This window comes from Tenrec ecaudatus, chromosome 5, assembly GCF_050624435.1.
Source record: "Tenrec ecaudatus isolate mTenEca1 chromosome 5, mTenEca1.hap1, whole genome shotgun sequence".
NCBI lineage: Eukaryota > Metazoa > Chordata > Mammalia > Afrosoricida > Tenrecidae > Tenrec > Tenrec ecaudatus.
Genome location: NC_134534.1, coordinates 63102946 through 63175034, shown reverse-complemented (window position 1 = coordinate 63175034; position 72089 = coordinate 63102946). Strand labels below are relative to the sequence as shown.

Below are 72089 nucleotides of genomic sequence, written 5' to 3'. Positions count from 1 at the left end.
AAATCACTAAGGCTCTGCTATCCCTGAAAGATGAAATGAGGGTCCACTCTATCAACATGGAATGCTATGAATATCCTGATGATTGAATATAGTAGTTTCAGCTGGGCTTTTAAATTGTAGGTTATACATGTTAGGTGTCAACCAGCTGGCTCTCACGGTGACTCTGGCAAAGAACATAGCACTGCCCGTCGTGCACTGTCCTCGCCATCAGTGCTGGGGTTCAGCCCAGTGTGGTGGTCACCGTGTCAATCCATCCTTCTGGGGCCTTTGGCTCTTTCCCTGACCCTCGAGCAAGCATGATGTCCTTCTTTGGCAACTGGTTTCTAATGGTTCAAAGTAGGTCAGGCAAAGTCTCCACATTTTCATTTCTAAGGAGCATTCGGGTTGTACTTTTGACAAGGTAGACTTGTTTGTTCTCTGGACAGTGTATGGTCCTGTCAACATTCTTTTCCAACACCCTGACTCCAATGTGTCAGTTCTTCTCCAGTCTTCCGTAGTCAGTGTTAACCTTTCACAGGCATATGAGGCAGTCAGAAATACCAAGGCTATGGTCAGGCCACCATTAGTCTTCAGACTGCTCTCTATACTTCAAAGTTTTGGGCAGCAATTTACCCAATGCAACATGTCATTTGATTTCTCCCCCCCACCTAATATTTAATAAATTTTGTGGAGGTAAAATTTATGTAACAAAACATATCCATACTTTTGCATATATAATTCAATGACATTAGCCTGTATTCATGGAAAACCTTTTGGCAGTACCTGAGTAGATTAAACATAAAGCTACCTTGTGACTCATCATTTATCTTAAATTTAAACCCAGAGGAGTGGAAGCAGGGACAGAAAGAGGTTCTCATACAGCAATATTTATTCTAGCATTGTCTACATGAGTGCTGCTTCTGTTGGTGTTGATTGTGCATCCAACTAAAATGAAATCGTGATGTTATTTATTAGCCCAGTTGTGAGATTTTTTTTGCATTGACTTATAATCCATACTGAAGGCTATAGTCTGTTCTTCATCAGTAAGTGCTTCAAGGCCTCTTTACTTTTGGCAAGCAAGGTGTGTCCCCTGCACACTTGAAAGTTGTTCATGCTGATGCTGCTTCATATAGTTCAATTTATCTTTTTATTTACTCAGCATACATATTGAATAAGTGTGATGAAAGGATACAAACATGACACATACCTTGTCTGATTTTTAAACCATTTAGAATCCCCTGAATGACTGCCTCTTGGTCTATGATCAGGTTTTCCAAGAGCACAATTTAGAAATTACATAGGTATATGAAAAGATTATATATACATATATTTGAAATGCTTTGCATATGTTTATAATTTTTTATTTATGAAGTACATATTTAAAATCTATATTTATATATAGATGATATCTAGAAACTATAGAGAGATACATTGATTGATATCTATATATAAACTGTTATCTTCCTACTTATTTTATTTCAATCTCTGCATTTCTATCATTGGTGAGTTAGAGGTTGAAGGTGGAAAGACATGACCTTCAAAATTTTATTTTATATATAAAGTTTGGCATTATTATTGTTTTTAACAATTAAATTTACATGACTTTTATAATTTAAAAAAAAGATAATGGTGGCAATATTGTTCTCTTTAAAATTGAATACAAAGATATATATAAACAGATAATTGGCCCTAAAAGAATTAACTGGGTCTATCAAAGTTTGACTAATTAAATAGAACAACTAGTTATGTATATAAAAATGACATGTAGGAATAATATTAAGCAGAAATATGCCAATATAAAACCATCATAATGAAAAAAACATCATAATGTATAAAGTTATTTAAAGAAGATCAAAAAGTTAATGAATGGGTTTACCAGAATTTTTAGTATAAAAAAGAAAATACATAAAGAATTCACAAATTTTCAGATTCATTAGTAGGATGAACAAATTTATCAAAAAGATTCTAAAGTTGCCTTTGACTTGATAGAATAAAATAGCAATTTTGATAAAGGAGAAAAATGAAAGGAACCTAACTCAGTGTCACCAGGGTTTCTGAAACTGTGATGTTTAAGGGAGCAGTCAGTCTCATCTTTCTTCTGCAGAGCGGCTGGTGGGTTTGAACTGTTGAACTTGTGGTTAGCAGCCAATAACCATACTATTAATTGAGCATTATTATATGTGAACATTGATGAAGCTGAATCAGAACAAGCCAGCAAGAATAATATAATAAATAGACTCTAGATTTAGGATTTCCCCCGCACATTGTCCAAATCGGTGTTTTCAGAATACTGAAGGAACGAGGCATATGAGCTCCGGCCTTCTACTTCCGGGCCCATCACAAGAACTTGAAACAAGGGGACCGGCAGAAGGGCTGCGCCATTGCGAATCTTGTAATATTGAAATAAGGTTTGTGTGTGTAGAGCTACATTACATATTGATATTAAAATTAGTTTTGGTGAATAAAAGAGTGTGTATCAAAAACAAGACAAAGTTAGATTCTGCCGTATACCATGACCTCACAAAAACTCTCAGCACATTAAAGTTACATGAAAAATATGCATAATAACTAGAAGAAACTTATTAAATGTCTAGAGCAATAATTTTCTGTTTCAATCATTCCTCTATTAATCAATTCTTTTTGAAAGCTGATTTCATCAGACATTAGGTTTACACATTCTAAAAAGATAAAAATGATGGTGGTGTACAGCTGAATAGACAACGCCGAGCATGTACTATTACATGATTTCCCTCTCTTTCTTTGGGGAAGAGCAGTGTAATGCGGAGCAAATGCAGGAAAGCCATACCCAGGTACCTAGACGCGAGGGAAACGAAGGTGTGCTGGAGAGGTTCACTAAGGCGACTTCTTAGAGGGAAAGAGGGCGTTTAACGTGTCTTTAATCCATGCTGACAATTCTGAGCACCATCCTCAGTTGTGGGAGCCATGAGGGGAAGTGCATTTAGAATGCTCCATTTGACACCCTCAAAGGACAGGTTAGAGGACGCAAGGCTGGAAACAAACATGGCTAGAAGCTGGGAGAGCAGCAACGAAGTTGTGGTTATTGTTCAGAAGAAAATGATGATCTCTTTTATATCGGTGACTGTATTCGTTTATGTTTTCCATGAAGCAGATACCAAGATGATGTAAAGCTTCCAAAAATTTGCTGAGGGAAACCTGTGAAAATTAAAGAAGATGTGAAGAGGGGGGAAAGGAGAGACTTCGGTCCAAAGTTGAAGTCTGATACTGGTGGAATGAAGGACTGTGTAGACAGAGCTTCAGATGGCCCCTCAGTTAAAGAAAAATCTTTGGACAGGTCAATGAAGCATTCCTGGCCAAATGTCACCCAGTAGTGGGGTCTGGCATCCTGTGGGAATTGCCAGAAGCTCAAAATCCATTTGTTCTTAGCCAGTGCCTAAGAGGTAGCCTAGGGAAGCATTACCTCTTCATGACCCAGAGGAGCAAAGGCTGGGGCCGATGCTGCTTTTTGTGGCTGAAGCTTCTTTTTGCAGTTGACAAAAAGCGTAAAGCAGCATTATGTTATTGTTGTCTTTTGCCATGTGAGATAGTTAGTTTATTGAGCCAAATTGGCCGATTAACACATGTGGGGTTACTTGAAGGGCAGAGGGATAAATGGCTCGGTGAGCCTCGTCTTTCAAGTTCTTGGGTCTCTTGCTTTCTGTTGGTTGGACCAGGGTGCAGCTGCCTTAGCCACTTCCTTGCTTCAGCTGGCAAGGATCACTTCCTGCAAGACATCCCTGAGGAGAAGCCACATGGACCTACCCTGATGCAGCCCTGGGTACAGGAGCAGCCATGTGGAGACCCCTGCCAGCGCTGAGATGCTTACATGTTCACTGACTCGGCTTTCCTCCTGCAGGCGGCATCACTGCATGTGTTTTGTGAGATGGAGGAGGACTTTGTGGATTGGTGTTGGACATAATGGGTTAATGGGCTAATGTTGGACTTGTGAGTTTGGGTAGCGCTAGGTTGGGATGTTTTCTTGATATTCACTTAACCTTTATATAAAACTCTTTCATATATATGCATTTCTGTGGATTGTTTCTCTAAAGTACCCAGACTAATACACCATGTGTAGCATGGACATTTATGGATTTCTCCCACCCCCTAAACTTTTTTATTCATTTTTCTTCCAATGAAACAAATCAAAAGCCCTAATTACTCCCACATACAAATTGGAGAGCCTTCCTCTAAAGACTCGAGGGTGTATCACACACAACCTGGTAGGGCAGCAACTGCTTTCCCCTTTGCTACCATCGGTGGTATTTTGGGGGTTGCATGCACCAACTGCCTTTTTCGAATTCTCTTTTAAGATGATACTCAAAATCAGGAAGGATACATACCCTGACTTAAAGAAACGACCCTGAAGCTGTATCTATCATGCTGTAGTCCACAGGAAATTTGCTTCTGGGGTTTGGTTTCAACTAATGTCCACCCTTCCACCATCCTCCCCCATTGAGTTACTTCCACTTCACAGGGTTTGCTGCTGCTTAATAATTCTCTACAGCTACAGCCTCATCATTCTCCATGGGAGCAGCTGGTGGGTTTGAACTGCCTACTTACAGTTAGCAGCCCACAGCACCGCCAGGCCTCCATTAGCTAAAATAGACTGACTGACCTTTGCAATGAAACAAGCCTCGGAATCAGAACCTACCCCTCCAGGTCTGAGAAATGCTTACAAACTTTCTATTAATGTGCTTTATCTCTCACTTGGGATCTTCCTCTGTCTGGTTCCCTCTGTCTCCCTCTCCCTCTGCCTCCCCGCTTCCTCTGTCTCCCTCTCTCCCCTAAGTTCACATGTGTCCTCACGCTTCTGAAACACGACCTTAGAGGTCTCCTCTCCAGTTCCCATCCTATTCAATGGTTTGTTTTCATTTACTATTATTTTTTCTCCTCCTTTGACTCTTTGTTCCTATTGTACTCTACTCTCATAAAAGTTACATTGTTTCTATGGACAGTAAGTGGTCTGGTATGACTCTTCTCACATAACTTCTTCAGAGCGATTCTTGTCTTTTCTTTTGCTGGTTTTTAGAATGTCTTTTAAATGTCAAGTCACCCTTATAAGGATTGCTAAAAGATTCCATTTTATTTTCTATTTCATAATATCATTTTACTGACATGGTTCACATATATTACAGTTCCATAATTCACTTGTATTAAAAATAGTTGAACAATCACTACTCCAGTCAGTTCCACAATTTATTCTCTCTTGTCTTTGTTATTTGTTGCCCATTTCCCTCCAATCTCCCCTCCCCAGCCCTCAAGACGCCTTTTATCCAGTTACTGTCTCCATAGCTCCACCCATCCCGGACTTCATACACTGGAAAACAGACAAAAACTATTTTTATTTAGTTATGCCTTTTCTTCCCTCACACTTTTTTTCCCAGGTGTCTTCCTTTCCACACTTTACATTCTTCTGTCATTTTGCCTGCAAACTATCTCTTCTATCTATATAATTTTACTTATTAGATTTATCATTTTTAACTTGTTCATTTTACTAGGTAAAATTTATCAATGTAAGCCTGCTGATATTGGCTTTTAAAAAAGGATCTCGTCCTTCTTACATTTCATGTTATCATTTACCAGGTGCTTTACTCATTTATTTTAGTTATGGTAGTCTTTGGTTAGGAGTTTTGGTGGCACTGTGGGTTAAGCACTGGACCGCTAACTATAAATCGACAATCAAACCTATTAGCCAATCCTCAGCAGAAAGATGAGGCCGTCCCCTTCTGTACAGGTCTATTAGTGTTGGCAACTCCATACGGCAGTTCTGTTTCGTCCTGTACCTTGCTGTGGTCACAAGTAGCTCTGTGCTGGTGGGTTTGGGTTTTATGTGCTGCTTTCCTCACTAATAATCCCAAAAATACTTCTGCCTTGGTTTTGTTCTTCACTCTAGAACCCGACAGCCCAGAGTTTTCCCAACTATATAATTGATTATCTGCATAACTGGATATATTCTTTATTATTTTCTTACTTTCATGTTTATCTTGGGTTTATTTTTATCTTTTGTTTATAGTTCCTTCATTTTCTCAGTAATGCAAGTGGAAGTCACTAACAGCATATTCCTTATTTTTTAAGCCTTTATAGTTTACTGCTATACATTTTCCTGTAAGTACTGCCATAGCTTTATCGCATATTTTCGATACACTGAATTTCCATTTAGTTCCAAAGATATTTTAAATTAAAAACATTTATTTGCAACTTTCTCTTCGAAGATAGCTTTGACGCATACTATGCATTTGATCTCCAAATACTTAGAGATCTTTGCCATGTAACTTTTTACTGATTTCTAGTTTAAATTATCTTATATTCCAGTATTTACATGATTTCTATCTTTTTACATTTGTTAATATTTAGTTTGTCACCCAGAATATGTTTCATCTTGGTGAACGTTCCCTGGGTACTTGAAAGACATATGTATGAAAGAATAAGAACAGAGCCTAAACCAAAGGTGTCAAGTAACAAGTTTTATTGGGAGGGGAAGCCTGCCAGACTACTCAAGAGGATGGGATGAGAGAGTAGAGTAGCCCCAAGACTACAAAGAAGTCATGGACAAGGATACCTTCAGGGGTGGAGACTTGTGGCTGGGATCTCCTCCTGATTGTCAAGTTTGAGTGAAAGAGGTGGCATAGCCTCTGGCAAGCAGAGAGACTTTTGGCATGCGCGGGAAGGTGTTGGGTTGAAGAGAGTCTGTGAGTGAGAAACCTGGGCGGGAGATGTTTGTAATGGCCAGGTTCTGTTTATACCCGGCTGGAACGCTCAGTATATTCTGTTGATGTTGGGTGAAATGTTCTATAGTTAATTGTCAATTAGGTGATCCACATAAATAAAAAAATTCCTCCTTTTATTTGTGGAGTAGCAGCCATCCAACAGAAAACATACTACACGTCATGGCACAGCCCAGAGTGTCAGAACAGTGGCAGAATCCCAATAAATCCTCCGTGGATGAGGTCATCTATATTTTACTGAGTTGTTGCTGCCTTGTTCTATCAGTTACTGAGACCAGAGTGCTGAAGTCTCCACACTAATTATACACTTGTCTAATTCTATGTTCACATTTATCACTTGTTGTCTTATATATTTTTAAAACTTTATAACTGTGAATTGGAAAAGATTACAGAGCAGATCCGTTTTTCATTCAATAATTTTGTTGGGTTTCATACCATTGATTGTAATCCCCATAATGTCATTGACTGTAATCCCCATGATGACATGGATTATAATTCCCACAATGTCACTGATTGTAATCCCCATGATGTCTTGATTGTAATTCCCAAGATGTCATTGGTTGTAATCCCCATAATGCCATTAATTATAATCCCTATAATGTAATATAACATATCCCATTTCCTCCCTGTGTTTCTGGTTTCCCTTCTTCCTTTCTAAAGCCACTTGAATATTGTCCTTGTGGAAATGCTACCTTTTTGCCTCAAATGGAAAATCAAAGTTATGGGGAACTCCCTACTATTATTGATTCCCTTGTCGATATGCTTACTGCCTGACTAAATTAGACGCAAAGGGTGAGTTTGTTTCCAGGCCTGAAAGTATGAAAAGTGACTAAGGGTTGTTAGGCAGTCTTACCTGTAAGTCTGTCCTTCTTTTGATTTTGAGTTTTGTTTCACCTTTTCCTCCCACTCTATGCATGACCTTCTTATGCGGTCCCTTTTAGAGCAGATAATAGTCATAGATGGGCACTATCTAGTTCTTCTGATCTCAAGGTCATCTGGATGGAGATCCAGTAGTCCTCTGGACTAATTATTTTCATGGATCTTTGAATTTCTTCCCCCTTCTTTCCTCTAAACAGGCAAAGGACACTAGTTTAATCTTAGAAAATTGCTTGGATCTCTGTTCGTTGATGCATACATAACTTGAGTCAGTATTCTTTAAGAAGTAACTTTTTATCATTAAGTAAAATATTTCTATAAAATTATGGATTTGCAAAATCAAAAAAAAACTATTAAACAAAATAACAAAATGTGAGGTTATTGTTTTTCAACATAACCTTTACTTGTTCATAATTATTTCCCCTTTTAATGTGCGGAGTTCAGTACATAAAAGGAAAACATGCTATACATAGTTACACGGTCCACTGCATCAGGTTGCTTATATATTTCTGAAGTGAGCACTCCCATATTTATAAGCCTGAGTTAGGCAAGGATGGTAAGACTTCCTCCACATACTTTGTACATGTTGTCAGGAGAAACTAGTCCCTGGAGAAGGGGACATCATGTTTGGTAAAATGGATGGGCAGTGAAAGCAGGGAAGATGCTCAGCGTGATGGATCGACACAGTGGCTAACAGTGAAATGATGGTGAGGATGGTGCAGCACTGGGCAGTGTTTCCTTCTGCTGTGCACAGGGTCCCTATGAGTTCGGTCTCTGTGGCACGAAACCACAACAAGAGTGAGTTATGCTTTGGGCTGCTAGCTGCGAGGTCTGCAGTTTGAAACCATGAGCCACTCTGTGGGGAAAAAGTGAGGCTTTCTACACTTGTAAACTGTTGAAACGTATAGAGGCAGGTCTGTTCTGTCCCACAGAGTCACTATGAATTGGAGCAAACTAACTTGATGGCAGCTACTCTGATTTTTTTGGAAGTCTTTTGCAAAGAAATCTGCACTTCTCCCATTTACACAGCGTCAAACTGACGTTTTTATTATTATGGAAGGATTCTAACTGACTTCCTTTAAAAAGCCAAGTTTTGAGCAACAAGAATTCTGAAAAGGCAAGATGTGGCTGTAGGAAGGATGAAGTTAGGCTTCCCATAGAAATTCTTAAAGAACAATCCTCGCTTCCTTCAAAGAATGAGCAGGTGGGCTGTCTTTCCAAAGCATGATGGGGGAAATCTCAGTGCACTTCCAAGGCATTTATCCCATAAATGCAGTTTCTATTTTTCTCCAAAGTTCCTTCTGCTCATCTTGTGCTTTTTGAGAAAATCTACCACGATTACTTCTTGGGAACTTCACAACACAATCCCTCTAACCTTCTGAGCTGTTCTCGGTAGATCCCTCAGAAGCCACCGTTTTGGCTACATCTTTTCTGAAAGCACCACAACCGAATCAAAGGAGCCCCAGTTTGGGCTCCTAACTGCAAAGTTAGCAGTTTGAAAGCGCCAGCTGATCTTTGGGAGAAAAATGAGACTTTATACTCTGGGCAATAATTATTTTCCAGGGAAATCCACACGAGCCTATTGTACCCTGCTATATAGGGCTGCTATGAGTTGGAATTGACTAGATGGTAGTCAGTTTGAGTTGAGAGTTTTAACAATATTAAGACAAGTCTGAGAGAACATGTTAAAGTGTATTTTATTTGGAATAAAATTGTGCAACATGGACTGGAACTACAGTAGCTATACTTTTTTACTCACTGTGTTAGGCTGAATTGACTAGAGAAACAAATCCAGAGACACTCATATGTGTCTAAGAGAGAACTTTATATCAAAGAGCAACTGTCATAAACACAGGGAATCCAGGGCGGATGATCCCTTCAGGACCAGTGATATGAGTGGTGGTACTGGGAGGGTGGAAAGAGGGTGGGTTAGAAAGGGGGAACCAATTACAAGGATCTACATAAAACCTCCTCCCTGGGGGATGGACAACAGAAAAGTGGGTGAAGGGAGATGTTGGACAGTGTAAGATATGAAAAAATAATAATTTGTAAATTATCAAGGGTTCATGTTGGAGGGGTAGTGGGGAGGGAGGGGAAAAATGAAGATCTGAGGTCAGGGGCTTGGGTGGAGAGCGGATGTTTTGGGAATGATGAGAACAATGAATGTACAAATGTGCTTTACACAATTGATGTATGTATGGATTATGATAAGAGTTGTATGAGCCCCTAATCAATTAAAAAAACAAACTTAAATAAAAGAAAATACCTCAGCCCAGATCAAATCCATAAGTCTGATATTACTCCATATGTCAATACTAGTCCATAAATTACTGTTTTGATTCACACAGCCATGAAGTGATGCTGAATATAGGGAGATAACAGGCCAATGGGTGGAAATTCTTTTGGATCCAGTGGTGGTGGAAGCATCTCAGTGCTGGCATGGGTCTCCAATTTGGCTCCTCCATTTCTAGGGCTCTGGCTGCATCACTGTAGCTCCTTGTTCAGCAGGAAGACAAAGCAGAGAGAGTATCCCACCTCCATGGAGGAATACAGGAGTTCCCAGAATTCTTAAGAGAAGGTCAGGCCCACACGGAAGCCTCATTGGCTATGGCCTGATTGACACGCTAGACTACACCCCTTCACAAGTTGACAGAAGATTACGTAACTGCCATGCTTACCTTCTGATGATATTCTTTGTTCTAGAGTATGTTTTATCTGAAATCAATATGGTTACTCTACTCAATATGTTTGAAATATGGCTAGAAGAAGACATTTTTATTCTTTACATGTTGAGTACTGATGCATTATTTTAATGCATTAAGATGTATCTAGTGCATTTAGTACACTATTCAAGAACACTTTAGTGACTTTCAAGTGCTTAAATCTCTTTCTTATTGATTGTTAACTATAGACTAAAATTTTTGATGAAGGATAGAAGCCTTTGTAGAATATAATCCACATTTGGATGTACACATTTCATCTTCTGATTTTCTATATGTACTGTGGTGCCAATTAAACGGCAGTTGACTTTGACCAATGTGGTTATGCTTGAGTCCATTGTTGTGGCCACTGCGCCATTCATTTGTTGAGGATCTTGCTCTTTTCCACTGACCCTCATTCTTAATAGCATAATGCCTTTCTCTAGGGACTCATGTCTCCTGAAAACATATCCCAAGTACAGGGGTCAAACTTTTGTCATCTTCATTTCTAAAGGGCATTCTGACTGCCCTTCCTCCTGGACTAAGTTTTTGGTCTTTCTGGTAATCCAAGATACTTTTAATATTCTTTGTCAACATGAGAATTAAAATGCATGCATGTTTTCTTGATAACTGTTTCCATGAGTATTAATTATGGCTTGAAATAGAGGGGAATCCTTGATAATTGAATCTTTTCTCCATTTATAATGATGTTGTCTTTTGGTCCAATTATTAGGGTATTTCCCTCTTTTCCATTGTTATGTAATGCGTGCTGAAGGCAGTATATAGTTGTTGTTCATCATCAGTAAGTGTTTCCAGTCCCCTTGCTTTCAGCAGCCAAGGTGAGCTCTTCAGCACATTGCAGATTATTGATTCATCTTCCTCCATTGTGTTGCACAGTTCCTCAGATAGCCCAGTTTTGGGTGTGTTTGTTCAGCACACAGACTGAGTATGTGAAAGGACAGCCTGCATAACCACCATTTCTGATTTTAAGCCATACGGTATGATTGCTTCTTGGTCTATCTGCAGGTGTAGCATGAGCACATCAAGTGTTTTGACCCCTGGAGGACTGGAGGTTACTGAAACCAAGATTGACAGGAAGATGGACTTGTGACTATAGCCATAAATAAATATAAGGTAGACATATCGGGTAGAAGGCTGTTAGTGACTCTCAGCAAAGAGAGACAATATAGAAGGATGATGTCAAGAAAGAAAGAAAGAACAAAAGAAAGAAAGACATTGAAGAATGAGCCAGTATTTAGTACTCAGACTAATCAAAAGTCAAGCAAGCTCTTCAGGAGCAACCATTAAAACTAGAAGTAGGGCACATGCCAAGGCAATGTCCTTTCAATTAATTGGATCTGAGATGTTATATGAGTAAGTGTGTTGCTTCCCAACATAATCAGCTTGCACTTGATTGTCTGCAAAAGTTGTCATTGCTAGGTGTCGTTGAGTCCATTCTAACTTATGGCAACCCCGTGTACAACAGACCAAGACACCGCCTAGTCCTGTGCCCTCTTCACAGCTGTTCTTATGTTTGAGCCCACTCCGACAGACACTGTCAATGCATCTGCCTTTCTCTTTTGCACTGCTCCACAACTTTACCAAGTCTGATCTCCTTCTCCAGGGACTGGTCTCTTCTGACAACATGTCCAAAGAACCTGAGATGAAGTCTCGCCATACTTGCCTTCTAACCATGCTGGCAGTACTTGTAAGACAGATTTGTTTGTTGTTTTAGCAGTCCCTGGTACTATCAACATTCTTTGCCAGCACCATAATTCAAATGCATCAATTCTTTGCTCTTCCTTAGGTCCAACTTGGTCTTCAATGTCCAACTTTCATATGCCTATGAGGCAAGCGAAAATATCATGGCTTGGGTCAGGTGCACCTTCATCCTCAAAGTTAACATCCTTGCTTTTCATTCTTTTAAAGAGCCAATGTGCAGCAGAGCTACCCAGTGCAATGCATCATTTCATCTCTTGACTGCTGCTTTCATGAGCATTGTTTGTGGATCCAAGCAAGATATCCTTGACAACTTCAATCTTTTCTCCACTTTCCATGATGTTACCTACTGGAACATGCAGAACCTATGCTTATGTGAACTTGACAGCTGTGGTGACATAACAAGAGCATACTGCATGCTTTAACATCAAGAAAGATATGCATCGGGGTTGCATCTTCTCTCCATACTTATCAATCTGTAGGCTAAGCAAACACTCAGAGAACCCAGATTGTTCTTCACAGAAAAAAAATGCAGCATAAGACCAGAAGAGACTTATTCACAAACTGAGACATTCAGATAACACAACCTTGCTTGCTGAAGGTGAGAAGGATTTAATACACTTGCTGATGAAGATGCTGATGAAGACCAAGATCGGTAATGATGGCAACATATGTACAGATGTGCTTGATACAATCGATGTATAGGTTGTTATGAGCTGTAAGAGGCCCCAATAAAATGATTTATTAAGGAGAGGGAGAGAGAGAGCATTGCCACGTTCAGTGTGGCTGCAAATAGCAAATCTCATATCATGACTCTGACTCATTAAATTTCCTTCCTGTGACTCAAAATGGCTGTGCAGTTCCAGGTCATCTGGAAAGAAGACTCCTCTATGTTGATCACCCCATTCCTTGCTTTCATTCGGTTTCTTTTCCCAATATGTAACTACTTTATCCTTTTAATTGAACTTCCAGGTTAAAAATTATCATGTGTATCTGTTTCACTTGGTGTCTTGGTTATTTATAGTAGAGGAAATTTGTAGAGTGTGTAAGTAGTTTTCCATCATAACTCCACCACCTGAGCATATTTTATTAAAGGTAAAAAGGACCAATAAGTCTTTAAAACCTCCCCAACGTCCATAATACTGAAATCAGTTCATAAACATTTACACTGTTTATAACTATCTAAAAGTAGATATTACAGAATATTTGTTTTCAAATGTTTTTCTATAACTACAAATGATTGTCAATTCTTTCATTAATAATGCCGGTATTTGCTGTCATGCAATGTAATGAAAGCATTTAGTAGGGAAAAAAATTATGGGCTACCTTAAATTGCTAGAAATAATGATAGTCTCTTCAAATATAACCTAATTTTAACCTTTTAATAAAGTAAATACAGATAGAAGTGCATAGAGGTTAAAGCTTGATAAAATTTCATCAACAGAACATACTAGTAAATCCACAGATTAGGACTTAAACATAAAAATGTGAACATTTTAAAGACTTATGGTAGAGCCATTTCACATGAATTGACTTCCCATTAATATATTTCTTAAGTAAGAGTTTATAGGATAAATATTCTATGCAGGATATTTGATTAGGTATCAGAAATATGAATGCCTGTCCATGTTTACAACTCCAGTGGGTTGTATTGCTATGATTTGAGGAGACATATTAAAAGATAGGATAACCAACATTTCAAAAATTTCTATAATTACATGTCAAGCTCATTTTCCTCTGTGGGAAACAAAGATTCAAAAAACTACAAGCAAATCAGCTTACTGATTTAAAACGGTTAACTTGAGAAATGTTTGTCATTTAACATTGTGGCATAGGTAACCCAACTTATGTACTTATGCTGTATGTATGGATTGTGAGGAGAGTTGTATGATTCCACAATAAAATGATTTTTTAAATAAATGACATGCTTTTCTTTGAAAAGTAAGCATGTTAGGAGGAGGAGTCCTCTGTGGACAGTGCACAGGATGAAGTGATCAAATGAATGGGGGAGAGGATGGAGGGAGTGAAAAATTAGAACACCGTTGCAATAACCCACACAGAAATGGATTTCATCTTGAATTACAAAGACTATGGAATAGATTTGTTATCCTTAGCTGTCCACTCCAACCCCATGTACAACACGACAAAACATTGTCTGTCTTGGGCCACTTCATGAGAGTTGGTATACTCTAGCCTATTGGTGCAGTCACCACAGTGTATGGAACGCACTCAAGTGCCTTCCTGTTTGTGGGCTCATATACGACTTAGCTTGGAATCAGGTGTTATTCTGTTGTGCTCTGTACAGTTTCCCTTGATGCATGTTGCAAAGTAGACTGCCATGTCCTTCTTCCCACGCTAAGTCTGGCTACTCTGCTGAAAGCTGTCCGCTATTTGAAATACCTGTGACATAACTACCATTGTCAGAGCAACATGCAAGTGACCACAGAGGATACGCTGGCAGGTGCATTCTGGGTGGGAGTATATAGGTAGGGAAAAATAAGAAGTGTGTTATTTAGAAAGAATGAATACAACTTGGCTATTGAATTAGTAAGAATTCCTAATTATTGTAATGAATTATTATTATGTTCCTGGAAGAACAATTGTATGAAGATAAAATCAGGGAAATGATAAAGGAAAAGTTTGTGTGTGCAGTGGGTGAATGAGTTCTTTATGAGATTTATGTGTAAACTTACAATAATCCATCTCATAATAATGATTTTTAAAATTCTCCATCCTTTATACAGTCGGAGTTTTTTAAGTAGAAGAGAGGGTAAATACCAAAGAGTTCATAACAGGTAATCTATGTGGGAAAATAATATGACAAGTAGTTGTCATCATCTTGCCATTCATACACATCAGGTCACACAGAATTGTTGGTGTTGACATTTCAGTCCGAATGGCTAGTTGTTAGCATGTGGGGACTCAAATGACTTAGAATCTGGAGAGACTGAGTTTCACCATGTGACCCCTTTTGTCTAAGTCAGTAGATCTACAGTTTCATTTGGTTGGTTTTATGAAGCCTAAACTAAGGAGAATAATTATTTAATCTCTGCTAATATTGGTTTGGCAAATTTTTATTGCATAATACATAGATTTAAAATAATTAATCAAAATGGAGGATGGCAATTTCATTTTTCAGGGCAGTTTTCACTGGAATCATTTTAGAAAATATTCTCTCAAAAAGCAATGGCCATTTAAAATGTATGGGATTCCAGGATAAGAGAATAACAGCCAGTTGGAGAGTGGACTTCAGAAATGAGTAAAGAAAGGACTGCTCACACAGTTGTCGTGGTTGTTGTTGTTAGGTGCCCTGGAACCAGTTCTGACTCAGAGTGACCTTATGCACATCAGAGCCAGGTAGCGCTCAGTCCTGTGCCGTTCTGACCATTGTTCAAATGTTCGAGCCCATTGTTCAGTCACGGTGCCGATCCATTTTATAGAAGAAATAATTAGGATCATATCATATTAAATAAAACCACGATTGCATTTTGGTCAATGGGAGGTTAAAGTCTCTGGGTGGTTGAATTCAAGGGATGTTAATGAAGCAAATTCCAAGGGCCATCAGGAGTTTACTTTTAAAAACTACTTGGGCCCATGCAACGTGTTTCTTACTAGATTCTTTCCTCCTTAAGAAGGTCATCAAAGTTTCTTAAATTTTAGCCTCACAAAAGCTAGGCCAGCTAGTGTAGACAGTCTTGTTTTATTTAGTATGAATCTTTGCTTACCTTTTTAAAATAGTGACGCCACGGCAATTATTCTGATATGCTCATCGTATTTAAGTAAAATATATTGTTGGTTGCTTATAGCATTTTAATGTGGACATGTGGTTTTCATATTAGTTTCTATGTATTCATGGCTTCCTTAAACTCTTCCAGAGACTGAAAGCTGTAACTGAAGGGAGAAGAGGTAGAAGCACATGATATCTATAATCATAATACACATTTATCTTTGAAAAATTTAATTGCCCTCATTAATCTGGGTGTAACAGTGCTTAGCTGAACAAACATTCCGTTTACTTTCTGATCCAGTATCACAGTAAAATTACTAGCTGCAAAAATTTTATTGCAGATTGAGACATAGAGTTTTTACTTGTAAGTTTCTGAAATGAAAATTTATTCTTTTATTTCAAATAAAATAACTTGTAAACTTTTAGAGGTGGATTCAACAAAATATACTAATATGAAAGGGAATGAATTTATTACTATAGATCTTGGTTTTCTTTACATTTGAAGCCCAAATACTAATTCCAAAAATATATTCACATGGCTTTGCTTTTAGGCTGCTAATTCTCTAATAAATTAAAACAAGAATGTAAAGTAGAAATATATAATAAAAGTTCACAGAGGTCATTGTCATTCTCAGACCTTTTGTCCTTAAAATGCAATTAATGCAGGTTACTAAATAATTTCCTTTTACTGTGTTTACCTAAAAACCCATTAATAATATGCACTATATTATAAGCATTGATGTTTGTATATCTATATTATACATAAACATTATATGTGTAATATTTTGTTGCATAAATCAAAGTAGGAAATCATAATCTACCAATATTACTTATAGTATCCAAGAATATAAAATGAAGCCTACTTTGACCATTAAATAAATTCTGTTGAATATTTGCCTCAGAAACCATTCTCCTTTTAGAGTGGAGAGTACAGAGGGTAAGAAAATTTTGAAAATGTTAGTTTATAATTTTCTAAGTTGCTGCAAGCTCATATTTATAAAATTTCAGTGAGTGTGTATTAGAAATGCTTGTATTTGTAAATTAGCTATTATTCCATAGACCCTTTTCTGACTTTTTAAAAAAAATAAAAGTTTCTTGGAACTCTCTACAATGGAGAAAAACATTAATGGCTCAAGGAAGTGAAAGAAATTTTCAATTTCAACCCTCTGTGAATTCTGAGTACATCTTTAAATTCGACATCAGCATCTTTGTCCCTAATGCTGTTCGTGCGAAGCAGCATAGTCATGGGTTTTGCAGTTCGGGGGTCACGCTTGTTTGTGTCATTTGTCGACTCATTCCTACAGCAGCTTGACAGGAGCACAGGGCATGTGTGGCCATGTGGGAACACGGACACTAAGACGTGTCCCAGGGTACCTGCCCGCCCCTCCATAGCGCTGCCCTGCCATCTACTGTGGTCCTACGGACCCAGCCAGGCTTCTAGATACTTTTTCAACTTTAAGGTACTAGCCAGACACTTGTATTAGATTCACTTCTAAGACCGAAGTGAGACTACTAAAAATAAATAAAACCAACTCCCTCCCATGGAGGTGATGCGGACGCCCAGTGATCCCAAAAGACAAGGTAGCGAGCCAACTGCGAGTTTTGAGAAAAGGCTCGATGGCAGGAGCTGTCGCTTGTGGGGTGCAGGCGGTTTCCAATCTTCGTGGCCCACGGTGCACCTGTGAAAGCGAAGCAAGACGCTCTGCCGTCGAGGTCGCATTAACTCGTAGCGACTTTATAGAACAGGGTAGAACTGACCCTGCGTGTTCTGGAGCCTGTTGACTCTGCGGGAGTAGAAAGCCCCGTCGTTGTGGCGCCTGGTGGTTTTCAACAGGCGACCTGCACGATCCTAGGCGTGCGGAACCACGGCGCGACGCCACCAAAGACCTCACGCTGAAACCTCTTCTGGAAAATTAGAAGAATGGTTGTACTCAAATCTTGTTGTTTGCACCGTCAACTTCATGTAAAACCTCAATGAAACACATTAAAAACTATTTTGGGATGAAGGATCTGAACACGTGATCAAGCTACATGATTGTAATACTCAAAATATGGAAAAGCAACCCCAGACGGCAGCGTAGAATGCCGCCTGCCTTCCCTAGGCCGCCATCTCTCTAGACGCAGAGTGTTGAAACCCCCACCTCGCGAGCGCTTCACCACTGCACCACCAGGGTTCCGAAACACAATTTCATTGTAGCAAAATGAAATCTATTAAAATAGGATCCCCTTATCTGTCATTAAATTTGCAATATTTTAATGCATGCATGATTGTGATAGAACCAGATTATGTTTGCCACTCCATAGAATGCTAGTTTAGGTACCTCATACGTGTAATCTATGGCTGCTTCATTTAAAGCGCAGGAAGTGTAAATGCTATTTATTGCTTCTTTCCTTTCTTAATTCATTTATTTGCATTTATATTAAAGTAAGAGTCTCTAAATTAAAATACATTTGAAATATTCACAAAAAGTTCTGTAACCAGTGGTGTAAAACTCCTGGTATTTCAAAAACAATGTGCTGTACCTCGCCAAAGTGTATTTGAGAAAGGTACTGGCTCCACCTGACCCATTCCTTCAGTTTGCACAGTGCAGCAATTTGGTATCAGACTGTCACCACAATCTTACAGATTCTGGCTAGCTTTGCTGAGCTTGCACTGACAGCAATGATAATACCCACTGTAAAAAGAAAACGCAGGAATCGAAATAGTTGAATCCTAGCTTGTCCCTTACACCCAGTATAATCTATACCCAGTTAATAATTTAGTACTAATCAACGCCTTATCTTCTGAAAAGGAGAGTCAGTTTTGAATCACAAGGTAACTGACCTTGAAGGTTTAATATATGCAGATTTCTTATATTGCCTCTAATTCTTACTGAGAGTGTTTTCTAAGCTATATTTATACCTCGCTTGTGCAATTCCCCTTTTGTCTGTCCTAGCAGTACCTGATTTACGTATGACGCACTTTCACTATTCTTGGTTTGGGATCTTAGACTCATTTATACAACTAGTTTTAACTCAAGTCTGGTATTTGTGAAAGGGAAGTAAAATAAATTTGACTATTTGAGATAAATCATAATAAAAAAAAGTAGTGTCCTTTAACACTAACATAGTTACTTCTCAAGGTGCTTGGGTGTCAATTCAGTTTATGAAGAATTTACTATAAAGTGGTCTTTCTAGGAGTGGTATGAGTTATGAGTTATTTGCGTTGATCAGAAGAAAGATATGGATCCAATATAGAACTAAAATATGAGTTAAAACATTATGAATTGTGAAATTGACTATAGAATAGGAGACTTCTCTAAAGAGAGTTATAAAAACCTGTGGGTGTTCATTTTAACCAGGAAGCAATGCTTAGTACTTCTAAGAAAGGAATATATTTCAAATATATTCATAAAACTAGACTTTCTCAATGTTGGGAATGATTTTTACTTTAAAGTCCTAATAAGTTAATGTGATTACCTGCGCAAACATAGAACATGGAAAATGTTTTTCTTTATTTAAAACTGATGCATAACATAATCCTTTCGGAAGAAACTTCAGCCTAGAATCACCTCATTGCAGCCAACTTGGAACTTGGCTTGTTTGTTAGTGATAGCGATTTGCTTTGGTTTGTTTTCATTTCTTGTTTGCTTGGTTTTGCTCATTAAAATAGGGAAGAAGAACACCCACGGAAAGAAATTATAATTAGGGCAGTGAAGGCAAAGAAGGAGTATTGCTTTAGTTCTTCTTGTTACTGTTTCGTAAGAGAACTTTTGAGAAATGAAAGGCGGCTTTCCTTGTCATTAGGAAGTCATTTTGCTTAGTCACAGTAGAGTTCTCCACTTAATGTTTTCCTGTTTACACTGGAAAAATGCACTGGGTTGTTACCCTTCTTCATTGTTTTCAATGATGACATCTGTGTAATATTCAAACTTGGATAAGGTAGAAGCTGGAACCAAAAGAAATCATGTGTACTGGGGTACTACTTACAGTATTATGATCATTAAAAATTGTCACAGAAGAATAATTTTAGAGAACAAATTTTATTAGCTGGGCTTTCAAATAAAATGTCTTGATATTGGTATTAGTATTATATATTACTTTTGTAAAAATAACCTTGATTTTTATTAGCCCGTGTTCTATTTTAAATCACTCTATGAAGGAATGATTAAGTCAAATATAAAGTATACAACAAGTTAACAGACTTAATAGTCTTACCGATAAGATAGAAATGTTTCTATTATCTTGAGAAGTCAATAGTGAATTGAGTTATTTTCTTTAAATACTGTGCTGTTTTCATCCTTTTGTGTTCTTCTGAAAACTAAATATAATTATATTTTATGTGCCATTTCAGAGACTCATTGCTCTGAGAGAAATATTTTTCAAGATCATTAGTTGTGCTATTTAAATGGACCTTTCTTTACAAATAATGCTGCCTCTGACTAGGACGTAGAGAGCACGCCTCAGCTGACAAAACCAGATCATGCTAAAGAACAGCAACGTGTTACTCAGCTGATGGAGCAAATACTGCACAACACACTGTTGAGAGACATCCTCCGTAAACCATGCTTCCTCATATATATTTATATTTTTGCATACAGGTTTAGTTTACATATGTCTACTTGACAAAATGTGTGTTATGGTTTATGAAGTATTGCTTGGCTTATTAGTACATACATTTGATGTCTTCTTAATGGGAATTTCAGAACTTTAAAAGTTATTGTCAATTAGTGGTAAATGTAAGGTTCATGATTTAAATATCATTTTAATAGTATTGTATCTATCATCAGCTAGTCATAAATTTAATGTAGTTTTTTTCTTAAAACCACGAACTTTTTTTATTTTAAAATAATGATTTTATTGGGAGCTCTTACATATATTATGAAAACCATGCATCTGTTATCTCAAGTGAGCCAAAATAGCTCAGTTGGGAGAGCGTTAGACTGAAGAGCTAGCCATGAACTTCTTAATCTTTGCACATTAATGAATTTATCCAGAAGAATTTCTTGATGGAACAGTAATGAAAGGCTCCTTGAGTGGTATTTATCTGTCTCTGATTAATAACGATCATGCCAGATCCATAGATCTAAAGTTTTTACAATCAATTTGTAGACTTTTATCTTATTTATTTGTGCCATGATCTAATTTTCAGAAATTTAACTTCCCAAATTGTGAGAACATCATTATTAGTCTTGAATTTAAAAACTCAGGTGATTTTTTTTCATCTTCTATTTCTTTCCTTTCCTCTTCTTCCTCTTCATCCTCCTTCCTTCTCCCGTCTACACATAAAACCTATTGCTTTTAAATTGTTCCATCTTACAGCACCTCTTTATGGCTCAGTAGACTTACTCCCCTGGATTCCTGAGCAAACAGGCTCATCTTTCTCCCATGAGGTGGTTGGTAGGTTTGATCTTGCAGTTAGCAGTCCAACCATTGACCTCCTGCCCAACCAGATCTGCTCTTTTCTTTCTACGTAAATAAATACCTGGGTTGAGGGGGCGAAAAAAGGGACTTGATGGAAATAAAATATAAATTAGTTTATAAATACAAGTTAAAATCAAGAATTTTCAACTTCTATTTAGCCAGCTCCTTGGATTAACAGAGGGAACTCTGTTTCTGCCGTGAGCCATAACTCAGGAAAAAACCTGCAAAAGTAGGAAAATGGGCAAGGCATAAATCTATCAGCAAAGGAAAACGCAAATATTTTCCAGTAAAACAAATTACAGACAAGTAGTAAGGCTAAACCCTATGAGAGGTGAAGAACCTGTGAGACCTGGAAAGAACAAGGTGCATTCACTCCTTACTTATTGACATGTTTAGGTCTCAAAGGCCAGGCCATGATGCAAAGTGGTTTATGTGAAGAGGGAGGATGAGCACATTAGATCACAAAATGGAGGTTGGTTATATCATTATACAACTGCCAAACCACCAGGAATCATGACCCAGTCCAGTGGACGCACACCTTTAACCCTTATAGCCAGAATTAATCTCACCCAGCACCTTGGCATTCATTACTGACAGATGTATATTGTTAATGCAAAAAATATACAAATAGGTGTTTCAGTGTTGTAGCAAATGCACAATGTCCGATAATTAAGTCAACAACTGAAGATTACATGAAGTTCTGTCCACTTCTGCCTCTCAGAGATTTCACCATAATTGTTTTCCTAAAGTCTTCACTACTAGGCAATTGTTATTTGTCACAATGATATCAGAGTTTTCACATGATATGTTAACATCATTTTTCTTTTTGTTGTATTTTGTCATTTAGTTAACTCTCATAAAATATAATGCAACTTAGTTGTTGAAAGTTTTTTTCCACATAAAAACTGAAAGCAGTATTTTGAGAGTAGATAAAGGCCAGTGATTAAAATAATTAAATTTGTGGAAAAGTCACAAAATTCAAGAAGACTCTTTTATTCAGAATGCTTTATGAATAGTTGACTTTCCCTCATTAATATATGCGCTTTATATCAAAGACAATCCATGAGATTTATGTACATTAATTGATGAAGAATTCCAATCAGCTGATTGGATTCTAATACAAAGAAAAGGACCTAGTCCTATACTAAAACAGTAGCATTCACACAGAAATCAAATAAATTGTTAGAGCATGCATGTATTATTTAAAAGTAATTATCTCTAGCTTCATTATTCTGTTTGCTTAACCAGTTCAGTGAAGCAACTCAAACTATACTCACTGCCAGCAAGTCAGTGACAACTAACACTCCCCCTGGAGCGAACAGAACCGCCCTTGTGGCTTTCTGAGGCTGTAAGTCTTTACATGAGTAGAAAACCTCATCTTTCTCCACTTAGTCGTATCAACTCCTGACTTTGCTGTGCGCGGCCCGTTGTGTAACCCACTACTGCTCCACCAGGGCTCCTTCCTGAAAGGAGGAGTATCATAAAATTGGTAATTTGATGTTGGATTGGAAAAAAAAATGCCTAAACAGAATCCCATCTCTATTCACTGGATTCTAGGGCTATTTTCAGCCTGGATACCATCAGGGACACAAACTGCCCCCTTGAGAAGAGATGCCTGCTACTCAGGTCTAGAAATTATCAAGCTCTTACTCTATAAAATGAAGTAAATCATTTACCAGAACATGGATGAGCAAGAGGTTTCATTTTGAAAACCAGCTCTGATTAATTGTTGATGGCTACTGCAGATCTGTTTTGAGACATTTCAATAATCCCATCACATTTTAAGGGGATATCCTAATCTGATAATGATGTCATCCACAGAATGGGGTTGAATAATAAAGATATAACTTTATGATTCTCCTAAGCTATTTCCATATTTTCCTTAATCTTTGAAGTTCTATCTGAGAACAGTACTTTATACTTTCTTCTTTTCTTCCTCTTTTCCTTTCCTCCTTCCCTTTTTCTGGGACACTCCTATTGCAGATATATTTCACAATTGGTTGTTATTTTTTTGTCAAGTAGGTTATGATTAATGCCAACCCATGAGTGTCAGAGTAAAGCATCGGGTTTTCCATAGACTTGTTTTCTGTTTTGTTTGTTTGGCAATCAGATAGCCAGACCTTTCTCCCAGTGCACACCTGGGTAAACTTAAGTCTTCAGCCTTGAGTTATCAGGTAACGAGAAACAGCGTAGTTGTTGCTCTCCATTGGTTCCATTACAGCACAGGAAACCAGTCTGTGCTGCTTCACCACAGATGAGGCCTAACGTTCTATTTGGATAGGATTTCCTCACTGTACACTTGATCAAGAACAGAATCAGTTATTTTCTTTTCATCAAAAGAAAATACGAACCTGATATTTATTCTCAAAATATCACTGTCATAACTAAAAGTACATAGAATGGTAGCATAAGAAGACAACTCCAATGATCATTGGTATTTGGTGACTCTAGCTACAAAAAATAACAGTTTTCTCCACTTATTCCACGGTTGTATAGTTCATCATAAGAAGCCATCCTTCCAGATGAGAAATACAATAGTTTCTAATCTAGGTTACAATATGTATGCTGCCTATATTGTTGTTTCTAGGTACCATAGAGCAAAGCAGAGAAACGCATGTACCAACTCAACAGTTTCCATGTACAATTTGGTCACACAGATTACGTTCTTGGAGTAATACAACCATTACCATCCTCCTTCTTTTGATTTGTCCCTCCCCCATTACCATAAACTCTATCTAATCTTTTAAATTGGAATTGTCCATTTGATCCCATGTAGATAGCTCTTAAAAGGGCACAAGGTTGAAAGCAGACATTAAGAAAACAGTGTTCTTTGGGGCCCTAATGACAATAGTTTGACTTCAACATAGTGTAACCCCATGTGTAACAAAACAAACCACTGCCCAGCTCTACACCATCTTCACAATAGATGACATGCTTGAGCCCATTGTTATTTATACGAAGTCAAGCAATCTTGCTAAGGGACTTCATCTTTCTCTGTGACTTTTTACCCAGCATGCTGCCCTTCCCCATATACTGATCCTCCTTGATAATTGTGTTCAAGTATATAAGACAGACTTATTCTCTTTGCTTCTAAGAAGCATTCTGGTTGTGTTTCTTCCAAGACAGATTGATTGTTCATCTAGTAGTCATGGTATGTGCAGTAATCCTCGGCAACACCGAAATCCAAATGCAGCCATTCTTCTCCCCGGGCTTCCATATTCATGCATTTGAGGCCATTGAAAATACTATCCCTTGGGTCAGGCATACCCTAGTCTTCAAAGCAAAGTGAATTTGTTTCTTTTGAATGCTTTAAAGAAATCTTTTGGAGCATATTTGTCCAATGCAATATATCACTTGATTTCTTTCCTCCTGCTTCCTTGTGCATTGATTGTAAAATGAAATTCTTGATATCTTCTATCTTTTTTTTCCCATTTCTCCCGATAGTACTTCGTTTGCTGGTTGCGATATAGTTATTGATCCCGAAGGCTGTACTAATTGATCTTCATCGATGCTTCAGGTCCTCCTGACTTGCTTTCAGTAAATAAGATTGTGTTGTCTGGAGAGGAAGGATGTTAAAAGGCGTCCTTCAAAACTGATGCTGCATGATTCTTTATATACCCAGCTCCTCAAATGATACCCTCTGTGTGCAAATTGACCAAGTATGATGAAAGGCCACAATCCTGTGTCCTACCTTGGTTTGTTCAAACAAGTGCCCCTTGGCCTAAGTACAGGTTCCTCATGAGCAAGTAATTGTACTGAAATTCCTATTCTTTGCAATGTGATCCAAAATTTGTTGAGAGTCACACAGTCTAAATCCTTTTGAACAGTCAATAAAATATAAGAATCTTGTAAGTACTCTCTGCTTTCAACCAACATCCATCTGACTTCAGCAGTGATACCCCCAGGTTCACATAGCCTTCTGAATTAGGAGTACTTTTTGGTAGTTCCCTGACAATGAACCAATGGAAATATTTTTGAATTATTTTCAGAAAAATTTTACATGCACATAATGTTGTTTAATGATTTCCACACTCTGTTGGATCATCTTTCTTTGGACTTGTTACACATCTAGATCTCTTTCAGTCATTTCAGTTAGGTAGCAGACTTCCTAATGTCTTGGCATACATGATGGAACAGATGCTTGCAAGCATTATATCCTTTGGTTGAGACATCTCAGTTGGGGTTCTGTCTATTCCTAGAACTTTGTTCTTCACCAATGCCTTCATGCAGCTGAACTCTTCCTTTAATGGCCTTGGGTCAGGAGCATTTGATACCTCCTGAAATGATTCGACATCAACCACTTCTTTTCACTGTGTATATCCATCTTCTTAAAAATGGTTCTCATATTGTTCAATAGTTTGCCCATATAATTCTACAAAATAACAATTCTCGGTTTGATTTTTTTAAAAATCATTCCATTTGAGAAATGTAGAGGGTATTTTTTTCCTTGTGGTTTTTAAATTTTTATTTTGTTTTGGTTTGATCCTGGGTTTTTCACGTTGCCTTATCATGCTTTACTTTGTCTTTCTGCGATATCGTCTAACATCTGTTCAATGCTCAGATGCAGTCGATTAACATGGCCCTTCTAGTCATAATTCCTTATGTGATGTATTATGCATTCTGGACTCTATGCCTGTGGCTATAATCTCCAGCTGGGGGGAGCGCTCTGCTGTGTTAATGCACAGGATTAAAGTAGGATTAGCTCCCAGCCTTAGTAGAGGATGCGAACCAAAGTACACTCTTTGTCTCCTTGGAGGGTGCAGTTTGTTGAAAGACAAGCTGCACCAAAGAACAGTTCTTCAGTGGATCAGAGCCATCTTGGAAACAAAGAGGAAACCTAGGACTATTGAGACCTCTGTTTGCAGTGCTGAGGCCAAGAACAAAAAGACCAGAGCCTGTGGCACTGAGACCACCAGACAGACCAAAGAATCCAATTTAAGACCAGAGGCTGAGGCTAGTAGACAATTAGATGGAACAGGGAAGCAACACTGAGACTGTGGGGCTTTGAGGGAGAATAGTCGTAGCCATTTACGTTGTTGAGAAAATATTTACAGGGAATAAGTTGTTTGTCTTGCAAAACTTTATCGTGAGATTTCTGCTGTGGTTTCTATTATCAAGGCCAAGTTTTCCAGGTACCAATCCTCTTATTGTTTGCTTTCATCTTTTGCATGCCACGACCCCGATTGCACATTTGATCAATTTCAGGCACAGAAGTTGGTAAAAGCTTCAATTTCTTCATCTGTGACATTAGTGTTGGTGCAAAAATTTGACTAGCAATTGTATTCATTGGTTTTCCTTGATGGTGAGTGTGGATATTATCTTATCATTGATGGCATTGTACTTCAAAATACATCTTCACATGCTCTTTCTGACAATGTGATGCTGGTCCTCTTGAATTTTTCATTTCCAACATTGTAGGCCATATGTTTGCCCAATTCAAAATGGCCAATACTTACCCATTAATTTCAACTCGCTAAGGTCTAGGAGTCCTGGTGCCCTAATGGTTATGTGTTGGACTGATAACTGCACAGTGAGCAGTTCATAACCACCAGCTGTTCCTTGGGAGATAGATGAGGCTTTCTATTTCTGTGAAGAGTTACAGTTTCAGAAACCCACAGGGCCATTCTCTCCTGCCCTGTAGGGTCACCATGAGTCAGAATTGACTCAATGTCAGTGAGTTTAGGGAACCAATCTTTATGTGTTTCCTTTCATGCTGGACAACCTCTCACTTCAATTCATTATCCATAGATTCAATGCTCTGATTATACTCACAGCTATTTCTTACCATTTTAAGTTGTATCATATCCACAGATGAAGGTCTTAAAAGCTATACCCATCCTTCACATAATTAAGGTGGCCTCTACCTTGAAGAGGCAGCTCTTCCTCAGTGAGATAGCCCTTCCTCAGTATTATTTTGAGTGCCTTCTAACCTGCTGGTGTTATTGGGTAAGCATTGGACTGCTAACTACAAGGTCATCAACTTAAACCCATCAGTCCCTCGTGGGGAGAAAGATGAGGCTCCCATAAAAAGTGACAGCCTTGGAGAGTCAATGTAAAGTTTCTATCAGTTAGAGTCAACTGCAGTGGTGTGAGTTTCTTTCTCCTTCTTCTTTTAATTTTATTTTTCAGCTTTCGGGCTTAATCTTCCAATACTATATAAAACAATATCAAGCTGCTATATATATGATTTTTCACTGGCCATTTTTTAAATGAGTAGAACACTAGGTTCCTTTTCTTGGTCTGTAACCTTCTCACCATGCGTGATCATACTGCTATTTGAAATATTGATGGCATAATTTCTGGCAAAAATCAAGCAACAAGAGGATGAAACTGACAGAGAAGTGGTGAATAAGAAATATAGTAATTTCTAATCTGTAATACAATATGCATGGTGGTAGGATTTTGAAATAAAACATTACTATAATCTTTAATAAATGTTACTTTATTATGTAATGTTTGCTAACATTTTTTCTTGGGTGATAAAAATCAATGAATATTTTTTTCAGGTATAGAATACATTCATTGAAGACTCTTTTGTAAACCTCATTAAAATATAAGCAGTTATGTGCTCCTTGTCACTTATGAAAGGAATTCAAACTTCCTGGGAAAATGGAATTAAAAGATAATAGGCTCTTTTCGTGAACTCTTTGAAACATCCCTGTCTACACATAACAGTTACAATGTGAGATACAGTTGTTATGTATTGGGAGGCCAATTATGGAGATGTTTAAATTCATATATAATAAGAACAACTTTACTATTATTTGTTACTGGAAATTATTAATATATTATATATTATAAATATATTATATTATATATGTATTCATGTACCACATAATGTTTACAAAATACAAGCATCTGTACAGAGTCTGCCCTTGGGAAGCTTATAAGTATGCAAGAGAAACATACCCTTAAATTAACAGTTAAAAAGAACAAGTTAAAGACCATTTCTTTAGGGTTAAGGTTGTTAATGAAAGACAACATAAATCTCTGTCATTTCAAATCACAAATTTGTCTTGCCCATATGTAAACAAAGTTGCCCTTAACATACATGTAAACCAACTTGAAAGTGTTTATACTGAATATTGAATGATTCCAGGTTAACCGATAGTCCCCACTCAGTAAACTAAATGTCATATTTAGAATATACTTTCAGATCCTTCAACAGGAGGAATCACATGATAATTACAGTTTAAAAGCTGAGAGGGTTTCTTTTCTATTTTTAATCCTTCTGTCAATGACATCATTTATTGCTTACTGGAAACTGATTCAGGAAATCATGTTGGTCCACTAAGCACTTCAGATAAGGTGATTCCATGAAGCATTCCAAGATTATCATAAGGAATTGCTTTTGTAGATCATAAAAAGGAAAAGAAATAGAATATGGCCCATGAAGGAGTTTACAGTTTTACAGCTCCTCCCCCTGAGGCACATAAGTCACTCAGTGACAGTTAACTTTGGGTTATCACTCACAGATTGAAAGCAAACAGTCGTCACACGCTCCTCAGGGCCCGAGGTGCCACTTGCATGCGTGTCTCTAAATCAATGATGAGGGTGTCTGACCCGATCCTGGACATGGAAATGGCAAATTACAGTGAAGTTCTGGACCCGACTTACACGACCTTGGAGTTCGAAACGATGCAGATTTTATATAATTCAAATGGTGAGTTCTCCCTGCTTATTGATATAAAGAAGAAAGTCAGGGTAAAGTAAAACTGAGTTTCCCAAAGGGAGAGTTCAACGTCTTTTTGCCAGAGGATTAAGGCCTCACTTTGTAAGGGCACACATCTGAGATTTTGCTCCTCATTACTATGCTTAAATTAATAATGCTACAGTAACTGTGTGCTTGACATAGACAAAGCCGAGTTATGTGTAGTAGTAAGTGTAGAAGCCTGCCATGAGAGGCAAAACAGAGCAGCTTCAACAGTGTGTTTTTCTTGCTTTCAATCGTTGTAATAGGTAGTATTGGCAGTTAGCGTACGCAAGTCTGTTTTCTATGCAGTATTTAAAATGACGTGTAGAATAAAGTTTCTGTGTGACACTCGGGAGGTTTACTGATCGCCTCCTCCTTTCATTATTGCAGTTTCAATGCTGGTGATGGGGAACTGTGTTTACATTTATTATCACATTTTCACATTGAACAGAAATATGAGAGGAAATGAAGATTTACATTATAACTTCCCTTGACAGGCTAATGGTTAGCTGCACAGAGCACTCGATACACTGTAACTTCTTAACTTTAAATAAGACATGGGTTGTTGACTATTTAAGTCTTTATATAATAATATAATTTATCATTGACTTTGATTTTATAATTTTGATCTGAATTTTATATCTCATCTAAGATAAGAGCCTCTTCTAGTAGTTACATATAATTTGGAAAAAGTGGTGTGTGTGTGTGTGTGGTTCAGGGCTGAGAAAGCATATTGTACTAAGAATGTTTTAACATTTTAATATGCTGCTCCATTTGTATTATTGACACTTGTATTACAATAAATAGAATAGCTTATTAGTGAAAATTTCTGTAAAATTGTTAGAAAATAAATACTAGAACTGTAGCAAACAAAGTTAAAATGAACTTAGAGGGAAACTCAATAAGTTGGTTCCTATAGTTGGACTTCGGTTCAACCATATATACATATATATGTATAAAAACCTATATATATATGCGTGTATTTGTGTGCATATATTTTCTTCATTACCTTCACGACTTTCTAAAAAATGACTAGTGAATAGCAGGGACATATTTCTTAGAAACATGTACTAAAAAACAGACTATATTTATTTCCAAGATGTTGTCTAGTGAGGATTAATTTGTTTTCTGTAATAATATTATCAATTATGTATAAATGAGTTTAAATTTGAAGCAAGGGTTGAATTTATTTTTAATATAATCAATCTTAAATGCTTCTTATTACCATATTTCTAGTATTTGTTTTAATGTTACCAATAGAAAAACACCTACCATTAAAATCTTTTCGATGATTTACTTTAAGCACATTCTCAGTAAAAACTTTTACATGAAATTATATAAGACAATATCTGTCCAAAAACAAAAAGATTTGTAGCATGAATATAATTGACACATCACAGTTTGGGTATCATGATTTTATGATAGAATGGGGGAATTGTATTATAATGATAGTATTAAAATTAATTTTATATTATGTTGTCATATTCAGTATCATTTCATTGTATACACATTTTCAAGAATATAATCAATAATATTAGCTCATTTATGAACTACTTATCTGACCCAAACTCACTGTGTCTGAGTCAGTTTCACCTCACAGCAGCTCTATAGGACAGGGTAGAAAGGCCCCTTTGGATTTCCAAGGTTGTACATCTTAAAAGATGCAGAAAGCTTCATCTTTCTCCCAAAGAGTGACTAGTAGGCTCAAACTGCTGGCCTTTTGGTTTGCAGCCCAATTCTTAACTCTCTACACTATTAGGCACCTTAAGAACTACTTAGTTAGCATAAATATTCATGTGCCATTTCTAAAGTTCCTTAAGAAGCTTCGAAATCTGTTTGTGGTGCTCACTAGGTGCTGGACACTATCATGAGGGCGATTGCATAGAATGCTGAAGGAGACAAACACAATCTCAGACACTAGGAAGCTAATTCTAGTGAGCAACTCAATACATTATATGATTTCAGATAAATTGTTATTGAAAATTAAACAGAGTTCAGATCTAGTGGGAACTGAGCCCTTTACTTCCTATTTTAAACTGTGAAAGGTTAGAAAGGAAATTCATTTTCCATTCAACAATTGCATATATTTCTTATTTATATATATTCATATAATATGTATATATATTTTCATGAAAATAATTTTAATGTCCTCATTGTGAGGGATCTCTTCCCAGTCACTCCATGGATTCCTTGTTTCTCTTCATCCTTCTTTCCTGCCCTGTCCTGTCTTATGAAGGTACCCTAGTGGTGCAGGGTGTTAAGCACCGGCTGCTAACCAGAGGGAGATGGTAGAGACCCCCAACTGTGCACGGGGAGACCGAGGAGAAGAACTGCTTTCGTAGAGACTTGCCGGCGCAGATGCCTCACCGAGCACTTCCACTCTGTCCTTTAGGTGACGACGAGTCCGAATCTTGACCAGAGTGTCATTTCTTGAGTTTCCTGCCTTTGTGATTTTTTGGTCTCCTATGTTTGATTTTCCAAACAGTGTTCTCCTTCCCAGTGTTATGTTTTTCATAGGCCTGCCTATAGTTTAGCTGAAAGATAATCCAAGGGAGTGAGTTCACTTCCACGTTTGAAGGGTGTCCAAGAGTCATAGTATTGGATATTCCATTAACTTTTATCAGATCAGTAACTCTGATCGTTTTGGTGATTTTGAACCCTGGTCTATATATTTTTCTTTCCCTCTGTCCAGACCTACTGTGTGACCCAGATCACAGTGGTTGGTAGGGCACCATCTAACCCTTGTGACTAATTCTTCACTGAGGCTTTGATTTTCTGCACTCTTCTTCGCTCTGCATGGGGAGATCCCAATTGCTGCACCTTAGAGGATTTCACAAGCTTTTAGAACCCCAGTTGTTACTCACCAAAATAGCATGTACAACATTGTCATTGTGAACTATGCTATGATTTAGATGGCCCTGAAAGTATGATCCTAAGTCCCTGAATTTAATGATTAATTCTTTTAAGGTGTTTAGCTATGGCTGATAAGATTTCATAACTTTGCTCCTATATGATATATTATATAATTGATTTATCATTAATATGCAATATCTAATATAATATATATTATGTAATCTATGAACCTATAGACACTCAAAAGCTGTCCTATTCACCATCCCAATTTCTTTAACTTGCATGCCCATGTATCTACCAATAGATTAAGGTTTGTTGGTACTCTTATTGGAGGATTTTATACATATGAAGTATTGCCTTTAACTCTTGTGCATCTCCCTGTCTCTTCCTGCATTGGTCTGGTTGTGTTGACCTCTCAGTATCTGTATATTGCCTTCAGCAAGTTAATACATATCTACCCTCTAGTTAGTGATTATTCCCTCTTCCTCTCCCATCCATGTTAAGTATAAAAGAATGATCATTACTCTATGTAGCTCTTCTCCTGGATTTTTTAATAATATGGATCTTATACAATATTTAGGGAGTGATTTATGTAAATATGTGTTCAGAGAAAGTCTCAGAAAAAATGTAAGGTTTGAGCAGAAATCGTATAGCTAACATGAGTAAAATCTTGAGGAAGAATTATAATTTCAAGTTGAAGGGCCAGCAAGTGTGAATGATCTGAGATGGGATAGGCTTCCAGGGAAAGCAACAAAACAAAACATTGCTACAGAATACTTAACAGGAGGGAAAATGGTGCCCCCTTATAAACTAAGGAGCTAGGCTGAGCTTCATCATGAAGGGTTCTACAGGCCAGAGTAACATATGTTGACGTAATTCTGTCTCGGATGACATGATATAAAATTTCATACATTAAGCTCACTCAGGGGAGGGGAAGGGGTTGTGGAATTAATAAACAATGGGATAGTAGGAGTACAATCAGGGAAATCAGAAAGGACACTTGCAATCATCCCCGGGGAAGGGTATAGTCTATAACCTTTGGAATGATCAAGTGAATGATAAGGGGTCCCCCCCCAAAAAAAAACTAGATAAAAGCTCCATTGGGTGGAACCTTTTTTTGGTTCATCATTTTATTAAGGGCTCCTCATGAAACTCTTATCACAATCCATCCATCCATCCATAGTGTGAAGCACTATGTTTTTTTGTAGTGTGCATTTTTCCTGCTAGGCAAGCATCAAATAACTCACTCTGAGTTAGTGTGCACAGTGGCGTTGCATTGGGAACGTTCTTTCTGGTCACGGTGAATTTTTTTGTGAAAGAAGTTTTGCTCAAACCTCATTTGCTGTGGTGGTCCATTTAAGAGAAGAGTGTGCTGCTATGAAATTTTGTTTCGTGCTCGGGAAAAATGGTTCCGAAACTGTTGAGATGTTGAACAGAGCTTACAAGGACATCTCAATGGGAAAAACTCTAGTGTATGAGTGGTGTTCTCATTTCAAAAAAGGTGAAATACCGATTGATGACAAACCTCATTCTGGACATGCGTCATCTTCCCAGAGGGACAAAAATGTCAACTTGTAGTGCATTGGGAGTTTGATCTCTCAGGTCAGATTGTTAATCACACTTTCTATTTAGATGTTCTGAAAGATTGCATAACAGTGTGCAACCAAAAAAAAAGCCTGATTTGTGGCAGATCAAGGCCTGGTTTTGACACCACGACAATGTACCTGCTCATGCAGTCATCTCAAAAAGTGCACCACTTTTTGGCAAAACACAGCATGCCTCTCTTGTCCCATGCACCCGACGCACCTGACCTTGCTCTTTAGGACTTCTCTTTGTTTCTGGGAATGGAGAGAGACATGAAAGGACAGTGATTTGACACATAGAAGAGGCTAAGGAAAAAAAGAGGGTGGTGTTATCAGCCATCCAAACCGAGGTTGAAAAATGTTTCCAAGAATGGAATATCAGATTTGACGAATGTATTAAGTATAACGGAAAGTATTTTGAAGATGATAAGATTGTTTTGAAATAAACTTTAAATACATAGCTTTGAAAGACCAAATTCCAGTCCTTTTTGGGTTCCCCCTCACGTGTGCATGTATGCTTGTGTGTGTGTGTTGCCTCCACTAATGGGGTAGGTGGAGATGAAGGATGAAGGTGAGATTTCAAGGAAGACTGCCTGGTTTGGGTGCTGAGCATCTTGATAACCATGGAGGACCCTGAGGGGAGAACATGCCTTAGGGGAAAATCAAAAGTTTCTGTTTTTGCTATATTATTTTGTGATTCCTATTAGACATCAAAATGATGGTGTTAGACAGAGTGTTTGTTATTTCAGATGGACACTCATGGGCAACATCAGGACCAGCAATAACATTTGGAGATTTTTTAATCATAGGTGTTATTTAAGTCATAGGATTAGATGAGCTTCCAGAGGGAAAGGGTACAAAAGGCTGGCTAAGCCCTGTAGTCCCTAAAACTGAGAAGAAGCTTGTATGGAAGCCTACCAGGGAAAAGGGAAAACCTGTACTGGAGACTAGCAGGGAAAAGGGAAAACCTGTACAGGAGACTAGCAGGTAAAAGGGAAAACCTGTACTGGAGACTAGCAGGTAAAAGGGAAAACCTGTACTGGAGACTAGCAGGTAAAAGGGAAAACCTGTACAGAGGACTAGCAGGTAAAAGGAGAGTAAGGATGTGGGTCCAAAAGGCTAAGAACGAGCTTCAAGCCTATAAATATTTAGGAGGCAATGTCATCCAGAAACAGTAGTAATTAATTCCATTCTTTTTCTTTCATAGATAATTCTACCCCAGAAACAACAAGTATGAATACCACAGACAATGGTATTAACTGTCTGTGCGCTATATGTGGGGACAGAGCGACAGGAAAGCACTACGGAGCATCGAGCTGCGATGGGTGTAAGGGCTTCTTCAGGCGCAGCATACGCAAGAGTCATGTTTACTCCTGCAGGTACTAGAAATGCTCCTTGAGCAAGGTTTCATAGTTTCTTGAAAGAAATAAAGACATGAGACATAGATTTTTTCTGACATCGAATTTTTTAATTCTCTGGATTAAATCTAAAACCTACATTAAATGTGAGACTGTGGGTAAGACTGTAATACTGTATATGTCACACCTTTGTAATATGCTATTAAAATAATATCTCGTCAACATGACTAGCACAACGAAGGCGTAGATAACGCACTTTGATTTATTTAATATGAAAATTCTTGAATGTGGATATCCAGGTTAACTGGGGGCTATTAAATAAAGGATTATTTGTACTTAAAAATCCTGTGTTTGCTAATTTATGGGAAGCATATTGATAATTATTATTCTGTTTGACAAAAACAACCTAGATATTTGGGAAGAAGTAAACTCTTTTGCAATATGGTATCACTCGATTACTAGGAGTGTAAAAGAGTTAATATACAACTTCTCAAATATCTAACTAGTGTTCTTTATTAATTTTTCCATGAGAGCTTGAAGTAGGTTAAAGAAAAAAAAGTAAATCACTCACTGGAAAATCTTGGTTAAAGAAAGAAAAACAGAAAACAAGCATATAGACAGACTTTTCTTTTGTAAATGCCAACCGTCTAGGGGTAAAAGTAGAACAATTTCCCTTGCATAAAGTAATTTCTCTCCGATTACATTAAATACTGCATGCTCTGGAAAAATTAACTATATACAACATAAAAAGCAAACACTTTTGAGTCATGTGCTTGGTCATCTACATATACACACACACACACACGCATTTATTGGTTTAAGAATGTGGATGTGCGTGCATATATATTCATATACATGGGTAAATAACATACAGTGATTCAAAGCATCTAAATCAACAGCAAGTTGTAAGCATCAAATAGTGTCAGCACAAAGGTTTTTCAGGAATGTCTTCCTCCCTATAAGGGTAGAGGTGGAAAGAAGTGTTCCCATAGCAACTTTCGGAATTTAAGAATATACTCCAACAACGTGCCTGGTTTATATCCCTGTGCTCTCCCGTCTTTACATACTTCTTGACATATTTTGATATTAAGCAAACTCTGATTTTTCACTTAGGGGTTTTAACTTAATATACTTGGTGTAATCTTAAAGGGCAGAGATGTTTTTAAAACTCATATATTGCTGTCCACAAATTCATTAATTCCTGAGATCTATAAAATGCCATCTCCACTAGCCATATCATACTGACATTGAACACACCCCCTCAGAGCACTTTAAATCCCTCTTTTTAATACTTCTCACATTTAGATTTTTCTCACGGCTATTAGTAAGCTCGTATATTTACTCCATTAGTAGTTTCCTTGAAGAGAGGAGTTAGGTAAATTTATTTCTTTAATGCCTACATCAGGATCATATACACAGTGGGTATTAATATATGTATATTGATTCAATTATTTTATTAACTTAAACTTAATTTCATCTGCTCTTAGGTTGTGTCTACTGGTATTTTGGTCTCTTGGATCATATGTTCACAAATGAATGATATGTTCCCCCCACCCCCCCATACAATAGAAGAGTGCTATTCTAGCTTAATCGAGTCATAGTAGGATTTATTTTTCATCAATTTCAAATAACTGCCCACATATTTAGAATAAATATCTTCTGCCATAAGTAGTATATTTCTTTATTTTCATTATTAATAATCAACTTCAGATAGGGATACACCAGCACTTTCAGAGCCCTGGTGGCAACGAACTATGCATGGAAAGGTCATGGTTTGGAGTAAACTTTATTTGGATGTGGCTACATTTAAAATTCATAGGAGAATTTTTACAAAGTGGAAACCATGAAAATAAAAATGCAGGCCTATGATGTTCTGATATTGTCTCCATAAAGCCAAAATAATTCAGCAATAAACAGGTTTTATTTATGCCAAAGTTTTATGGCATTTGACTTTCCTGATTCATAGTAGCATGATTATGGGACCTTGACAACACCCAAGATGGTCATTCAGAATGAAGTTATTATGAAAACTGAAGGAGAGATAGGATTTATATTTCCATCTATATATGCTGCTGATGAGATAATATGGAAATATCATAAGTAATTATTCTTATACATATTTTAGTCAGGCACATTTGACCATACTTATTTAACATATATGTATATGCCTTTTAATAAATATCTTTATGCAAATTAATACATCTTTGTTTGATATTCCAGGTTCAGTCGGCAATGCATTGTGGACAAAGACAAAAGGAATCAATGCAGATATTGTCGATTAAGAAAATGCTTTAGAGCGGGAATGAAAAAAGAAGGTAATAATAAGCTGATAATTAACCTTGTTGATGAAAAATTATAGCACACATAGTTTTCTTTTATTACAGTCACCTTTTCATGTGGGTCCTGTAATATTCCCAATTGTTACTTTGATGAAAAATCTATGACTCCTCAAGTTTAAGAAGTGAGCCCAAGGTCCTGCAGCTCATGAGGGTGGAGCCGGCCTAAATCTGGGGCCTGATTCCAGACAGCATTATCTCTACTGCTGTCTTTTCCTTGGCAAAACTACTACTAATAATTGCCTAAATAACATACCAATAAAGCTGTGTTCAAAAGTAAATTGTAAAAATCTATCAGTGAGTTTTAAATTATAAATGTATTTTTAAATTGCATTTTTTATTTCCAATAACAATTGGCTATTTTATTTAATTCATAAAAATTAAACAAGCATCTAATTTTCATTCACTCGTACATCAACACATACAAATATTCATTCATTCAGTACATATTTATTTAGTATTACTAGTTTCCAAGTAGTGTACCAAGTAGTGTACCAAGTGTGACCAAAAGAGACAAATTACCTTCCTTTCATGCTGAACATATTAAATGATCTGACTGAAATATTCTACATTATAAGTACAGTTAATTTACAAACCAATATGTTGAAAACATTATGAATATTTGGAGGGAGTAGCAGCTAGAAGATGTTTATGTATTTTACTTTTTATCAACTTAAAAATCAAATTCAATCAACCAGTTGTACTGCAAATGTGCAGTTTATCATGGAGGTCCATTTTGAACATAACCTTTTTCTCTCTGTGATTAATATTTTAAACTGACAAGAAACCCCATTCATTTTGTTTATTTTTAAAACACATAACAGCATCAGAGAAAAGAAAAACATGAATGTTACAGAATTATTAATTTTCTCACTTCAAATCAATTTATTTTTACTGTCATAAAAGCTCAGCAATTTTCAGGATTAATCACATACGTTTCCCATCATTGTCATCCATTTTTTTTAACCTGAGCACCAGATTCACTTCTGTAAAAGTTCCAGCAAATCACAATCTGTACGTCTTATGTGGACTTTAAATTTTGTAAAACAAAATTTTTTCCTAAAATAATAAAAATTATACCTTTACTGTTATAGAATAAGTTATGTATTAATTTTCCCTAAGCAGATTGAAATAACTGAGTGATTAAAGTTGATGTTTGTCTTATTTACTATAATCAAAGATCAAAACTAATTAATAGAGAATATATATACACACACATGATGTTATATCAAAAATTGTGGTAGTGGGAAGATTACAAATGTCCCCAATATCATTTACCTGTTTTAGAGATATGTTCATGACAAACAAACACAGCTAACATCTTCCTTTCTTATGTTGGCATAAAACTTCGTCAAGTGGTTTAAGCTAAAAATGAGTAACGATTTCTGTCAAAAATAAGTATAAGCTACCAGTGAATATAGTTTTACAATAAAATAATAACTCATTCCAATTTACAGCCTAAAGGTCATTATTTTCCTTTGCAACTGAATTGAGAGTTCATAGCGATTGGGGTTCATATGAGATTATCACCTGAGGGATATCTCCACCTGCTGCGCCATTTTCTTTATTCACATGTTTCAAGATGAGCATAAAATCCCAATATGAAAATAATCTTAACAAGACCCTTAAAGAAAGTGGGTACCTCTAATAAACAGAAATGCATCGCTCGCAGTTTAGGAAACCAGAAGTCTGGATTCAAAGCACTGGCTCCAGGGGAAGTCTTTCCTTGCTGTCAGCTGGAGAGGAAAGTCCTTGCCCTTTCAACCTACAATGTCAAGTTCCCTGGCTATCTCCCTGTGTGAGGCATCTCTCTTGTCCCTCCTTCCCCTTTGTGAGCTCTCTGATGCCGCAAAAGAGATGGACTCAAGAGACCGCTATACTAGCTCGAGCTCATCAATATCGCAAGGACAAGTGATTCATGCATGGGGTTACGACCACAGAAACAGAGATTAGGGACTACACCCATTTGGGGAGTTACCGTCCAATTCATAACATTCCACCTTTGACTGCCCCCACCAACACACACACACAGTGCATGTTCTCATCACATGTAAAACACCCTTACCCCATCACATTATCCCCAAAGTCTTAAATCAACTGCAAGGCCAGTCTCTCATCTTCTGAAATATCTAAATCAAATATGTATAAGACTTTAGGGGTATTTGTTCCTGCAGCAAAATTCCTCTTCATCTGTGAAGCTGTGAAATCTTGATTATAAATTGTCTGTTTCGAAAGTACAGTGGTAGAACATTTCCATTTTAATTCATTCCATATCACGTTACTTGCCATTTTTGCTAGTGTATCATAGGAAAAAGAAAATGAAGGTTTTATATTTCTATGACTCATATTTTCTTATAGTGAATATACACTTATCTTTGACCGGGTCAGATTCATAGGCAATACTCTTCTTGTAGTTATCTTAATGATTTTATTAACTTTGAGAAAAGTAAAGAAAACATCCTAGGAATGATACAGTGTGGTTGAACTGGCTGATCCAACAATTCCAATACGAATGACATAATGGAGTTCTAAACAGTAATACTTTATGAACTCCAGTAACAAGCCTGGCTCTTCCTCCTTTTCAAATTGGTACAGAATGAAAATATATCTTAGCTCACATACTCTCCCCAGCGCAAGACTTTAAAAGGGCCCCTTCTCACAGTCTTCAGAATTTATGTTTACTTACAACTGTATGTCTTGACATTTATTGAAGAGACTTGGTCAATAAAGACTATGATTTTCTCTCTTAGCTGTGCAAAATGAACGGGACAGAATAAGCACCAGAAGAAACACGTTTGACAACAGCAATAGTCCCTCCATTAACACGCTGGCCCAAGCTGAAGTTCTGTCTCGTCAGGTACCTGGTGCCCACGAGCATCCAACTTTGTTTCATATCAAGTCTATTTAGTAATTTATGACTCATAGGGACCATCTTAGACAGAGTAGAACTGCCCCTGTGAGTTTCGGAGGCTGTAGTTCTTTGCGGGATTACAGAGCCTCGCCTTTCTCCCATGGAGCGGCAGGTGGGTATAAACTGCTGACCTTACTGTACCAACCCATTACTCCACCAGGGCTCCTTTAAGCCTATTTTAAAAAGCCAGATATTTATTTAGACATAATGCATACTATTACAAGCATCTTAGCTGAAGCAAATTTATTCATGACTAATATGAATTATATTTATATTAAGTCAAGAGTTGAGTTCGAAGGTATGAGTGAGACTGCTTACTTTAGTTTTTATTTTCCCTGGAAAAGACCCTATTTTTAAAACAGCTACATGACTGACATGCATCTAAAATTGTTTTTAGAAAGTTTGTCCATAAGTTTGATTTAAAATACTGAATGCATACCACAATGCTTGGGGGGAAGTATTTGTTATGTTTCTGAAACAGTACAATCAGTTACCGTAACTTTGTAGGGGTTGGTTGAGAGTATCCCTCAGCGTCTCCTTCCTTAAAAATGTTTTGGATTCAAGAAATCATCTTGGCATCCTGGTCTATAAACCTGTTTAAGGGAAGAGGTATCATTCAGAAAATATGAGAAAAAGGCTGTTCCCATGACTTTGAATTTATAGAAAGAGAACATCAGTGATAAACAACAACAAGAAAACACACAAAATAGATTATTGATCATGTACATAAAAATAAATTATTGTGGCATCAGGAAAACAAAGAGATAGTTTATGTTAGCATTTTCTCAACAAGAAATACTAATGGTATTTTTCTATTATAAAGCTAATTATGAAATAGCTAAGTAGTTCATGAACTCCTATTAACCAACACACTTTCCATTTTGAAAATCCATGGGTAATATGATGAAATGAATATTCTCCTTATCATCATAACTGCATAACTGTCCTATAGAGTTTTTAGGATGACTTATGGGGGGCTGTGTGGGAATATTTCTTGCTCATACATGCATAAACACACACACATGTAAGTTCAATAATTAAGTTTGTAAGAACTATATGAACAATGCTTTTCTCAGCAAAAATCATTGTAGCATCACTTTTGTATGGCTCGAAGCTCTGAGCAATTGTACACCTAGGCTGCTGTACAATACGCTCATCAGACTATTGAGCTGTGGCTGATTTTCACAAGCTTTCCTTCAGTGCAACCATATAAGCAGCCCTGTCTTCCTGTCGAAGTCTTGTCTCACTGAGTCAGTAGAGTTTATCCACTGGGAGCATTTATTTCATAAACTTCAGAACATTTAAAAATGGAATTATTTCATAGGGATATCTTTTTTTAATTAAGCAAACAAAAACAGAGACTATTTCACTTGACTACAAGATACTTCTTTTAAAGCCATTTCGAATTAATGGAATTCCCCCAAAAGTTGTGCTAACTTAATTTACAGATTGAACTTTTAAAATTATACTGCTCCCAAAATAATGCCTGTGTCTTTAGTATTTTCAATTTAACTTATAAACTGACAGACCCTCTACCAAAGAAAAAGGGTTACTACGTGGACATTGCAAGAAAGTATGGCAATGATAGTACCTATTTCAATGACATTTACTTATTGCAATAATAAAACCAGGGCAATGTCGGCAATGTATTATCCAAAAAAGATTGATCAAAGTACTGTCCTTCTTAATGTTAGATATCTGCCACAAGTCCTGGGGCAAGCACTGACATAAATGTTAAGAAAATTGCAAGTATTGGGGATGTCTGTGAATCAATGAAGCAGCAACTCCTTGTCCTGGTGGAATGGGCCAAATATATTCCTGCCTTCTGTGAGTTACCACTGGATGATCAGGTACATATGAATGAAATTATAAGTGATTTTCACTAAATTGCTTCTTAGAGACTGTGTTCGTTGAATTACTACTCTTAGCAAATTTAGTATTTTGATAAAGGTTACTTTATCAAAATTCCCCTTTTGGATCTATCAAGAGACAATTTGCTGACTTTTTTTAAGAGTCTAACATACTTGTTGATTGGAAACAAGTTGAATAAGACTTAGATTATTCTGCCCCTTAAGAGTTTATAATACTTATGTGACGGTAAAATAAACGAGCTTTGTGAGCCAATGCATTGAAATGTAAATGTATAGGAGAAAGAGTCATGTCACACTGTTGTGGTTCAGTGTTTATTGAAAGTGACATATAATTTTTAGAAATACTAGGTTACTCTTAGATGGGAACCACACAGGATGTATTGGTGTTTTGGGGGGGCGTCTTATGAAATATATAATAATTTTCCCTTTATGTTTCCAATTTTATTCTAGCATTTACTGTATAAATATTAAATGTTTTCCAACGCAGTCTGTAATACTCAAATGAGAAATATAATTCAGATTTTTTTCTTGATTTTAATGCATATGTTTTCATTTTTTTTCTTTATATTCAATTTAATGTAAAATGATGTTTGGGGATCATTTTAATTATAGTTTAGGGATCTTAATTTCCTACTTAGTCTATACATTTTTAAGTTTCATGTAATTCTATTTAATAAGAAGTATGTACTTTTATTTTTGTAGATCAAAATATTTCTATTATTCCACATTATATTAACCATAATATTTACTCTGCCCAGGCATATTTTAGTAAATTTATCCTTATCATATATAAAAAAAATAGACATAGAAAAATGCTCAATTTTTTAATGAAAGCAATAGGGCTAATTATTTACATAATCATGGAAACTGTAGAAAGTTAGCACTTATATTTCTAAGGGTGCATTTCACATGGAGGGGAAGAATGCTATGAAATCTAAAATCATGTTTTTAATTGCCTTCCTGGTATGAGTCACTGTTATTGACATATCATAAAGATAGCTTAGCTTAGGAGGTTATGCCAGAGTGAATAATGCTAAATTGCTAAAACTGACTAGTCTCACCCCAAGTAATATAAGTAGGGTTGTATTATTTATCAGTTGTATAATTTTTATTATCAGTATTCTTTAGAAGTTGCTGACTTCTACAGATGAAAACAAGAATTGAAATATTGAGGAAGTGAAACCCAGTAATTGATCAAAATTGGTTTTTATGTACCTAACTCTTTTTTACTAATCAATTAATATTAATAGCAATGGATTAGTAAATGCCTGTAATGTATAAGGCATTTGGAAAGCAGCTATTGATTGCATTATCAAGTGCATTATTTTATGTAGTACTCTTAGGAGTTTTATAGCATAGCTTTTATTACCTAAATTTTACAGGTTACAAATATTCAGCCCTAGATCAGTTACATTTACTCGGTTAAACTAATCAAATAAATATTTATGAAGTGCCTACTTTTGTAATTTAAATACAGTGAGTACTCAGTACTACAAATAGATTGTCTCATTATTCTCATAAATTGGCATTTTGGAAGCAATGACCAGTAAAAAAAAGACATTTAAAAATCGTGAGTAGGTTATTTCTAGGTAGCCCCGCCTAAGAAATGCTATAAAAATACAATAAGATGAGTGGTCAGAGAGCAATTGGGGTTGAAGTAGTAAGACAGATGAGAAATTGAGGATCAGAGAAGATTTCTACTGAGAGCTGAATGACAGGCACCTAATCTTGGAAATCTAAGGCTACTGTATCAGAAACACCACAAGTGAAGGACTTCAACACAGAGAGATGTACTTTCCCACAATTTAGGAGGCTAGAAGTCAGAACTCAAGGTGTTGGCTTTAGAGAAAGGCTTACCGTGTCTCCTGGTTCTAGAAAGGTCCTAGGCACCATCAGGAGAGTACATACGCTACTCCTGGCTCTTCTTTCTCATTGGTAGTAGGCCTCTCTCAGCTACCATCTCTCATTTCTCCCTCTTTTTCATATCTTGAAAAAGGTATTCCAGATGGTGCCCCAGAAAACCCCCCTTATGGGACTATGATGGGCTTAAAGGCATTGTATTCCACTCAAAATTCTTTTACAACTGCTGGTTTAGCACAGCAGATTGCCTCTTGGACGATCACTACATAGGTGCCAAATTACATCATTATATAACTGCCAAACCATTGAGAATCATGTTGACACATATTTAGAGGGACATAATTCAATCCACGACACACCCTAGCATCTGAAAAGAAAGCATGTGTATTACAGGAATTGGATACTCAATGTTTCTGAGGTAGGCAAAATAGGCTTTGGGGAAAATGAGTAAGAGGGTGTGGCAAGATGAGATCAGAGATGTAGGGAGGAGCCAACACAGGAGACCTTCTCAGGCCTCTCGGAGGCTATTATTAAGTTTGTATTCTATTTTAAAAGCAATAAGAAACCGCTGAGGTATTTTCAATACAGTAATGTTAACTGAGCACTATTTTCATGTCCGTGCTGGAAGCTCTGTCAAAGGATGGAGGGTGGGGAAATCAGAAAGAAAGATTGGAGGCCAATTAGCTATTAAGAGTGCGTTCAGTAATCCCAGAGAAGGGTCCTAAGGGTTCGGGTTGTCAGGGTGATAATGGAGATAGATTGAATTGAATCACTTTGACATCATTTTGGAGAAATAGCCATGAGAATTTGCTATGGAATTAGAAGAGAGATGAAGCAAACAGAGGAATCACCATAGACTCTTGGTTTTCATGAGAATCAACACTTCAGATGGGGGTGCCATTTAATCATGAGATGATGAAATGTTGATGAAACAATACTTTGGAATATGTTAAAATTGAAATGCTTACTATTCTGTCCAGTAGTGATATTCAGTAGGTAAGTGGTTCTATAAGGCTAAATTGAATGATTTAGTGTAACGAGACATCCGATCTCGAAAGCAGCAGAACCCGGATCTGGATGAGAAAGCAAGCTTATTTTCTTTCCACTAAGTGCTATCTTTGCTCCTGTTTATGCAGTGTATTATGTGCTAGAAATCAGACTTTACTTTTTTTTTTCATTTAGTCCTCCTGACTCCACTTGAAGATTTTTATCACTATTTCTGTTTTCTCAATAAAAATCCACGCATCCCAAACATAGTAGTTAATTTACCCAAGGTTAAAGAGCTTGTAAGTAATCAAACTGGAGTTTGAATGCCCGTTTGTTTGATTCTGCGTCACTTCCAAACATAGTTATTCTGTGTTTTCTGAAATTTCCCTCTATTCTATTCATTCTCAGAGAGTTCTATCCTATTAAGGAGTTTATTCTATCCATTCTGTCTATATTCTGTTCACTTTTTGGTAGTTTTAAAATGAGAAAGGCAAAACTTCCTTGACATGGTAAAGTAAAAAATTAGAGGCTTACTCATCATAAGTGTCTTTGAGTATTATCTTTGGACAGACATATTTCTTCCAAGTTGTGTCCCCCAAATATAGGCCAAACTTAGTTGCTTGCTACACATGGTAAATGACTATAAACTCGGAGGTCAACAGAATTAGGTCAGGGGTTATTCTCCCTAAGGGCTATCAGCCATCTAGAGCAATCAGACTATATAGTCTGTCCCACCCTAAATAAGGGCCGCTCCCTTTTGATAAGGATAGTAGTAGATTGTTTACCTGAAGGAGAGCCCAGGGAGGTCAAGCCCACTCAAGGGTGACCAAGGTTAGGCCCCCATCATGAATCTAGGGTCTGCCCTGCCTGTCACATGTATACCCCTAGGCCCTCCTTTATCATGAGTATACCCCTAGGTCATTCCCTTCCTGTTACGCTTATGTCCATTGTATAATCCCCATTGCTCATATTGCTTGTTGCACAAGCCCTTCCTGTGACGTATGTCTTTACCTGTAATGAGCAGGCATGCACACCCCCAAAGATATATAAGCCTCGGTTAGCAAAAATGCCCCCTCTCTGCCCGCACTGTTTGTGAACCTGGCTGTTGAGATCCTGGCCAGCTAGGAGGTGAGCATGCTACCATGAAACGAGTCTGTCTTCTTTATTTTACTCTCTCCCATCTCTCCCTATTCTCTATGATTTTACTAAAATCTTTATATTTCTCAACTTTACAATTGCATTTACTAAAGCGGTGATTAGTTGTGAGGGGTGACTTCCCCTACAATTATCATTTAGTTAAAGAACAAAATGACCAAAGATGACAAGACTCTAAATTAATCAAATTAATATCATAGCAGGTTGAACTGCTGTATTTTTAATTGTTGAACTTGGGCATTCTTTAAAGGTGGCCCTGTTGAGAGCTCATGCCGGAGAACACTTACTTCTTGGAGCCACAAAGCGATCCATGGTGTATAAAGATATTTTGCTTTTGGGTAAGTTTTGTTTATTTGGGGGGAAGAAGTTATACTCTTTTTTTTCTTACAATACTATACAAACCCTTTTCTGTACAGAGCAGGTATTTACAAATATTTTTAAATGACCAAAGATCTAATTTAATTGATTATACCCTCATTGAAACTTTACTTTTTCTTGCACTAATTCCAGAGAAGTTTGGGAAAGTTTGGAAAGAATGCATTGAGCTGATTAGCATGTATGTAGACCTAAAAAAGAAAGGAAGAAAGTATGTTTCTCAATAAACAATTTTGAAACATGTTCAAATTAGATCAGAATAAAGAATTGGTGATTTGCATGATCATGTTATGATTAATGGAGTTCTGTTTGGCTTTGATTTATTCCCTCTTAGCTTCATAATTTTAAAATATATTTATGAAAAATATGTATTTTTCCATAAACATTATTTATTGTTGTTGAGACTACATATATATCTATATACAGTAAAATGAACACCAAATTAGCAATTTCTATTTTAATATTTAGTGACATGATCCTACTTCTCGGTTGTGCACTCATGATAGCCTTTGCATTTCGAGTTATTTGTAACATGACGCTCTGCCCTCATTGATTTAAATTCACATTCCATTATGGCTCCTGCCTAACCTCTGGAGTAGCTGTTGTCAGTTGAATCTCACATAGATAGTTCTTTAAAAAGCACAATGCTTAAAGCAGACTAGTTTTTTTTTAATACATCATTTTATTGGGGGCTCTGATAGCTCATAACAATCCATATATCAATTGCATCAAACACATTTGTTCATATGTACATTCTTTCCAAAACAAGGCAGGCTAGTTTTGGCTAATTAGGTTAAGTAACTGTTCTGTTTTAAGATTGATTTAGGGACTATTTTATTGGCGGTTTAAAATGTTTATTAGGAGAATAGTTTCAAAGGCTCATTCACCTTCAGTACTACAGGAATTCTAGAATCGATGACAATGTGAATATGTGTTCTGCATTTATCCTCTTTTGATCATGATTCTTTTATGGACGCTTTGATGAGAATTTCAGTAATGGTAGTTGGACATAATATGGTTCATCTGGTCTCATTGAAAGGAGTAAAATGTTCACCAAGGCAACCCATTTCTTTCTTTTTTTAAAAAAAATTATTTTATTGGAGGCTCGTACCACTCTTATCACAATCCATCCATCCATCCATCCATTCATTGTGTCAAGCACATTTGCGCATTGTTGCCATCATCATTTTCAAAACATGTTCTTTCTACTTGAGCCCTTGGTATCAGCTCCTCATTTTCTCCCCCCTCCCTCATGAACCCTTGATAATTTATAAAGTATTATTATTTTGTCATGTCTTACAACTGATTGATGTCTTCTACTTTCACCCACTTTTCTGTTGTTCATCCCCCAGAAAGGGGGACCAATTTGTAAGGTAGAATTGGGGTCCTGATAGTGGGGGAGGGGAGCATTAAAGAACAAGAGAAAATGTGTATGTTTCATCGGTGCTATATTGCACCTTGACTGGCTTATCTCCTCCCCATGATCCTTCTGTAAGGGGATGTCCAATTGCCTACAGATGGGCTATGGATCTCCACTCTGCACTCCCCCCATTCACAATGACATGATTTTTTTGTTCTTTGCTGCCTGATACCTGATTCTGTCGATACCTCATGATCACACAGGCTGGTGTGCTTCTTCCAAGAGGGCTTTGTTGCTTCATATCCTCCTCGATTCCTAACTTTCCTTGTTTTTCTGTTGCCCCAATAGAGAGAGACTTCTGTGACCTGACCAGTTTCAAAATTGTAATCCCTGAGGCACTACGTAACTGCATAGGAGGTAGAGCAGGAGCGCTAAAAACAGCTCTTTAAACCACCAGAGAATCAATCTCATGAAGTACACAGTTGTATATAAGCACCCCAGGGGCTACTTTGTTAGTATTATAATTATATTTATCACACAGCTTTTATGAATTCAACTTTCCACAAATGTACAGTATATTGACAGCAATTACAGTGGTCAGTTGTATACCCTCCCCTTAATCAAGGGGATTTTCCCACTACCATTAACCTCACCCTCCCGCTTCCCTCTTATCTCTGATAGTCATGAATCCACTTTGGACTTTATCCAAGTGGCCTCCAAAACATTCCAGAAATATTCCATGATCTTTTAAATCCATTTTTTCCATGAAAAATTTAAATTTAATGATTAAATTACATACATTTATTAACCTTTGGATTTTTCTCTTTTTTCAAAATCATTTTATTTGGAGTTAATACAGATATCGTATCATTCTATCATCCAATCACAGCAAGCACAATTATTACCACAATTAGTATTAAAACATTCTTTTCCTTCCATTTGAAGCCCTCTTGTGCGCTCGCCTAGTCTTGCCTGTTTATCTAAATGGAAGCATACAGTGTTTGTCTTTGTGTGATTGTTTATTTTGATCAGCATAATATCTTCTAGCTCCATCTAAATTGTAGCCTGTAGCAAGTCTTCATTTCTTCTATTGGCTGAGCATTGTTCCATTGAATGTGTGTACTGAATATCACAATTCTTTGGATGGGTGTTTAAGGTGTTTTCATCTTTTTCCTATTATGAAATGTGCTTTAATGAACACTGGTGTAGAAATCTTTTTCAGTCTCTGCTTTCAAGTGTTTTAAATATTTGCCTACAAAAAGTGGGATTGCTGGGTCATCTAATAGTTCGAATTTTAGGGGTTTTGGGGGTTTTGTTTTTTTGAAACACTACCATACTGTTTTTCACAATGGCAGTACCTAACAGTGAACAAGGGTTCTAATTTCCCTACCTTCCCCAATATGTTCTTTTTTGTTTTTATTTGTTTGTTTTTCATCTTAATCATTCTTGTGGGAGCTACATGGTACCTCACAGTATGGTTTTGCTTTAGATAGCTCCTGTGGATAATAATACTGAATATCTACTGTGCCCTAAATGACATAATCGACTCAGTGGCAGTGAGTTTTTGAAACAGGCCATTTTAGATACAATTAAGGATATATTTTAAAAGCACATTGCCATGGAGTTGATTCCCGCTCCCAGAAACCCTGTGGAGGTTTCAGCTGCTGCCATCTTTGCGGGAGCAAAGAGCCTCGTTCTCTCCTCCAACACTGAGGTTGCAGTCCAACACGTATAAGAAGCACCAGCAGAGCTCTGCTTTCTCTATATAGGAATACACTTAGCTAGTGTGATTCAATTCCAATTCAGTTAGCATTGAGTCAACTGACAGTGACCTCATGAGTTTTGGAGTGGGACTGTGCTTAGTAGGGTCATTAATGCCTAACTGAGTCGAGAGGTGGAGCATCAGAACTTTCTTCTGATGCACCTGTGGGTGAACTTTCAGCATGTTACTCATTTGCATTACATAGGTGTTATCAATCAAAACCTTTTAACTTCCAGGCTCCCCATAAGCTCTTGGGAAGAAAGGCCTACTTTCCTTTAAAAAAGAAAAGCAGCCTAGGATCCTATGCTACACAAGTCCACCTGGGCCTATATGCTGTGGCCATGAGTCAGAACTGGTTCACAGCAACTGGACTAGTGTGATCTCATTTCCCATGCCATGCCATGAAAGTTAACAACAACAACACATGTGCCAGTGGAGAAAAATTCCTGATAGTATTAGGAGTGGCTTAGGAACAAGGATTGAGTGGTAGGTACAATGGTGGGGAAATGCCCAGGAAAAGTTTCTGTCTTCATTAAATACTTACTCCAATTCCTCCAGTGCACACACTGCACAATTTTTTTACTCATAAAATCAATCTCTTGTTTAGAGAGTTGAAGACGACTCTAATGCTTACGGGAACCTTAGCCCTTCCTTGGCTCCCTCAAAATAAGTACTAGATTATTTATTCTAATTTTTTCAAGATGTTTTGTCTCCAAATAAAACAAATAAAAGTAATACAACAATATTAAAAATTTTAATACTTACTATGTAGAATGCATCATGTAATGTATTTGACATGCTTACCTGTTATCTCATGGGATCGGCACAGTAATATTAGGGGTAGGCACAACCACTTTCCACTTATATTTCTAATATAGACACTGGGTTTTCTAAAGTCCCAAAGCACGTAAAAGACAACCAAGATTGCAAACCGTGTAACGTTACTTTGAAGACCAGGCTCTTAAATTCAATTTTAAACTTCTTTGTAAATCTAAAGTCTTAATAAACATCTACAGCATGGTTCTCATTATAGATCTAAATATACTATAACAAAAGAAAAACAAAATTCAGTAAATTCAGTTTGCAATTCTTAGTTGTTTTTGTGAATATTTAAGATAAAATATTCATAAGAATGCACACATTTTATGTTATGATTGCTTTTGTGAATGCTGTTGTCCTGAAGATCTATGGCTGCATTTTAAAAAAAGAAGAAAAGTCAGAAGACTGTGCTTTTAAAATTTTTTATGAAATGCCAATTTAACTGGTACTTTAGAAGTGTAATTGTCACCACAGTGTAAGTAGATTAAGTTAGCAATATCTTTAAGGCTTTAGTAGTCTGGCTCTGAATTTCCTTGTATTCACCAGGTTAAAATGGTCATCCTACCTTTATTTAAAGCAACTCCGGAAAATGGAATTTACTATTTAAATGAGGCATTTAATGTGAATAAATGTGCTCATTTAAAAAAAAGCTGCTGCTTTAGTTAGATTTGTTAAAATTGTCCCTAAATATTGTTTATACCTGCATTCACGTAGAGTACAGATGAAATATTTTTAATCTATTGGGAGCAAGAAAAATTCTTTTGATTTTGTATTATGTTCATTAATGAGACACTAATAGATGACTGACATAATGGAAAGCTAATCATTATATTATATTTTCCCTTGTCAATTATTAGCTTGTTATTAGTCTGTACTTTAGTCTTATCACTAGCGAAAGAAGCTGTTAAAATGCATGTGATCAGATTATCAATGTTATTGATCCTTTAAGTGTTCTTAAGAAGTTTTGCTAATGCAACCATTTATCCTGAGAGGAATCACTATCGCTATACCTTCCAGGGAAGACTATGTTTAAAATTGGGTTGTAACAATTGAAACAACTCCTGACACTATATTGTGTGGGAGGAGTGACTTTATTTATTTATTTATTCTAGGAAACAACTATGTTATTCACCGTAACAGCTGTGAAGTGGAGATAAGCCGTGTGGCCAATCGGATTCTAGATGAGCTAGTCCGGCCATTTCAAGAAATTCAGATTGATGACAATGAATATGCTTGCTTGAAGGCAATTGTATTTTTTGACCCAGGTTTGTTTTTAAAGCTCCTTAGACAAATAGACATAATGAAAATTGAACTATTTTTATTTAATGTTGAAATATGTTGCTCTCATACTATACTTAGATTAAATCTGTGGATTCCTCGTGTTCTTTTATTAGACGCAAAAGGGCTAAGTGACCCGGTAAAAATCAAGAACATGCGATTCCAAGTTCAGATTAGCCTGGAAGACTACATCAATGACCGGCAGTACGACTCCCGCGGCAGGTTTGGGGAGCTGCTGCTGCTGCTGCCGACGCTGCAGAGCATCACCTGGCAAATGATCGAGCAAATACAGTTTGTGAAACTTTTGGGGATGGTGAAAATTGACAATCTCCTCCAGGAAATGTTACTGGGTGGTGAGTATCTTCAAGAATTTCCATTTTATTTAATCTGAGGACTTTGGAGAACATTTGACCTACTTGGCCTATACTTATTTTAAGCATCTGACCTGCTTTGTCCATATTTGTTTACTTTAAAAGTTGCTGGGTGTTCGGACTTTTTTTTTTACCTCCCTGCATTTTTTTTTAACATTCCAAAAGTCTGTAAGACATATCAGATGCAGTCAAAAATGTTTGGCTTACACCGACCCCGACCCCAACCCCAGTTGGTCTTCTTATTAGTCTTCCCTATCGTTGTACAACACACGTCCTCTGACTTCAATTTCCAGACCCTTGAAAATATGAAAATAGGGATTTATTAGCTAATTTAGGAACCATTGAAGATTATATTATGCACTTCACACATATGTTGACGCCTAGACCCTTTAGAGCTTTACTCTCCCCCACCCCCTCCAGAAATCAAGTCCATGGCCATCAAGTTGATTCCAGCTTATAATAATCTTATATTGAGTTGCTGAGACTGTAAATTCTTACTAGAACAAAGAGCCTACTTCTACTTGTAAAAGGCAGTTGTGGGTTTGAACTGCCAGCCTTGCAGGCAGCAGGCCACTGCCTAACCAACAGTGTCACCAGGGCTCCTTTTAAGCTTTATAATATAACCTATAACTAACTATATGCAGTTAGTGTCTTAATCATGAGCAATTAATTGATACAAAAGAGTGAGGGGGAAATGCGATTTCATTTCATTGCTGTAAATGTCATGAATAAGTGGTTAAACCATTTATGTTGAGTTCTAATATAAATAGAATTTTCTTTTAAAATCACTTTATTTGTTTTTAGTTTTTTGGTGCCTAATATGTTCCTAATGGTATCTTTCTGAAATAAAGGTTGTCTATGCTATTAGAGTGATCTCAAACACTATAAACTTGAGGTAAGTGATTCTTGGAATTGCCTTAACGCAGGCAACAAACCTAATGATTCCAGGAAGCCGCACACAAGGTCCATTATTAATATACAACATAATATGATGCAACATTAATCTAGCCAGTGTATAGTGAGGGCTGACATTGTCCTTAAAATGGTAGTGGTTCCATTACTTTATTTTTGAATTCCCAAAAAGCACTTTGCAAAAATGGCAATTTTCAGACTGTCAATCAAAGGATTTAATCCAAGATAAATGTGTCTTCCTGATTGAGCATTGCTAACACAAGCCTCTCCGTGTTGTTTGTAGGCGCTTCCACTGACGCTAGCCATCTCCATCACCCCGTGCACCCACATTTGTCTCAAGATCCATTAACTGGACAGACGGTACTCATAAGTTCCATGTCAACACTTGTTCATCCAGATCAAATCTGTAAGTGTCTGAGTCACCTTCCATCAGTAGTATTTCTTAAACTTATTTATGTGAGAAAACGTAGAAGATGAGAGAATCTATTACGTTATCAATAAAGAATCTTACAGGCTGTCCTCGCTTTCGATGGCATCGTGTGACCCTAACAATTACCATTCAACGTGAAATCCCGCAAACAAATCCTAATAGCGACTGTGAAAAAGATTGCTGGGATTTTTGACCGTGTTGGTCAAAACATTACAAGCTCGCTCACCTTGAGATTCGCCTTGTGCATTGTTGTTGTGAAGGGCCATCTGTCTACTTGATTCTGAATCCTCACAATGGTGGAGCTGACACGGTGGAACTGTCCCAGAGGGTTTCCTAAGCTGTTTTGTTCTTTTACCTTTTATTGTCTTTCTTGGGGGTGAAAATTAACAGGGCGAAGTCATTTTTCATTCAACAATTTTACATATTTTGTTTCTTAGCATTGACTGTCACCCTCCCAAGAGAGCCACACTCTTCTCGCTTCTTCCTTTGTCTCTCAGTCCCCATGTCCATGCCTGCCCCTTCCTGCCTTTGTCTCTCACTCCCTGTGCCCGTGCCTGCCCCTTCCTGCCTTTGTCTCTCAGTCCCCATGCCCGCGCCTGCCCCTCCTGCCTTGCAGCTTTGATCCGGAACACACGCTGTCTTGTACAACTGACTGTTCTGAGGAGAATATTCCTTCTTAGTGTTAGGGCTCAATATCGTTGGAGTTTTTTTATGAGGTTTAGTTTCACTCCATGTTTTTCTCCCATTCCAGCTGGGTCTTTCGTTGTAATCCTGGGTCAGAATGGTCAGCAGTGTTAGTCCAACACCATCTAGACTGGGGTTGGGTGGTCTACCTGCTCCCGGCCATCTGTGATTTTCTCCCATTTCTTTGCTTCAGAGAGGAGAGATCCGTAATTCCAAATTCCGTCACAGAAGGCTGCTGACAAGTTTCTACAACCCTACTCATTACTCACCAGGGTAGTGTGAACAATGTCTTTGCATGTGATGTTAGGCCAATCGACCTAGATTTCTGTCACAACTATGGTCCTAACTCCCAAAACCTAATTCCTTATCCCCTCAAGGTATTTGATGATGGTCCAGAATGTCCAGGACTTTGGTTCTTAAATGGTCTAGTATGGTCTCTAGGTTCTAACTTTAGGACCTCCAGTTGGGAAGTGTGGTCAAAGGTAGTGGTTGACCCCATTGGCTGAATTAAGCCCACCTGGCATATTTTGGGCCCGTGCCCTGGATCCTGTTTCAAACATATCCATGAGAATTAATTTAATGTGAAGCTTCTTGCTGGTCTTATTTCCTCTGAGACATCTCAGCCTTGTTTGTGTCTGCATGTTCCCTTCCCTTCGCACAGTTTCCTGTCCTGCATATTTAGGGACCAAAATGACAGCAGTGTCTAAGTTTACTTTTTCATGGCCAATGATTTCTTATAAATCTCCATTTACTTTGGGTTAACATTTTATTTGCAGTGTTATTATTGTTTGTTTCTTTGATTGACCCTCATCTTTCTGTGCCAGTTTTTTTCTTCTGCAAGTGTTTATGTTGGTAAGGCATCAGGTGGATTTAATGCTGGGAGATAAAGAGGCACCACAGCAATGCATTTGCTGCCATTGCTTGTCTTGAAAAAACAAGCACCGATTTTGAACGAAGTGACTTAATCGGTCACTCATGAGAATGCGCATCTGTTATATATGTAGTGAAATATAGTGTCAAGTCAGCCATCAGTTTAGTACTTTATGATATTTCCCTTTTCAAGCAAGTTACTTAGGAGCCATATGCTTAAGAGTAGGACTAAGTTCTACAGACTTTTCAGTCACTGTGACATTTGAGAGTAACTATGATCTTTCCAAGTAGAATGTCTTGCATTTCTTCCAAAGCACCTTTGGGTGATTCCAATCATAAACCTGTTGTAAGTAGTCAGGCACTTAATATTCTGGACTTTGATAGACTTATGTATAGGTAAGACACCGTGCTAACCAAACTTTAATTATTCGACGGACTGATTATTATGCATTCCTATATTGTTTATGAAATTGATAATAGCTCTTAAAAGCTAATTCTAAAAAGGGTTCTCATGACTCAGTGCTTAAGATCTTGATTGCTAAGAGATGTAAGAGCCCTCAATAAAAGTAGTTTAAAAAAATCAAGTAAAAAAAAAGATTTTGGTTGCTAATCAAAAGATTGACAGTTCAGACTCACCTAGCTGCTCTGCAGCATTAACACTTGACAATTGGGTCTCATAAAATTACAGCTTAGAACATCTCATGGGACGATTCTGCTATGTTATTATTAGTTGAAATAATAACAACAAAAATAATCACAGCTAATTTTAATGCTGTCTCACTCCAAAGTTCATCGGAAAACAAAAATAGTGAGTAAACCTCTTAGTGGTTGGGGTGCAAGGGAAGCTATGTAATGCACTACCATCTCTCACAGTCTGAAACACAATGGATCTTTGTGTAAATTGTGTCTTAAACATAAAGTCCTTTGGGGTTCTCTGAGAGGCAGATATGAAGTTGTTAGGTAAATAGAAATGGTGGAAACAGTATGTCATATAAATACGTGGATTCCAATGTATTTAAAGCATATAACTGTGGGACCAAAGAAAAGTAAAGGAATTGCTGCTCTCTCCGTTTCAGAGATACTCCAGAACAGAGAGTCCAGTCCAGTCCTCCACTAGCTAATCCATGGAATGGTGTTTCTTAGAACTCAGTTATTCATAAACTGGGATAACAAAATACATTCACAACACATTAAGTGATGGGTCTCAACTTGCAAGATAGCTTAACAATTCTGGTGGTGGTTGAATTTTTACTTTTTAAAAGAGTAGTGTTATGTGTTTTGAAAATGTATTTGCTGAGTATAATTTAAGAATCATCTCAACTTCCCCTTTGAGATAATGTATTTAAGAACTATTTGCAAAGGAAATCTTTGCTTTGCTTATTTAATTTGGAATAGTTTGTATTTTATACAAGGCATAAAATACATACAAAAATTAGTAGATATGCTGTTATTCATCCATGTTTTATTTCTTGGTTTTCCCATCATTATTTGAGATCTATCCTAAATATTTTCACATGTTTCTCCACGATGATAATGACGCTCGTGCATAAAAATTCATTGTGCACACATGAAACGTGTGAGTGGGTTGCTTTGTTTGCAAAACTACAAAACTGATAACCTATGCATTATTTGTGCAAAAATTATTAATTCCCTTAAAAACTATTGATGAATAAACCTACACATTTTGTAATGCTTTCATTTAACCATCAATTATTTTCTACCTATAGTTATGTTAGATATTTGGCCTGATGTTTGAATACAAAAATATCCCAAATTTATTTAAAGCACAGAAGAAGTCTTTGCTGATTTTATAAATGGCACAACTTTTCAACAGAAAGAAATAGTTCAAAATATATATCTTTTCCCCTGAATATTCAGGCTCCTTCTTGACTTTGGTAGAGAAGGGAAAAACAAGATGAATTACAGAATAAGGTTGATGTGAGAAAACCATTAATTTTCAGATGTGTTTCACTACAATATAGTTTTCAAAACAGTGAAAAAATATCTTACCCTTCACCCATGCTTTCTATTATGGCTGTGTTAGTTTAGTACACTCTAAATGAAATATGCTTTATTTTAAGTGCATTTTGTGATTTCAAACATTGTGATGCTTGTGTTCTAAAAGTTGGAGAAGCTATCGATGTTTTAATTAGACTAACTTCTTTCTACTGGGTTTGAACTTCTTTCTACTGGGTTTGTGAGAGTGTCAAATACAGATAAGCCCTATGAAGAAAGGCGTTACACACTCTTAAGTGCACAATAAGATTGTGAAGCGTTATCTATTACAGTTTGATGTTTTTGGGGACGTAAGAGGTGTGCATCTCCAATGGGCAGATAATGTGTTTTATAAATCACTACGTTAAATATGCGGATTGAGAAAGTTACACAATATGCCCCGACCTTGTGAAGGGCTTTAATGGCGTTGGTCGGGCTCACAGCATCAGCACTTACAATTCTCTGATTCTTTTCCAGCAGCTCCTGAGACCCCACTTCCTTCCCCCCCACAAGTCTCTGGACAAGAGCAGTACAAAATAACTTCGAACCAAGCTTCAGTGATTTCTCACCAGGCTCTTCCCAAACAAAAACAATTGTGAAAATAGGTTTACTTCCCAACAGCACGGCAGCAATGTGACAAACTTCTCATCTTGAAATAACTCAGGATAATACTTTTGGCAAACCCTTCGCCAAGGCTTCTCCATGGTGCTGTGATAGGAGGGTGCCCTCTTTTTTGTTTATATGCTCATTGCGTTGTTGTATTTTGTTGCCATTGCCTAACACCTTCTGGTGAAACCAATGTGTATCTGAGTTTGGATGTGTTTATATGGCTCATTTTTCTCACTGCCCTTGCACTGCTTTTAAGCCAGTTAAATCTTATGTACTACTTTTATTTGTTGTCTTAATGCTAATTTAATTTTGTAAATAATTGTTTTATCATGATGTGATGCAGAATGAAATGTCCTTTTTTGACTGAGAGGAGCAGATGAGAAATTCCAGGTTAATATAAAATGAACCAAGTCTTTACAAATCATAAACTCACAGAATAGAAAAACAAAGCTGTTTCTGTAGAACAGGATGTATTTTTTTGCACACGAATCAGGATAGAACTGGGCTTCCTAGACTATAAATATTCACAGGAGCACAGAATGTCATCTTTCTTTTCTACTGGTGAGTTTGAACTGCTATGCTTGAGGTTAGAAGCCCAAGTATTAACCCACTGTGCCACCAGGGATCCTTGAATAGACCTCTCTTAAATGTAGAAAACTATGCAGTCATGCCAGGGATAACTATTTCTTGAGGTACAACTGTATTTGAGAACATGTTTAGATTGCAGTATACTTTATGAGTTTGAATACAGGCTAAACTGTAGTAACAAAGATACCCTTAAAACAGCTTAAATAAGAGAGAAATTTGTTTCTCTCTCTCTTGAAGCAAGCTAGATGTAGACATCTGGTTGGCCTGAGTTTAGGGCATGCTCACATCAAGTTCCCAAGGAAACGGGGAGACTTGGCTTTAGTTGGAAGGCCTTTGTCAACAAAAATTATGCTGAAAGACCAATATTGGGAGAATGTTATTATTAACCATTGATATCGGTCATCTACCACATATATTGTCCTATTTAATCTTCCCAACACCCTGTCAGAGAGATTGTGATCTGATCTTTCTCTTTTTAAAATAAATTCAACGTTAGTTCAGAGACTTAACTAGTCCTTAAGCCTAAAGAGGTAGAAAAGTGAGTCCTCATTGACTTTAATAAGAAGAAAATGTTACTGCGGAATGAAAATAAAATGTGTGCTCCTTACTCTGGCTCTTAACTACATGCAAGTCAGTGCTGACTGAATACTATCATGGTATGTGGGCACAACTATATGTAAGTGATGAATGTAAACTATTTCATTATGAATAAGAAACCAATTTTCATAGGAGTCTCCTAAAGTTTAAACAAACTTTTAAACAAAACAAAACACAATACAATGACTAGGATAACATATTTAAATCAACAGTTACTTAGCTTATTTAAAAATTCCAGAAACCCAATGATTTCTAAATGCATAATCCTAGACGAAGGAGTTCAGTTCATTTGGCGACCTTAACTGTGCTGTACCGTCTAACGCCGGAGCTCAATGTGAGCAGTACGCTTTGGCGCCTCCGCTCTCTTACTATCTGCACACGTGCTGAAGCACGAGGTACCTGGTGGAGTAATGATCAGTGGGTATTAAATAAAGAACATCACCAGGCTGTAATTTAGATATTGAATTATATAATTTTTGAAAACTATCAAAATTTATAATATTCTGATTTTATAACTCATTTACCCTCCCCACCTCGGACAAAAAACAACCAAGAGGGACTCTCTTTCTAATGTTAACTAACGTACTGTCTTTTAAAGTGAGACTAAACCCTTGGAATGGAAAATTATTACCTAAAGTGATCTTTACATAGGAGAATCAATAAAATTTCTCCAAGATTTAATATCCTTGACAGGCTTTAAAAAAAAAATCTTTGTTTTGAACTCTTAATGTTTGACAATGCACTATAGTGTCTATTTTATGAATAGGAATGCCTTTGATTTTTTTAAATAATAAAAGTGTGTTTTGTAGGTGTCTACTTTTCTTGCCTGTGTTGTTCTCTTAGAAGACATGAAAATGTACCTTTGGAAGTCTAAAAGATACAGTTCCTTTCTAGTGCACTCTAATTTATCCACAAGTACTTTCTGAGCAACTATGTTTCAAAAATTACTACTAACAATTTTGTTCTAATAACTATGTCAGGGGCATCTGTAGTATAATATTTTTATACACTGAGCTTACAGAAATGCTGGATAAAGAGAAATGGATATTTTTCAGCATGTGGACAAGAGAAGTTATTGTTTTTATATAATAAAGCATTTTCAGGTAATAAAAGTGAATAATTTATTGTGACATAATGATTCATTTTATAAATGTAAAATTATTTTTATAAATTTCATTGTTGAAAATAAAAAATGACTAGATTTTTCCATTTAAATTATAGTAAGATTAAAGTATTTCTGAACTGTGATACCATGTTATTTTACTGAACTTTCTAAATAAAGATTGAGACAAAGAATAAATGAAATGGGATGCTTATTTGGTGTCTTAAAATGATTTCATAATTTAGAAATACAGATAGTATCTTTGATTTTTTAAATCATTTTATTAGGGCTTCATACAACATTTATCATAATCCATGCATACATCAATTATGTGAAGTACATTTGTACATTCATTGCCCTCATGATTCTCAGAACATTGGCTCTCCACTTAAGCCCCTGGCATCAGCTCAATTTCCCCTCCCTTCTTCCCCCTCCTTCTTGAACCCTTAATAATATATAAATTATTATTTTGTCATATCTTGCCCTGTACACTGTCTCCCTTCACCCACTTTTCGGTTGTCCATCCCCCAGGAAGGAGGTCACATATAGATCCCTCTAATCAGTTCCCCCTTTCAAACCACTGTCCCTCCACCCTCCAAGTATTATGACACACCAGTGGTCCTGAAGGGATTATCTCCCCTGGGTTCCCTGTGTTTCCAGTTCCTATCTGTACCAGGGTACATTCTCTGGTCTAGCCAGATTTGTAAGGTAGAATTGGGATCATGATAGTGGGGGAGGAGGAAGCATTTAGGAACTAAAGGAAAGTTGTAAGTTTCATCATTACTACATTGCACCCTGACTAGCTAGTCTCAGCCCCACAACCCTTCTATAAGGGGATGTCCAGTTGCCTACAAATGGGCTTTGAGTCCCCACTCTGCACTCCCCCTAATTTACAATGATATGATTTTTTGTTCTTTGATGCCTGATACCTCATCCCTTCGGCACCTCATGATCACCCAGGCTGGTGTGCTTCTTCCATGTGGGCTTTGTTGCTTCTGAACCAGATGGCCGCTTGTTTACCTTGAAGCCTTTAAGACCCCAGACATTATATCTTTTGGTAGCCTGGCACCATCAGCTTGTTTCACCACATTTACTTATGCACCCATTTGTTTTTAGTGATTGTATCGGGAAGGTGAGCATCATAGAATGCCAATTTTATAGAAGAAAGTATTCTTTCATTGAGCGAGTTCTTGAGTGGCGGCCCAATGTCCTTCTGCTACCTTAATACTAAACCTATAAATATAGGCACATAGATCTATTTCTCCATCCTCATATATACATATATTTGCATATGTATATGCCTTTATTTGACCTCTATAAATGCCCTTTGCCTCCTAGCTCTTTCCTCTATTTCCTTTCTTTTACTTTTCTCTTATCCCAGTATCATGCTCAGTCTTCATTTGGGTTTCAGTAATTTCTCTTGGTTACATTACCCTTGATCATGCCCTACCAGACCTCCTACACCCTCCTCACCACCGATTTGGATCACTTGTTGTTCCCTTGTCCCTGGATTTGTTAACACCACTACCTTTCCCCTCACTTCCACCTCTCCCATGTCCCCCGGCACTGTCAGTCCCATTGTTTTCTCCTCCAGATTGTTCATCCAGTCTATTTTATTTAGACAGACCTGCAGAGATAATAACATGCATAAAAACAAGACAGAGCAAAACCAAGAAACAATATACAATAAGCCAGTGACAACAAAACAAAACACAAGAAGAAAGAAAAGCGTATATTTAGTTCAAGGACTGTTTATTGGACTTTAGACGTGTTTTCCAGTCCAGACTGTTGGGGAACCATGCCCTGGCCCCAAAGTCCACCTTCAGCATTCCCTAGGGACCTCGCCGGTCTGTTTCCTTGATGTCTGTTGCACCCACTTAGTGTTTTGCCTCGGTGTAGAGGGATTAGATCGGGCACAATTCCCACACGGTGTCTCTGGTGTTGTCCCCTGTAGGGCTATGGGTCAGTGAGGGACATCGTGTCTCATAGTGGGACCAGCCGTGTCGTCCTCTCTGTGGACTGGTTGCTCTAATCGGGACCATCGTCCTCAAGGTCTGGTGGGCCAAGATGTGCTCCCCTCTCTCCTCCTTCACCTTCATCTGCTCCCATGTGCTCCGATCAGATAGGTCCCTCTCCCGGAGCTGCAGATTCAGTGCCGTCCTTTGAAAGAAATTCTTCTGGGGAGAGGGGCAGGTGTCCACATAGTACTTGGGCTTGGGGCCAGCCCCTCAGAATTCTCCACTGGTTCCCTACTCCATGATGGCATGTTGCATTCACATCTTGGGAGCACTGGGTTGATGTCTGGTCCATCTTTCTCTGTGAAGATATAAACAATACCCTCCCCTTGGGTGGGTTAGTGCCCTATATCCCGCTACCCATTTCTTTATTATTTATTTATTTTCCTTTCCCACTTCCTTTTTAGTTGGTTACCATATGTATTCCTGTATTTGGTCTGGTCCCTGCCATACTACTTGGCCCTCACCTCAGGATTGTTTGTATACAGTAGCTTGTTCCCTATGCCCCATTTGCTTCTTTTTTTGTTGTTGCTTACCTCAGTGGACTCATGTTGTACTTGCCCTTTTTTGCTTGGCTTACTTTGCTTAGCATGATTTCCTCCAGTTCTTCACATGCAGCAATGCGCTTCATACATTCATCACTGCTTTTTAGCAATGCCTAGTACTCTATTGTATGTATATACCACAGCTTTTTAATCCAATCGTCAGTTGATGGAAATTTGGGTTGCTTCCAACTCCTTGCAATTGTGAACTGTGCTGCAATGAACACTGGAGCACAGATGTCTGGCCTTGGTTTGTTTCTTGCCTCTTCTGGGTATATGCCCAGTAGGGGGATTACTGGGTCGCATGGTAGCTCAATTTCCATCTGTTTTAGATACTGCCAAATCGATTTCCATAGTGGCTGTACATACTTACAGGTCCACCAGCAGTGGATGAGAGTTCCTGTCTCCCCACAGGCCCTCCAACACTTGCTGCTTTCTGAGTTTTTGAATTGAGCTACCTTTGAGGGTGTTAGGTGGCACCTCATTGTTTTAATTTGTATTTCTCTTATGGCTAAAGATCCGGAACATTTTCTCATATGTTTGTTGGCCATTCAGATTTCTGGCCCTGTGAAACTTCTGTTCAGGTCCTTTGCTGACCTCCTCTGTGGGCATTTCTTTTTTCTTTTTGGGAGTTACCAGAGTATTGTAGATTTTAGCAATAAGGCCTTTGTCTGATATGTCATTGCTAAAGATGTTTTCCCACTCCATGGACTCTCTTACTAATCCCTTGGTGAATTCTTTCGATATACACAGGTGTTTTATCTTCAGTATATCCCACTTGTCAATTTGTGCCTCCTCTGTGTTTGTGTCCTTCTCTATCTCTGATAGCCTGTGTATTCCCTGTGCCAAAGTTCTCAAGTTGGTCCCAATTCCCTCATTGATGGCCCTAATAGTTTGGGGTTTACTTCAAGGTCTGTGATTCGCCTTGAGTTTATTCTTGTGCACGGAGTGAGATAAGGATCTTGCTTCATTTTTCTGCAGGTAACTATCCATTTTTTCCAGCACCACTTGTTAAAGAGGGCATCGACTTCCCATTGGATGTTTTTGGGGCCCTTCAGATGGTATCGTTTATGCGTACAAAAATTGAATTTATACTGAGTTCTCTAAGTCTAGTGTTTATAAGTCAGATGTACTTTAATTGTGCTGCTTTGTTTTCCCTTTAATTTGGGCAGACTAATTATGAATATGATTACCTAAGCTGACTTGATCTTATGTACATGTACTTTGGCACATAAACTTTTAACTTAGAAGTTTTCTTTGCTCGTGTCCTCTGTTCATTTTGAATGTTTATTTGTAAGAAATCATAAGGACCAGTCAATTTTATTTTTATAGAATTATATTTATTTCCTTTGTTTTCTTTTATGTTTTTCAAGGAAATTCACATACATAATTCTGAAAGCCAAATTTCACTTGAAGGTTTAGTCTGAAAGTCAGCAGTCCTTCACCCCACTGCTCCTGCTCTCCCCAATTCCTGCTGCACAGTAACCACCCCAGAAGAAGAGAACAACTTGCCCAAATCACTGCCTTCCGTCTGCTCTGGCTCAGAGCCTCATAGCCACCATTTTGAGCAGAGAAGAGCCAACTGCTCCCTGAGAGAGGAGACAGCCTCGCCTTTCTCCTGCAGAGCACCGACTGGTCTGGTACAACCCAGTACATAATACACTAAGCCGTCAGGGCTTCAACACCCAAATATTGTCGTTCTTTTCCGTGGTATTTTTTTCTTCATCCTTTTATTTACATCAGTCCTTTAAATGTATTGTTTATAAATTTTTAAAACATCCCAATTTATCTGTTGAATTCCAATTTTGAGAGAAGCAGCCACTTTAGCACAATCCACCTCTACCCGGCTGGAGCAATGGCAGCCTGATGGCCCACCAAAAATCACAAAGACAAGTCCGTTCCACCTCGCAGCGATCCCAGTGGGCCTACCAAGATTGTGTATGCCTTTAAGGGGACAGTCTCCTCATCTCCCCCACAGATGGCTTGTGGAAGTTGAATCCTTGTCCTTGTGGCTAGCACCACTAGGCATTATGCAGTTTTCCCTTTCTCTGTACCATGTAGTCATCTTTGGGCTTCAGAATTGATTGTAAACCCCGCCCTCCTTCCCTCCCTCCCTCACCTCACTTCACCTCATCTCACTACCACCAGTGAGCAGCAGGGCTAAAAAACAAACAAAACAATTATGGGCTGGCATCCCCATATCTGATTCCTCCCCTCTTCCAGTGACGAGGACAGAATAATTTTATTGCCTTCTATGCATGAAATACACAACCCTGTAATATGAAATCAGGTCAGGGACGATCCTTGGTGGCCTTGCCCACACTGTAAAGAGAGGGGCACCTATGGGAAGATATGCTTTCCATCCTGATATAAAGGGGAAAATTGCTTGTGATGGGATTTTCCTGTAATACACCATATGCTCTCTGTGAGTATTTTCATTTCAATGCCAACACCGTATGTATGTCTCGTGTGTGCAACTTGATCAAGATAAATCCCAAGACCACCATGGAGAGGTTCGTACCACTGGGTGGAACTCTGACCCGAAAGGACTGGTGTAGATTGTGAATCAGCACTCCGTCTTTAAGGCAGCCTGTGAGTGGGCAGCGCGTAGACATTCATCCTCAGCATACACAGCCACTTATGAGCAAACCGCTACTTTATACTTACATCAGTCATTACTATCGAAATAATTATAAAAACTTCTTTTAAATTAAGAAATTAGTAATTTTTATACCTCGGTGTGGATTAGGAGAGTGGACTGTACATTTACAGAGGAAATGTGAAGAGAAATAATAGTTCTTGCTCCAAGCCACAGGAGAAGTTCAATTTAAAGAAAAAGTCAGATATATATATATATATATATACATATATATATAACATTGTTTATTATAATGTATTATATATATAGTCTATTTCAATTAGACTCTTGTAGTTTGTATTGTTTACTTCTCTGCCTTTCCCTGAAAATTCCATTAAAATTTCTAGAGAAAATCTAAACATAAACCTATCTGACTCCTGGATTTTTTTTCCCTCTGATATATGTGGGACAGATCACGTCAGAGTGAGCAATGTACAGACTTGTAAATAAGCAAGGGATGGGGGCCACCTCCTCCTGCTCTCCTCAGTACAATTCAGAAGCCGACGCATCTCAGCTACGGAGGCTGAGGCCAATGTTGTGTCAACATCACAGGTTAGCATCTTCTGCTACTAACATTTTCCTCCTTCTTTCCTGTTCCAAAACAAGCAAACAAACAAGCAAACTCACTCTGCCATCAAGTCAATTCTAACTCAGAATGATTGTAGGACCCAGTAGAACTCTGCCTGTGGGTTTCTACGACAGTCTATAACTGTTTACAGACCTGGAAAGCCTTTGGGGAAGAGTTTATTTTTCTTAAGTACTATATAATTACCTGCTCTTTTTTTGCCCTAATCATTTCCTTTTTTAATTTATTTTTATTTTATTTTTTTACATTTTATTAAGGGCTCATACAACTCTTATCACAATCCATACATATACATACATCAATTGTATAAAGCACATCAATTACCTGCTTTTTATAATTGCATACTATCAACTAGAAGTTACATGATGAAGTTAATCAACAGTTTAGTTCTCATAGACATTTAAAGGTGATTTATCAATTACATTCCATTTTTGAAATGCAGCCCTGTATAAAGAGGATAATATTCCATCACAATATTTATTACATTTTTATATGTCACAAACATCCTCAAAGTTCAAAAGATTTTTCCGTTTGACTTTTTGTGTTTGTTTAAATGAATTGTTATTGACACAAGACATCATGCTGATATTGTAGGCATTAGAGCCACAGACAGCCTAATAGATACTTAGTTATAATTTTAATGCCTGTCTATGGAGTACATGGATTTATAATACACTGATAATTCATGGGGGAAATGTTAAGTCTATTCACCCTATGATAATGACAGTAAAAGAAAGAAATGAAATTAGGTTATATTATTAATTCTTTTAAAAATAAATCATCAATGGCCTTGCAATGTATAATAATTCAATTTAAATATAAATGAAAAGATGTAATGAAGACTTGGCTGGAAGACAAATGAGAACAGAAGTGCAAATCAATACAGGTAGTGGAATTTGTTTGGGAAAAAAAACACATTGATGTAAATTTAGAGTGAGACTGCTTTGTCTAAGGAAGAAACTTCTGAAATGGTTTCCAAAAGCGTCATTCTTGAGGGTACACAATAGTATATTACTTACTTGCTATAGAATCACCTCTGCAAGTTCTGAACATGTAAATCAGAAGTAGAATGAAATGAAGGTTAGCAAGCAGTGTAACACTGAGGTAAAGAATTTAGGTGCTGCCTAGATTTAAATCTAGACACTAGTGTGTAGCACTTCAAAATTATTTGCAAGATTTCTTTGAGTCTCAATTCCCTTGTCTGTTAAATAAATAAATGAAACAAACAGAGAGAGAAAAGATTAATTACAGGACAAACACCAGTTAGGTTAGTATATATTAACAATATAGTACAAATATCTCAGATTAACTGAGAAAAGTTTATCAAAAGTATTGTCATAAAATCTGGGGATTAGTAAGCACTAAAAAGACAATGTTAGCAAATATCATTAAAGGTACATTCAATAAGGGAATGCAGGTAAAAGTTCAGTGACCTCGGCAGTGTGTAATGGAAGACAGTGTACTGCGGATGTGTGCATGAGCAGGATTTGGATAGAGTCAAGATGGGACAGGGAACACTTTAGCTGAGGGAACTCGGTGTCAATTATATGGAGGAAATACACTCTTAGAACAATTTTGACTAGATTATGGGGATTGACTCATGAGGAAGGAGAGTTAAAAATAAGAATTCAATAGTCACGTTCCAATAAATGAAAGGGAACAGGGATATGTAGGGATATATGTCATCATATGACTTATGTTTTACAAGACAATCCAGGAAGGTGTTATATTTGGTTTCCACCATGGAAATCTATTTTAAGACTAAGGATATGCAATGTAGGAGTACTATCTTAAATTATTTTTAATAGTTCATGGGCAGAATTAACCTTGTGACTGCACCAGATTAAAGTGTGCCTTCAAAATGATGATCTAAGACAGACATTAGATATTGTCTGAAAAATAGCTTAGCATTTGCATCTCCCTTTTCTTTGTTCCTTAATACATATTTGGAAGGAATTGTTCTGTAAAATATTTTTGAAAAATAATACAGTTGTCAGGCTGTTTATGATAAATTATTCTTACAATGCTGACAGGTGAACTTGAAGGGGTTAGATGAATCAACCCATATTCTAAACTAGTAGAGGCATTAGCAAACTGTCTTCCTCTTTGAAACAGTGATCCTCAATATCTGGTATGGATTATAATTTGAATATATACAGAGAGCCCTAAAATATATTGCATTTTTATGACATTCTACTATACTTCTGCTATTGCATTGTCTAGTAATACATTGCAATAGGAATTTACACAAAGCAGACCAACAACTTATAAGTATTACTAGACATTTTATAATAATCAAACTATCCACTTAAAACAAATCGACATCGCGTAGACCATGAAGCCTTTTAAATTTATAAATAGTAACTTTAAAGGCTTCTATAATACCTACTTTTCTACCTATTTTGATTATCTAATACCTGTTTGGAAAGAAAGTAGTACTACTTCAAGGAAGTGGTTAATCCTCTCTGAGTGATGGGACGTCTGAAATAGGTAGCTGGAATGACACGAAGGTTACAGTCCTGAGGCTCAAGTTTTATGTGGCAATGCTAAAGATACAGACAGTGTGAATGATACAGCCTATGCCCTTGCAGGCAGACACAGTAAATAATTACACAGGTGCAATTAGCAAGGTGCCATAAATGAGAATCACTTTAAATTCATTCCTGTAGGTTAAGAATTTTCAGTAATTACTGAAAGCTCAAAGTGCTAGTCTCACGTGGATTTTGAGATCTGGCCAAGTACACACAGCAATTTACACTGAGGCCAAAACTATCTCCTGATTCCCAGGTAGATTCAGATAAGATGGGCAATGCATTCAACTGGTGCATTTGTAAGAGCTGAGAAAAGCAGGGCTGCTAAGAAATACACATTTTACCTTGGTACTATTTATAAGCACAATTCCTATAAATTAAACTTTCAAATGTATTTTGTCATTTCTATGCAACTGCATTGAGATCATATGTAACATCCACATTTGGAACTCCCTTTGAATTGTAAAATACACTCTAGGTATTTTCTGTTTGTGGGTGATTTAAGACTTTTTTTGAATTTTATCTTATAAAGAATGGAGATCCTAGAATAAGTGAGGGAAAAGTAAATAAACTATAATTAGACAGAAAAAAATGAACATACTTGATTTAAAAAAATTGAATAATACAATGTAATTAGATGATAGTGCTTTTATGCCAACATATTTTTGGTAAATTTTAATGTACCAGGATATAACTAAAATAAAGACATCAAAAGAAATATAAGCCATGATTTCTTTTCTTCTTTACAACTTTCCACACAAGAAGGCCAAATGTAACTAGAAATAAATGTTGATACTTGAAATGAAAATATTCTGAAATCCTGTGACAATACTAGTAATGAAGCGTTTATGGCAATACTGGTTTTCACAGGTCTCTCTGAAATATATTCCAGTTCTAAAATTCCTTGTTAAATACTCATCAGAAAATTTTAGTAACTAAAACCAAATTTCAAACATTTTAAAAACAAAATGTTTAAAAGAAACAAGGGTACTAAGATTTTATCTAGCTAGAGAAAAATATGAAAGCAAACATAAGCCAAATATACTACTGTGAATTGCTTCTGATGCATGATGAACTTATATTAACTTCTAAGACAGTGAATCTTTATGGGAACAGATAGACTCGCGTTTCATTTATAGAACACCTGGTGGGTTTGAACTGCCAACTTTGTGATAAGCAATGCAACGTCCAACCGATATCACCACCAGGGCTTCTTCTCAGAAATGACATCAGGTTAATAAAATAGAGGGTCAGTGAAAATGAGTGCTGTGCTCAGGGAGATGACTTGACATAGTGGGCTCAAATATAGCAATGGTTTTGAAGAGGGCAAAAGACTGGACAAGGCATCCTTCCATTGTGCGTGAGGTCACTGAGTCTGATTGAATTCCACAGTGTCTAGTTATAAGATCAACAGATTTATCGAAAATTTTTTAAAAGGCTAATTTGTCTGTTACAATGTCTTTCCATGGCTCAGTTCAAGGTACAAACAAAGCCTGTCTTCTTTGTCACTGTACTTTTGTTTGAAGTTAGAGTTGAGTTCTTTATATGATGTGTGTGTGTTATTATTGACAAGCTAGTTTTGAAAAAAAAACTAATTGAATTATATTGACGTGCAAGGTTGTGTTCAATGTTGAGCTCTCCAATTATTAATGCAGTGCTTAATGAAATCTATTATGAAATTTGATAATTTGATCGTGGTTTTGCTCACAAATGTTCTTATCACCCTTCAATAAATACTACTTAATAGTGTCTATTATCTTTAAAATGTCACATTACTGATCTCATTTTTCTGGCAACTCATTTTATGTGAATGTTTTTGTAAAAACAGTTTAGGTATTTTAAAGAAAATGCTTTCAGTATGTATATTAGAGCATATACACAAATTGAAAAGCATGTTGGTATTCAAATGTGAATATTTAGCATCTTAATAAATAAACCTGATGAAAATAGATACTCAAAATCAGATTCACATTCATGACTCTTTCCTCTAGTTAGATTTCACTAATCTTGAATATATAGATATAAATATAAAATCAAAAAGTTCCATGGGAAAATTTCATTACCTTTTCTTCTACGGAATTAGGGAAGAGAGGCATAAGGATTCGGGACCTGCCTTAAGTTACAGGCATCGCCGTAGTTGCACCTTGCTTCCTTGATGTCATGGAACTGTATATGGAAAAGATAATGTGCATCGTTTTGTGGAAATGAAGAGACTCTTGATAAGCAAAGCATGATTAAAAGAAAAAAGTAGAAAGTCTCATACTTCCTGATTGATTGACATACTATTCAGTCACAGGAGACCCAACAGCTTCGCACCAGGGCAATGATAGACCCACATACCAATGGAACAGAATTGAGAACCCAGGAATAAATCCGTTCACCTGTGGACAGATGATTCTGTGAAAAGATCATCAATTTAGCAAATGTGCTAGAAAAATGGAATATTCATGAACAAAAAATGAAGCAAGTTGCATATTACTCATAAAATAAACTCAAGATGAATCAAATGCTTAAGTGTGAAGCCTAACACCACAGCACTAATTCATGCCATCGCAACAATCCCACAACTAGGCATAGACCTTAGACAAATCAGAACCATGATCCCAACAAGGCATTTATTTTTGTTATATGTCATTAAGTTGGTTCTGACTTATAACACACCAAGGCACAGTCATGTTTATTATAGCATCATTTGTAATACCAAAAACAATGGAATAACCTGAATATCTATAATGGAGGTTGGGTAAGCAAACTCTGGTTATGCACGCTGTGAAATACTAAAGTATAGCACTGATGAGCTGCAGGAGCATGTCAAGAACATCCTTCATGAAGAAGGCAAATGGTAATTAAAAAGACAAGAATGAACGTATCAACGTGGATGTCAAAAGACGCTCTAGAACATGCCATTAGAGTAGCTAAGGCAAATGGAAGAAATGATGAAGTCAAAGAGTGGAACAGAAAATTTCAAAGGACAGATGGAGAAATCCAAGTCAAATATTATAATGCAATGTGCATAGACCCGGAATTGAAAAATACTCAGCATATCTTAAACTGAGAGAACTCAAGAGAAAAACTTCACGCTTCAAGTTTCAATCTTCAAAGATTCTGTGGGCAAACATTGACTGAGGCAGGGAGCAGCATCAAAAGAAGATGGAAAGAACACACAGTCACTGGACTGAAGATCGCTCATCAATATTCCGCCATTTCAGAAGGTAGCATCTGGATAAGAACCAGTGGTGCTGAGGGAAGAAGTTCAAGCTGCCCTGAAAGGATTAGCCAAAAACAAGGGCTCGGCAACTGATGGAATGCCAAAGAAAATATTTCAACATGCTGAAGAAGCACTGGAAGCACTCACTCATCCATGGCAGGAAATCTGGAGCACAGCTACTTGACCAATTGACTGGGAGAGATCCATATTTGGATCCATTCCAAGGAAAGGTGACCCAACAGATGCTCAAATTATAGAACAAATCTTTGATATCACATGAAAGTAAATTTTTTCTGCTGACCACCCAACCACGATTGAAGCAGTATATTGAGCTGCCAGAGGTTCAGGCTGGATTCAGAAGAGGACATGGAACAAGGGATATCATTGCTGATGTCAGATGAATCTTGGTTGAAAGCAGAGAAGTGCTTACTCATGTTTTATTGACTGTGCCAAGACATGTGACTGTGTGGACCATACCAAACTATGGTCAACTCTGAGGAAGATGGGATTTCCAGCACGCTTCATCGTGCTTAAGCATAACTTGCCCATAGATCAGGAAAATCAAGAAGAGGTTTTGCAAACAGAACAAGGAAATGCTGCATGGTTTAAAATCAGGAAAGCTGTGTGTGGTGATATTTGCTCAATCTGTGTAGGAGGGTCGATCCCCGCCCCCACCCCCACCCCCAATGGAAAAAATGCTCTGCTGAGCATTTTTCCCACTAGGCGAAAAAGCATTCAGGAATTCTCTCTGAGCTAGGTCGCCCAGTGACATCACCTGGGTAGGTTCTCTCTGGTCACAGTGAATTCTTTCAAAAAAGCAGTTTTGCTCAAACATAATTTTTTGTGATGGCTGAATTAAGAGTACGCATGCATCTGTGAATTTTTGTTTCCTGCTTGGGAAAAATGCCACAGAAACTGTTGTGATGTTGAACACAGCTTACAAGAGCAGCACTATGAAAAAAACTCAAGTGCAAGAGTGGTTTTTTGTTTCAAAAAAGGTGAAATGTTGATTGATGACAAACCTCATTCTGGATGTCCACCAACTTCCTTAATGGATGAAGGTG

The 72089-nt window shown here is 37.2% G+C and overlaps 1 protein-coding gene across 1 annotated transcript; it reads left to right on the top strand.

The window, feature by feature from the left end:
• Positions 1-28691: 28691 nt before the first annotated feature.
• On the top strand, positions 28692-57208 carry HNF4G (hepatocyte nuclear factor 4 gamma). The gene is made up of 10 exons (XM_075550643.1): positions 28692-28809; positions 34483-34654; positions 36854-36948; positions 39720-39826; positions 41575-41730; positions 46004-46091; positions 51182-51334; positions 51464-51700; positions 52914-53036; positions 57087-57208. The coding sequence occupies exons 1-10, from the start codon at positions 28692-28694 to the stop codon at positions 57206-57208; spliced, it is 1371 nt and encodes a 456-aa protein (XP_075406758.1).
• The last annotated feature ends 14881 nt before the right edge of the window (positions 57209-72089 follow it).

Bases quoted from the DNA above. Each gene is read 5' to 3' on its own strand.
- HNF4G (XM_075550643.1), top strand. From the start codon at position 28,692: ATGATGAGGGTGTCTGACCCGATCCTGGACATGGAAATGGCAAATTAC. The intron at 36,949-39,719 runs GTAATAATAAGC...TTTCTCTCTTAG, and splicing joins AGCGGGAATGAAAAAAGAAG to CTGTGCAAAATGAACGGGAC. The intron at 53,037-57,086 runs GTAAGTGTCTGA...ATTCTTTTCCAG, and splicing joins TGTTCATCCAGATCAAATCT to CAGCTCCTGAGACCCCACTT.